We start from the raw sequence: 59,986 nt of genomic DNA on the forward strand, positions 1-59,986 counted from the left end.
GGACTTAAAAAGAGAAATCGGAGCGAGATGGGACATGAACTGACCTTCCCATTTGGCTCTAAAATGCCTTAAAAAGAAAGATGCAGAAGATTACAAGGGGAAGCTCACACCCGATGGAGAAAAAAGGCAAAATGGCAAGAAAAGAAAATAGAAAAAACCCAAAATGGTATTTTATCAATTCTTCCAATGTGTAAAAACTTTTTTTTTCTCCCTCACTTTCTGATGGGGGACCATCTCACCAACGACATCAAAGGATGCCAGCAACCACCTTGAGCAGCTCGAGCCGACGTCTGGGACTCGACATTCAAGTATACGGCCTAACGACGGGTCGTGACCATTTTATTTTCATTGTATTTTGGTGTCTTGTAATTTTAATTTGAATTGTGGATGGGCCTTCATGTTTGGGCCTCATCCCTTATGTGTGTTTTCCTTAATCTTCATTAAGGGAAGAATGCTCATCACAAGACGATTTCTTCCCATTTGACCCATTTGGGCACACCCCCCTACATTATATAAAGAAAGACATGCCTAGGAAAGCCTTGGAGTTGATTGGAATTTGAAAATACTTTTTACAATTGGCTCCCGCCCTCCTCCTTGGAGTTTCTCTTTTCTAGTCTAGCGTAGATCGTGGGAGTTGCCTGCCACAATGTTGTGCCCACGTCGCAAATCCCATGGGAAAACCGTCATCACCACGTCCCATAGCCATTCTTGAAGGTCTGCATCAAGAAGGTTAGTTTCTTGAATTGGATCTTGTTCAAGAACTACCAAGAATCCATTTCTTGGATTTTTCTTGGAGCTGCCACTGTCGCCTTGGTCACTTCTACCACCATTGACATTGTCGTCATCGGCGCCGACATCATTGACATCACCCCATTATCACCGCCGCCCGACCTCATGTACCTCCGCCAGGGTACGTCAACCACAGCAATGTCCATCGGCCCCTCTCACGTCCAACGTACCTTCCAGCGCATCGCGGCCGCCAGCGTTCACGTGCGCCAGCCACGCGCACAGCACCTATCCCTCCAGCGTGTGTGCGTCCACCAGCACGCCTTGTGTCCTTTGCACTCACGTGCGCAGCCTCGGTGCTCCACACCCGCACAAGCACCGCCAGCGCACACATTTTCCCCTGTGCACCATCAGCACGCATCTGTGCACCGACAGCGTGCGCCGTGCCGCAAGCGCGCTCACACACCCACCCTAGTGCGCCGGGCCCTTCCACGCACAAGAGCGCCCATAGGCACGCCCGCGCCTCAGCGCCCATCGGCGCTTACACACGACCAAACCAGCAGACCGCGCCATCAGCCTGCCCCTCACGTGCACTCACCCGGCGTTCGTGTGCACCCACGTTGTTGTCTCACCGACGCCTCACCTAGTCGACGCGCCAAGCCCTTCCACAACTACCACCGACAATGGACTTAGCCCACTCAGATTCTACCATTCCCCTACATTTGCAGTTAAAAATTACATCTTTCAGTGATGTTGATGTGTTTTCTCATTGCCTTCGAATTCATTGCTTGGTGATAGGACTAGCCACCAAAAATTGAGAGAGTTAGGTTAATTCCTTGTGATACGACTAGACTTTATCAGTAAAGGTTTGGATGCCACCGGATAATAATAATACCCCTCATTATTTAACCGTCTAGTTGGTCCAAAGGGATATTGAGAAGCTTGATTTTGGTTAATCAAACTTTGACACTTTAATTGACAGTCTAAATCTGTCATTGTTCCTGAGTATTAGATCATTGATTTCATGTATCATTTAATGGATATTCTTGCATTTTTTTCTGACCGAATCCTCGTTTCCCTTGTGTTGCAGCATGTGCCGTTCGATCCCAATTGTATCATGTTACATCACTTTCCCTCATTCCAGAAGTGTTCTACCAAGTGGTTAGACAGGAGGACAAGGCATTTTTCAGATTCTAGGTTGCTCAACCTACTTGACGTAAGTTTGTTGAAGTTTTCTCTTCATCTGATCTCTTGTTTGCATTGAAAAACGCCTGATACTGGAAAAATATAAAGATCCAGACTTGAGAGGAAGTATTGAGGTCTAAACAAACTTGCATTGTGGGTTAAGGAACTTAGATTTATATTTTCCCGTCATTATATATCCATTTTCCCTTAAAATCTATCACTTTCTCACTTTAAATACTTATTTTCCCTACTTTCTCTCTCTATAGCTTCATCCATATCCCTAATTTGTTCCCTTGAAAAATCAACAAAAATATCCACCATTTCCACCTCAAAATTATCCCAAACACCTTCTATCTACTTTCTTCATTTTTTATCTCTATGTCTTCAATTCAATAAGTTCTGGACCTGTGCTATACTCTCTCTATACCTTCCATCATCTCTCCCCTTCGTACCTCTTGAATCTACAAAAAGAAAACATTTTTTTCCACTTGGAAGGCCTGATTTCTCATCGCCACTGCTGTTGTGCCGTGGTGTGCAATGTACGGCAGCGCATGTGCGCCAACGTGGCCCTTTGCCCACCGCTCGTGCACGCACAACAGTGTGCCCAGTGGACAGAGAGGGAGTCAACCAGTTTGAACCGGTCAGATCAGATCGTGTCAGCCTAAAAAAATTTTAGGTTTCTTGGAGTCTTAAAATATTTTAAAATGATTTTCAATCTCAAAAACAAACACAACAAGTTTTTAGTAATTTAAACACCTATAAACATTTAAAACAAACCAATTATTCCTGAATTTACTATTAAAAGTTCTTTTTGGTATAGATTTAATTCTAAAAAAAACAATAAAAATATATTTTCCATTTCTCGTGATTAATAAAGATTAGGGAAATTCTTATAAAACATTTTGTGTTTATATTTGTATTTTGGCTTCAATTTAAACCACAAAAAACTATATAAATTAACTAAAAATCCAAAAAAATCCCAGACATTATATTTTTTTCAGTTTTGAAGTCCCTTCCTTCTTTCGAAGCTTAAGAAAAATTTCGAGACTAAATTTGTGCATCTCCGTGGATTGACCCCTTTTCTTCCCCTATACTAATTATAGAGTATTTAAGGGGAAATTGGTTTAAATATTGTTGGTTTAAGTCTGGATTAAAAAGCAACATTAAACTCCTAAATTTGGACTTATCAATTATCCTACATAAAACTTCCCTTTGTTTTCTTTTTACATATACCCAAGTATGATGGTGCGACGCAGCCCGAGCCCTGGGAATGTCTTTGGAGACGTCGCCTTCATCTTCGACACTGCCGCCAATTCGCGTTCAGCCCACCTGGCAAGCCATGGCGACGTCACGCATGCCCGGATTCAAATATCCCGGGTAACGGCTACGCTATCGTTGTTTTCGTTCGTCATTTTTTTGTTGTTTTCTCTCATCGTTTTCATCCAAACCTCTATCTACGTTTCTCGAGTTCTCCCTTCATTTCGCTCCCCATTACTCTCATGATGTAGTGAGGGGAGAATCCATTCTATAAGGATTTTTCCCTTCCACCCACTAAGGGGACTAGGACAATTTCCCTTTCATTTCTCATTTGTTAGCCCATTAGGGGTCCATCCATGTTCCCCTATAAATAGAGAAAAGATGGGCGCCCTAAGGACCCTTTTGACAATTTTACAATTTGAAAGTTCATAAAGTTGAAGAAAGAGTCACAATCCAAGAAGGGAAGAAGGAAGGAGGAAGAAGGAGGAAGGAGAAGGGAAGGAGGAGGAACAAGGTCGAGGAAGAAAAGGGGGAAGCAGAGCCGCCTACCTCTCCCCCCGCCGCTCAGCCTCTCGCGCGCCGAAGCTGCCTGCGCGCAACTCCGTAGTTTTGATCGCCGCTGTCACCCTCCTGGCCACGCGCCATCACCGCCACCCCCTCATGACGCCGCAACCCGACCACCACCATCGCCCACCTGACCATGCTTACGCCACTGCCCGCGCGTGCGATGCCGCCGCTCCGATGACCGCCGATGCCGTGTGCCCACGTGCTGACTCCATCGCCCATGCGCACACCGCGACTCCGCCACTCGCTGTCGACCGTTCGCCCGTGCGACGACACCTCTGCCCGCGCGTGAGCCTACAGCACCAACAACCGTCGTCGCTGCTTGCGTGCCAATGCCGTTGCCTGCATGCGACGCCGCAACCCTGCCTCTCTGCACCTTTCCCGCTCGCCCGCGTGTTGGCGCAACCTGGCCACGCGCGATACCGCAAGCCTGCCATCCGCGGCCGTTCCGCCCTTTCGTGCACCGTCATTGCCGCCCGCGCACGACGCCGTGGCCCTGCCAGCCGCCGTTGTCCACCCGCGTGGGGCCGACTCTTTTGCACCACGCCGTGGCCGTGCTGCCGCTCGTGCGCTCGCTACGTTGTCGCACCCACAGACTTCACCCCGGTTGTCATCAGTTCGGGCCAATGCCGCCTCATGCTCAGCGTCGACGCCCACGCTGCGCCACCGACTGAACCGCTTCTCAACCGCTAGCAGCCTCCTCTCACACTTCAGCTCTCATCGTCTCCGACGACGCCGCACCAGGCCGAACACATGATGCCGAGACGACCGTACCCGGACATTGACGAGGTACGCCCATCCTGTCACCATCTCTTATTTTCTTCAGTGCGCTTTTGATTTGCCTCTACTGCGCTCAGGTTAGACATAGGTGAGCGAAACAGGTTGAGTGAATTACATCAAAAACAAGAGCATCTTACCTGTTTGGTACGAGTCGGGTTCACCCGTCCCGTGATAGCAATGCCTGGCGGGGTTACCCCGTTCGGCGCCGTAGCCGTCTTCATCCTCTCGGATGAGGTTCGAAGGGTCTACCCTACTTCCCCGGGCGACTCCGTCAATTTCCCAGACATCGGTAATTCCCACGAGTCAGCAATTGCACGTACCGTAGTTTACTGCTTTTGCATTCCATCGTTATTTGCTCGTTCGCATACACCGTCGGACGACACTTCGCCATAGTCCGACTACCCCATCTATTATCGGCACCAATTCATCGCATTCAGTGTCGATCGGACGACGTCCCGACGACGTCCTGCATCAAGGTATCTATGGGAAAGTTAAATATATTTCATTCTATCATTCTATGATTCTCCATGAAACAATGAAGCATGAGCGAGTACACTTCAAGCAGCAAAAGTGTATCACACATTGAACCATATTGTCTAGTTATAGTAATTTCTTCAGCCCTTGGACCGAAGACACTGAGATGTGCGATATTGGGCCCAGAAAAGGGATCCTGGAAAATTGATCAATCATGCTGGACTTTGGCACTGACCTTGGTTCCCATTGTTATTGTTAATCACAGTCAATGGATTATCTATGTAACAACGTGATTTGTGTTAGTGGTTTGAACTGCTTACAGACCCAAAACCAGTATGTTAATAGTGTTTAGATTCAAATCTGCTAGATGTTTAGCTTGGACTTATATTATTCTAATCCTGATAGCTTTTCTTATCTATCTTAGAATATCACAAAATAATAAATATTTTATTCACAGCTTATTATATTGTTCTCATGCACAAAAAATCTGAGGTTGTAAACTCATACATTTTCTTAAGTATGCATGCTATCAATAATTAACCTCCTAACTATAAATCATATCCCTATTAATACTCACTAATTATCAATATTCACATGTCTTCTTCATTTGATGTCAAAATATTAAAGTAATTAGAGCATTCTCTTGGGTAGAGATTCTGTCACGTCTACTACCCCGTCTAGTGCTCATATCTTTGTTGCCTGAACTTACCTTAAATTTTTTTGATATGCTTTGAAATACCCAACTCATAGTTTTTGCCTACAACAATGGATTAAAATACCCTTTTAAAGTTTTTCCTAAAACCACAGAAAAAAAATTTCCACCATTTTCTAGCTTCATTTTAATAATTTTAGTCGTTGACAAGTATGACATAATAGTTTTGGATTGGAAGGATACCAGAGTCCATCTAATTAGATGGATAGATATGAATCTTCTAGATCTTAGCATTGGAGACTGGTTCTGTTTGTGATAAGAGCTTGAGGCTATCATGTTATTCTTGATTGAGGGACCATAACTTTCATATATAAATAAGTGACGAGTTTAGAAGAAAATAAATATATTCTTATAATTGCTTGATATGAAAAAAATCCAGAAGAAAATATATTACATTGTACATATATACTAATGTTATTTAATAAATATATAGAATTATTTAAGATAAAATTAGCATATACAGCAATTATATGTCTATGACTATTGATCTATATATATAATTCTTGTGATTTTAGATCAACGATACCAAAATTTAATGCACAAAACTAAAATTAAATAGGAATTCTCAATAATAAAAATAATTGAATTGTTCACCATATAAAAGACTAAATGGGATATACCTCATCCCGAATTAAATACTCACAACACATTCAGCCAGTCGTGTTAACATGTTATTTATGGAAATCATTTTTCCTGATTCATTCTGATTTTTTACCTCTATACATAACCCCATGAAAATCTCGTCAAACTTTCCAAACAGAAAATTCAATAAAGAGAAAGATATTTTGATTATTAATAATTTCAAATTTATTTATATTCAATTTGATCATGGTTTATGGTATGTTTCAGAATAAAATTTAACTACATAGCACTACGTGAAATTTATCAATTGAATTTCTGAAAATTAACATACTTTTTGTCTTATTTTTATTATCAAATAGAAAGATTTAAATGTCCATTATTTATCTTCTTTGATGCACAAGATGATAAACAAATGCTAATCATGAAGATAAAGTTGACTAAAACAATTATTCTTAGCCTCGACCTAATGCAAGTGGGACAAGTGATGTATTAACGCACTTTGGTCATCATTCTAGCCTGATATTTAAGTTTGAAATGACTTAGATAACTCATTTTTTTGTAAATCACTGAGAAAAACTTTTTGAGTGAATGTTAACATGTTTCTATTTAACTGTTTTCAATTAAATTTGATATATTATATAGCTAAAAGTTACACTTATAGTGTTGAAATTTATTTTCACTGCCTACATTATACTAACTCTAAAGCCAGAAAATAGTGATAAGAACACCTAGATATATTAATATAATCTCATTTTTTCAAAGTAAACGCTCAAAAATCATAGCATGTCAAGTATAACAGACTGATTAAACTGGTTTTTCATAGGATTAATCTTATATTCCATGGTATTATTCCAATATATATTTAATTCCATATGTCTGAGCATTGGTTTTTGAAAAGTTTTCTCCCTTTCCTCTTTATTTGTTAATAATTTACTGTGTTCAACAAATTCAGTTGAACCTCACCTTTTCAACAAGATATATTTTTATTGACTTAGAGTCTATTATTATAAAATTTCTAAATTATATGGAGTTAACCAGATGGAAAATGGGAAAAAAAAATGGAATCTTTTCTTGTAGATGTAAAAGAATATGGCCCTGGAACCACAATTTGGTGTCCAAATTATTGTAGCTTTTTAGCCATTATTGCACCAATAAAAGGATCATCCTGATGTACCACAGGGTCTTTCATCCTAATGGTTTTACTTATGGTGGGATGCCAACCATGACAATTATACACCTTAAACCCAAGCCACTACATTCTTGGCAACCCACTTTATGACTTGCTTAATTCATTAATTGACCATTTGGATTCTAATTTGAGTTTCCTGGAATTGTCACACATCTTTCAAGCCATCTAAGTTAGTGTAGAGGTAAATGAAAGTCACAAGAAAAAAAAGGGTGGAAGGAAAAAATAGGGAAATAGTTTTTAAAAAAATTATAAAAAATATAAAGGCATTTTGACTTCAGAAATATATAAATTAAATCTAATTTTTTGAGAACTAATGATAAAGAAACTTAATAAATAAGATATTAGCACATAATAAGTATCAATCATTTTTTTGATTGTGTTACTGAGTGAGGTGGGGATTATGAGACAAGCAGAGACATAGACAATATGTGATTAATATATGAATTCTTTCATGATAAAACAATGAATCTTTTATGGCCAAATGATGAAAATCTGGCAGCAATAAAAACGTGTATGTTGGAAAATCATATCTGGAAAATTTAACAGGTATATTATCAAAAAGAGTTTAGGCTATTACTTCTCTCGCTTATTTGTAGTCGTCCCCTTAAATTTACCTTCATAAATACACAAACTTTTCATTAAACTAGCAGTGGTTGGATTTGTAAGAAAACCATTTCTGATGTTTAACATTAGCTAGAGTGTGTCTTAAAACAATGGAAGACCTTTACTGTTATAAATTGTTATCAGCTTAATTTACATATGCGATTTTGTTTCCTATTATAAATATATATATTATTCCAGCACTAATGAGCCATGTAAATTTCATTGTATTCCACATGAAAACTCTTCAAACAGATACTTACTGGCTTCCTTCTTATTTGATTGATTTTTACAGTCATGTATTTCTTTCCTTTTACTGGATTTTTTTCACTCTCAAACAATGGCTAATATTTCTCTCATTGTTTTTACTTATTGGAATGAAAGATATTTAACCTAGACATTCAGATAGACTTATAAAGCTATTATTAGTTTTTATTATACTGAATGGACAGTCAATGACCAAATTCAGATGTAAGCTGAGTTTTTTTCTTCACCATTGTATCCTTGTCTTTGCATAATTCAAAGCTAAAGATGCAGATGGAAATACTTCTTGGTATGTTTAGGCAATACTCCTTTATTCAATATTGAATCTTTGACTGTATTGTTTGATTCTTGGGAAAATATATTTGGCCATGGAAATGTACTCAAACACAGTATAAAGGAATCTTGATTTGATGCATTATAAAAATATTAGCATTGAGACATTGTAAAAAAAAATAATATGCTGCATCACCAGTCTCATGAAAAGTTGGCGCATCCCTATTTTCCTGTATACTTTTCTTTGTTAGCTTTTACATACTAGTGATTTTTTACTTGTCAAATGCCTGATGTCTAAGGAGATGAAAGCGAATTTCATAGTAAATTTTATTAAATTGAGAATTAATATTGGTCATTAAGTTATAGAGTATCTAATGGAAATATATGACCCCAATATTATATCCATCACCTCAATCAGTGACCAATCAGTATGCTAGCATTTTTTCAGACGTGTGAAGATAAAATCTCATTTATAGTTGACGTAAGATATATGACTGTACGAAATGAAATTACAATGACACATTATACTTTCCCTAGACAAAACAGAGCAAAGAATGTAGCTTGAATAGTAATGGCAAATAAAACTTTATTATTAAAAACAACTAACTGTTGACTTTACTGTACTCTTTTCTACCCAAAGGGCATCTTTTGTAGCCTGAACAGCATTCACCTCTCGTATGCCGACTTTTTTAGGACAGCAATCATATGCCGACGCACGCCAGGTTAAAGTGTGGAGTGTACCAGTCATTTATGTTTTTTCCTTTTCATTTCCACCTAATCCTAAAGGGTATTATAGTAGGAACAGTTGAGAGTTTTTCGCTATTCTAAGTTTCTCTGGAGTATGCCTTATAATCTAAAAACGGCATTAGTCTGATACTTACCCAAAAAAAAAACTAGATAAAGACTTAATTAATCTGGGGATAGAAATCTTGAAGTTCCGAGCGAATTGACAAGCTTGACAGTTATTCCCTAGTCTCCGTAGAAAAGCATCTTTCTTTCTCGCTCTCTAGAGGCAAAGTAGAGCCTAGTGAGAAAGGAGCTGACTAAGATTATCCGCGAGGCTCGCCACAGTAGAGGGAGAGATGGCTGAGGATCCTCCAAGGTACCATTTCTGCAGCACTTCTGCAACGTTCTCATTGTCTAACTCGATCTTTGCCTCCTCCTTACCCTCCGCGGAGAACGATATCTACGAGAAACAAAAAATAATTGGATTTTTCCTTGAATCCTCCGTGAAGGATGCAAATTTAATTCATACCTCTGCTGGAGCGGGTGCCGCAGAAAAGCTGATTGTGATGACGGATCCCTTCTTCAAGTATATTGACTGAAAGAAGCTGACCACCTTTTCAAGGGCCTTCTCTTCTTCGTCTTCATACTTGTCCACGGCGGCAAGGCGATCAACAACAGCGCTCTCCAGCTGGGCTCCATACTGTGATCCCTTGATTTCCTTGATAACCACAATTCTCAGTTGTTTCCTTTTAGGTGCTGCATCGCAAAAGACGCACCATAACATGTGTTACGTATATTATTTTATTCAGCGTAAAGAATTTCTCCTCGTCACTATTTTTTGTTAAAGTTTAAAATTATGAGCTATATTTCACTTATGGAATAATTCACTCATGGAAATTTTGGGATTGGGACAATTATTTTATTTTGAGGTTTAAATAATGTTCCGAGGCTAACTCTATCCTAATCGAAATTCTGGGATACTTAAGGATGGACTGGACATGATTAAGTTTCTCGTGGTGGCTATAAATAGAGGCCAGTTCCTGTGTTACATGTTGGGTTGGACTTCTCAAAGGAACCCCAATTCACTCAAGAGGTTAAGCAAGTTCCAACCAGTTGACTCAAAGGTCTACTCCGAAAAACAACCTACCTCAATTCGTCAGATACTGCTTACTAGTTGTGCTTCAAAATTCCATGAAAGAAGATCCTTAAGATTACTTCATAACGCACCTGAAATGAGGGCCTCAAAGAACTGATCGTCATCCTTAAGCTCGCTCCCCTTCTTTCCCTTCCACTTTTCAAGGTGGCTGACGATCTCCTTGTCGATATAAACTCCGATGGCAGTGAATTTAATCTGGAGAAAGTGGATCTCGATATCCGTTATCCCTGCTCATGAAATGGTTACAGAAAAACTAAGTATGGAAACGATATCTGAAGAGAGAACCCTACAGATTTAGACAGGTATATCTAACCGCATCCGACGAGAGACAGTGGCTCGGGTTCTGCGTTCTGAGGAGGGAACACAATGTCATCCACCATTACTCCCTCAGAGCCCACTGAAGGTACAATAAAAGCCTAAGTTAAAGTTCGACATGATACGTCGCAGCCAAGAACATTGTCATCAATAAAATAAAAGCAAGACAAGAAGATTGTCCTGAAAAACAAAGATCATAGAGAAGGGCAATGCGTCGAACTTTGGAATCAGCGTCTGGCGTAGAACGTCGGATTAACAGTGATCAGCTCGCAAAAAGGGCACAAAGTAGTCTCAAACGTCACAAAGCGTGAAGAGGTAATGCGGACTCTTTTTGAAGGGTTGGTTTGCAGTGTAGTTGGTAGAACTCGTGTTGAAGCTTGCCCGACCAATCCGGTAGTGCGGCACCTACCACTGAGAAGAAAATTGTAATTCTGTGAAAAAAGAGGGCCCTTTTTTACGGTTGTTTGGTTGCTCTTGAGGTGTTTTCTCGCTCCACGTCGCTCTCTGCCGGTAGACTTGCCAGTGTTTGAAGGCGATGATTGTTAACTCCATCCGGAGAACGAATGGATCGATGACGATCAAGTGACACCAAACCAACTTCCTTCTGCACTGGGAAAACGTGAATGTGGTGATCGCATTGAGTGCCCATCCATGTATTGTCCTAATCACTGCACTGAGTCTCCACCTTGACGTCCAGACTTATGTGTTTTGAAGACAACATAGTAAATAACTGTGTCTGCAGATATCATTACCTGAAGCGAAATTGTTGTCAACTACGTCAGGAATAATAGATGGAGAAAATGTGTAAATTAAAGGCTCACGGAGATGACCCTTAAAAAAGAATATGATGATAAAGAAGAAAAAGAAGGAAAAGGAAAATAAAGCGAAAAAGAATAATAAGAAACAAGAAGAAAAACAATAAGAGTTGAAATAACAAGAAGAAAAAGAAGAAAATAGAGATCAAAATGGAAAAAACACGAAAAAGAAGGGAAAAAAGAAGAATAAGAAGAAGAAGAAAAAAAATGAATACCAATAAGAAATAGAAGAAGAAAATAGAAAGAAGAAGAACACTAACAAACAATATTTGATCATAATAATAATAATAAAATACAAGGAAGAAAGGTAAAATAACATAAAGAAGAACAAGAAGACAAAGAAGAATATAAACAAGAAGGAGAATAAGAAGACTAAAAAGAAGAACAACAACAACAACAACAACAAAAACAACAATAACTTGAAGATGAAAACAATGAAGAAGATGAAGAACAAGAAGAATAATTCTAGAGAGAAAATAAAAAAGATAGAGGAAGCCATAGAGAGAAAATGGAATATACATAAACCTACTCCTGTAAGAGAAAATAGTAACAAGGAGAATAAAAAAAAAGAAGAACAAGAAAAAAAGAATAAGAACATGAAGAAAACATAAGGAAAAAAAGGAAGAATTAAAACAACAAATCAGGAAGAAGAAAACGAAACTCAAAATGAAAAATAAGATAACGAAGAAGACAAAAAATAAAAATAAGAATAAGAATCAGAATAAGAAACAATGAAGAATAGAAAGAAGAAGAACAATAACAACAAGAATAATACATAATAATAATAATAATAAAAGAAAAATAAAATAAAAATAAGAAGACAAGAAGGAGAACATCAAGAAGGAGAAAAATAAGAATAAGGAGAATAAGAAGTATAAGGAGAAGGAGAATAACAAGAGCAAGAAGAACACTTAAGACACCAAGAAGAAAAAATAGTAGAATACAAAGAAGATGAACAAAAAGAAGGAAAAAAAGAAAAAGAAAAAGAATACGAGGAAAAAGAAGAGCACGGAGAAGAAGAAAACTAAAAGTAAAATGAATAATAAAACAAAGAAGAAGAAACAAAGAACAAAAGATGAAAAATAAGAAAGAATGAAGAATAAGCAGAAGAAGAACAAGAATAAGAAGAAGAAGAAGAAGAGAAACAAAAACATCAACAAGAAGATTAATAAACAAGGAGAAGAATCAGAAGAGAAATGGGAGGAATAAAAGGAAAAGCATAAGAAACACTAGAAGAAGAAGAAGAAGACAAAGAGGATCAAGAACAAGAACACAAAGAATGAAAAGAGCAAGAACAATTACAGTAAGATGTAGAGGAAGAAAAACACGAACAAGAACATGAACAAGGAAAAGAAAATCAACAAGAAGAATAAGAAAAACAAGAATAATAATAATAAACATCAAGAAGAGAATAATAACAATAAAAAAAAGAACAGTTACAGCAATGACAATAAGAATATTAAGAAAACAAAAAAGAGTAATAGGAGTAAAAATCACCAAAATCAGGACGAGGCAAAAAGCAGAAGAAGAAGAAAATGATAAACAACAAAATGAATAAGAAGAGAATAATATCAAAAACAGGAATATTATGTGCAAGAATTAAAAAGGAACATGAAGAAGAAAACCAAAATAAAAACCAAAAATTAAAAATAACAAAATAAAAACAAGAACATGAAGAATAATAAAACAAGAAGATCAGAAGAAAAACAGAAACAACAAGATGAACAATAAAAATAAAAAAGAAAAGGTAAAAAATTAGAAGAAGAACACGAAAAACAAGAAGATAATGAAGAAGAATAATTAAAAAAACAAAAAATGAAAAGCCGAAAGAAGAACAGATGAAGAACAAAAACAATAAGATAAAGAAGAAGGCAAACAAGTTGAACACAAAGAGGAAGCAATTGAATACATAGAGGAAGAAGAACAATCGGTTGATGATGAAGACAACGAAGAAGATGAAAAAAAGAAGAATTCTGTAGATAAAATAAAAAAGTGATAAAGGAAGACTTGAAGAGAAATTTGAGTTTACATAAACTCCTCTTGGTAGGCAAACTTCTATTTCTTTAGGAGGGAAATTTACAGTTGACTACACATAGAAAAATGATTACGAATGTACCCCAAATCTACATCCTTCAAAGATGGACTTTACATATACAGGACTCCTCACCCAAAAAAGAAGTAAAAATGCGTAAACATTGGCTTAGTATCAGATGATCTATTGAACCTGATGTTTACAATATACCATATTTCCATATTTTTGCTGATATAATGGAGAATATTGGTCTTTTAATTAAATGGTTTCAGCTAGGAGAAGCAGATTACACTAGTATACAGCTTAATACGAATGATGGTACGTAAGTTTTATGGATTTTTTCTTCATATTATGTATGATACTATAAACTATATTTTTATCACTTCACATTCACATCATATATAGAACATTTTCGCTCCACAAAAGAAACTACACAATTATAATTTTTAAATAAAACAACTCATCCAAAGCGCGATCCCCCTCAAGTAGTATAGTTTCATCAGTTTATTCTTCTCTCTGTACTGTATTTGCCAATTAAACACATCAAAGTTTGCTTTACAAATGAGAAAAATGGTGTTATGGCATAACTTTGCTAGAATGTGCCACATACCATTGAACCATTAAATCATTATACAATCCAACATAAAATGTCAACTAAAAGTTAGGGTTTTGTTTATGTGCCTTTTATTTTCATAGGTTTTCATATTTATCTTGGTGTTCCCACATGAATTTCTACAAGAAATGTCATAGTTATTTCTGAGTTGAAAGTCATTTAACTTAAGAGCCAATTTGATACAAGTACAAAAGCCATAGTAGCACAGTGAGGGTGATGGGATAATCATCTTGGATGTAGATGCTTTCTCATGTTTATGTCATGATTAATTCATGGAAGGATGTCTTCATTGGGACATGTATTCCTCAAGTGTCCCTGTACCCTATTCTAAAATGTATGTAACCTTTTCTTGTTGATTTAACATGCATGCCCCCTCTAAGATAGGTTACCAAATCTTTCTCAAGATATTACTGAATGAAAAATTAATGCAGCTCCTTAGCCGGAAAATGGTGCAACCCTATTCCAGCTAAAGTTGCGTCATCCTGCTTTTAACCCAATCATTTCCAAAAGTTTTCTGTTGATATCAGCAATATTCTACGAAACTAAAAATAATACTTAAAAAAATTAAATAAATTACACAAATATAAATCTCAAGCTTCGATGAACAATTTTCTCTCTCTGTGTAACTCAGGAGTATTTTACTCTTTGATTCTTGATAAACCATAATTTGGGTTAAATAAGTCATTTCAAGGATCTGATTTATGCAACAATATTTATAAAATTTTCCTTATTTAGAATAGTGTAAGGGTCGAATCCTCAAGGATCAAGTAATGATAAGAGTAAAATACAATTCAAGTATTTTCAAAATAGGTGATTTTATATTTTTCCGGATTTTGAAAAGTATTTTCAAAATAATCAATGAAATAAATCAAAACTAGTCAAAACTATTTTAACTAAGTGAAATACATATTTATTTTTATTTGCTCCTTGAGAAAATACTTAAATTATGGTTTCAAAATAGGTGATTTAAAAATAATCAAGGAAAGTGGACACCTAAGCCGTCTAATAGATAATAAGAAGAGGCCTAATGCACAAGAAGCCCACTCTAGAAACCCATTCAATCGTCCTTAAGGACTGGGTCAACTAAATGCAATAATTGTGGAACTAACCCACAATTTGAATTTGAAAGGCTTATTTCTAAACCTGGGAGGGAGGGAATGTGGGTCCAAGATGGAAATAAAGTAATCCTGTCAATCCAAACCCTAGTAATTAAACCCTGTCATTCCAACCCGGAGAGTTAGAGCACTTCTATTTATTCTCTTCTCCCCTATCTTTGTATCTCATTTTGGATTTCTGCTTCCAACTTGTTTTTGGTGGCCTAGTGCATGAGATTTCTGTGACCCCTTCTTATTATCTATTAGATGGCTTAGGTGTCCACTTTCCTACCATTTCTATGTCAATTTCACCATTATATTTACCTAAATCCTGTTTTTTCAAATAAAACTCCAAAAAGATGTGAGAAATCCACTTGAATCTACAAGTCAAGTCAAGTTAGTCTCAAAACTCAATAAAATATTTGAAAATAGAGCTTATAAAAATAAATCATAAATTTCTTATTTTATCCTTAAATGGTGAATAATGCTTGTGCAACTCTAAAAAAGAGGTAAATAAAAAGTATAAAGCATAATTGTATTGATCTAATTTGATGTTATCCTTTATCTCCCAATTGTCACAACCGACATCGTTCATAAAATGATCCCACATTTACATGGGCCTACTACTCTCCCACTATTTCTCTACCATCTTGTAATCGCCTTATGAAGTTTTATCTATTACATATTTCATGATTATCTGGCGCAGCATCCCCTAAAAGGCTCGGGAGAAGTCACAACTCCCATAACTCTAGAAACATAGCTATTTCATAAAGCATACTGGTCACCTAATCATCCTCATTATGAATGAGGATACATATCTCAGCTTTAAATTCAAGAATCAATTAAGGCCAGTGTTCTAAAATTTTTTGTGCTGACATTTATTTTTATATTTATGTTATTTGAGGATTAAACAGATGAAACAGATGAAGAAGAAAAAGGAACTCATATTGACATTTAAAAGTACAATGCTAGTTATTTTTCTTGTTATGCAATCTTATGTATCTGACCAATACTATAGTGTTTGAGACCAAAGGAAGTAGGGGAGTCCCTTATGAATTCCTTGGTCAGATCTGTACAGAGGGACTACTTTGGGTCATGTGGGTATTTTCTTCACCCCGGATTGTACATACAACATAATTGGGTCCAACTAAAGGGATATAGGATTACGAAGGCTTAGGATAAAGGTCACTCTGGCCGCACACTTCTTATTGACTTATATTTTGGATTTATGAATTCATTATTTCTGATTACTGGTATTCATATCAAGAGGACCAGTGTCACTTTAGCACTCTTCTCTCATTGCTGAGACTGGGCCCGAGAGGGTGTCCTTAATAGGAGAGGATAAAAAATAATGGAGTGGCACTGAATGTAAGTTGAGGATCAAGCTGGTAATAGTGGATTGGGATTTAGTTTATTGGAAAGTTTGGAGCTTGTTTTAATGGGATTGTTTTGAAAGTTCTATGGTGTTTGGGAGAGTGCTATAGTTCATGGCACTTTCCAATTTAAGAAATAACAAGGGGTTGTCTCCAAGTAGTGTAGCTGAATAAGAAGTTAGATTTTCTTCTCTATCTTTCAGATGCTCATGCTAGGTGTATTTTTTATTATCATAGATCAATATCTAGAATTGTGTAGCCATTTTTATGAGTTTTGAAAGATTTTTTTCTGGATATTGGTTATGTAATTTCCCTTATTTTATGTAGCACTAAACATGGTAGTTTCAGATTTCAGAATTTCTGGTCATTAATAATGTATGAATTTATGCCTCTTATATTAGAATGATGTAAAGTACCCCTACCACTCATAATCGATGGAAGTAGTGATCTTTAATGTGGGTCTGATTTATGCTTGTGTTTGCTGTAACATGCCATAGGCCATTTATTAGATCTTGGCAGTGAGTTTGGCTCTATGAGAATGTCTTGCACGACTAGGTTTGAATTCTTCGCATATGTCAGCTTAGTTGCATAAACATTTTGTGGTATGGCTTGAAGAGGTTGCTGCACCTGCCTATTTTCCATAGGGAGGGATAAATTTGACCAGTAGTAGTTAGTTATTTACTTTAGTATATTCTAAAAGTGTCAGAAATCTGTGAATTACATAGAAGGACACCAGTTTGAAAGACTACTGATGGTACAACCATGAATTGGAATCATGTCATGATCATATTTGAGATGTCTACATTAAGTCCTGAAAGCATGGAGTATTTATGGACACATAATACATGCCTAAAGTTGGTCTCATTCTTGTTGGGAGGACTAACTCTTCCTTTTCTAGAAAAAGTAAAAATTTTAAGATTTTTATCAGAACATAATAATAAAGTGTCAGAAGAAAATTCAAGGACTTACGGAGTGAAGGAAGTTGCTCCCGTGCAAGGGAACCCAAATGGCGGTTAAAGAGAATATGGTGCTCTTTTATGCCCACTACCCAATATTTGGGTATGACATCAACTAATCCAAATAAATTTAAATAATCAAAATTTAATTCATTATCTTAGCCCGCTTCTCCATCCTTATTATGTTCCATATGGAACTAAGATAAGACTAGGTAGGGAACCTCAAACGAAACATGCACCAAGTGGTGCATTTATTCCTTTGATGCCATAAGGAGCAGCGAGTATCCAATTCAATGAGGACTGGAATAAAATATTTCATTCAATTAGATATTTGAAATCCAATGGTATTATAGCTTAAACATTTTTGTGGGACTCATAAACTTGAAGTTTAAGCCACGATCAACAATCCAAACAACCTTGTGCAACAAAATAAAATGAATCAAAATAATCCTTTACAACTAATAGCCAAATTATGATCTAAACACTTTTTGTAGAGTCAAATGAACAAACAATTTATTCCTCAAAAAAATTTCTCCGAGTCACCTAAATGAAGTATCTTCTGCAAATTTTCAAATCATTTAAAGGCAAGGAGGGTGTTCAATAAAAATAGGTGGAGTGCCCTAAATAAACTCCTCTAGGTATGTTTTAAAATGGGTTTTTTTCATTTCATTTGTTGTTCATAAAAGACCATTATGTTTATGTATTTCTTATCACACCCAATAAACATTATGCACGTGACCTTCTAGACTATGTACCAATCTAGTTGAGAACCCCATAACCGCAAACTATTTATTGGAAGAACCTATCGATTAAATTTATCCAAAAGTTATAATACGTAAACATTAACTAATGAACCCAATTCATAGGTTGACTAGCCAACACATGACAACCTATACAATGTGATATATAATGTAGAGAGTGATGAACTCAAATTTTTTGTGTTTTAACTATATCATTGTTGTGATTCGACTATCATGCAATACATTTATATTCGTCACTAAATACAGTGTGTAAGCAAGGGTTGATCCTCAGGGAGCCTAGGCAATGACACTATATGATTTCTAAGTGATGGGAGAGTCATATTTGTGATTATAAAAAGGTGATAGTAGGTGAGAGATGAGAAATTACGGAAAGATAAGAGGATGGAAGAAAATATGGAGATATAACTATTATATAATTAGGTATAAGAGGTTATGTTTTTTTTAAGTGAGTTTGATGATAGAAATAAGGTATCAAAGAAAAATGATGTGAAAAGACATATGAGAGTGATTGTTGGAATGTTTTTTATAATAAGATGATTAAATCAAACTAAACTAATGAGAAAACAACATCTAATTAAGAATGGAAGCAATTACAAGCCAGAAAAGTTTCTGAATCCTCACATAACCCCTATTGGCACATGCCTGTCCTAGGGGGGCCGCGGGGTGCGATTCTGTACTTGGTACGACCACGTTCAGTGTTTGAATATTGCTTCCACAATACTCCCAAGTATCAGGAAATGGTGTAAAGGGTCCTTAAACCTCTCCTTTTCCTTCTGGTAGCCTCCGGCTAAGAGGGGCGCAAAAAATATCTCGAGGATAGAAAATATTTATGTTCTTAAAGAGGGAACTTAGATTTAGAGGGCATTTCTGTCATTATAAAAATTTGTAAAATATTTGGAGTTCAAAATCATGATCGAGGTAAATAAAACGAAACAGGATATTATTGGGAAGATGATATTAAAATTGCAACCCAATCAGAGTTGTGGATCAAAAGTTATTAATGTTTCAAGTTGAATTATTTTTGCTCCTTTGATCAAATGTTCCACCACACGTGACATGTGTCCCACCCTGATTGGGCACGACAGTGTCCTCTATTTTAAACTACATGGTGCACACTGTTATCCATTGGAAATTGCTACGCAGCTTAAATACTTTGCAAAGCACTCTAATCCATAGGATAATGCCAAGTGCCTTCCATAGTTTGTGGTGCACTCTATTATCCATTGGATACAGTGATATACCATCGGTTAATGTTGTGTTTGGTAGAAAATATACAGATTTTTTTACAAAACCCTGTAAAAACTCATATACTCATATATCTCTCATTTAAAATCCTTTTACTCCAAATATTCTCCATTAGATCAAGAATTCAATCCCCTGCATTCCTAAACCTTCAAATATCTAAAATCATGAAAAAATATAGTGGCTTAATTATATTGAACCAAACCTATGCTCAGAGTAGACTCGGACCTTGGCTGAATTCCTTATCCATAGGGAATGACCTGTTTAACTTCCTAGATGCCTGGATCATCTTAAATAGCATTTTATGCATGTACGCAACAACAAATTTATGCTTATCGAAAAGTAGTTAGGTGTAATCCTTTCAAGGAATGCTTGTGTCATATATTATTATTTAAGTGTAATCCTTCGAACCCAAATTGGTAAGCATAGTTTTTACTCGTACATTTGGAGATCACTGAACCCTAAATTTTTCCAATAATTCAACTACCTCAGTCAAGGGTTTTATATGCACCCCCTCCACTACTCAATTGTCTCTTATACTATGGATGTGTAGTCCCATCTTAACAACTTAATCATGATTGTCAACTTTTTATATCTGTTTTAAAATAGTTTTTAAACCCTGTTAGTTTATAACATTTTTTGTGTGTTAAGTGACAGTACAATTTTCTCGTGTCACTGTTTTATTAATTCCTAACATTGGTACATGAGCCTTGGGAAATGAATATGGGAAGGTAAATATGAATCAAACTACAGAAGGCCTCACATGTAGTATTTTGAGTTTTGGAATTAAATTAAAAATAAGAAGCAAGCTAATAAATTAGGAGCAGCTACACCAAGAATGTGGCAAATGTAGGGCCAATTTTTTGCTTTCCTCCATGGAGCAGACGTGAGAGCTGATTTACAAGGGAAAGTCATTACAAAAGAAGGAGGTGAACTTGATATATTTTTCTTATTATTTATGGTGTATATTTCTATAGGTAGAGATAATCCTAAGTAATTATAGAGGTGGATGATACACAGGAAACATGAATTTTTATTAATATTGGGACTAGTCATATCATCCTATAATAGGGATATCCCACACGATATCTAATGATGCCCAAAGAAGACACTCTTTGTGCTTAGGCCAATTATACAAAAATCAGTAAATAAAATCTTGATGTATATCTGAACTTTTAGAGCCCCTGAAGTCTTTCACATGTGATCAGACTTGCATGTTTTGCAAGTTGGACAGAATGGCTCTTCCAAACATAGCCCTAACCCAATATCCTAGTTGCACATTCCAAAACTTATCTTAGTCATCCCAATATTTCCATTAGGTATTCACAATCTTATACTAATTTAATCATAACCATGTTATGGCAATTTATCAAATAATTGATAAAAAATTATTTAATGTATGAAATCAATTTCTAGAAATAATTTCATCATCAGTTTCAATCCATCTCAATCACAAAAAGTGAACATCAGATAATAATATAACAATGGAAATTTACAAATAGTTTATTGATTAAGTAATGTTGGATTCAATAATTAAGTTATTTATCAAATACATATAAAATATTTGTGGCTAGCTAGCCAACTGCACAACCATATCTGGTTTGATATTAACTATCAAAGTAGATTCCCTAAAATGTGTGCACAATAGTTATAAATGAGATCCATGAATACATCTAGTTTATAGGTGAGTTATCATGAGATAATGACTTCTTAATATTCCTATGTGAAGGATGTGCGAGAGTACATCAAACTTGATGAGTGTGGTTGATCTTATAGTGATTACTGTGGAGCCATGAAGGACTCATTATGAGTGGTTTTTGGATAAAAAAGTTATGTGAATTTATCTGCATGAATCCATCAATGGTATTATACCTAACGTCAATTATGATGCATATCATGATTGTATTACTAGCTCTTAGACAATATACAAAAAAGCACATTGTCAATGGATGGGTTTTTTTTCTATTACCTAAGAGTGTATAACCATAAGATTCAAATCATTCCTGATCCAGATGCACCAAGATGTCTAGAATGGTGGTTGTGCGGTGGATATGCAATTGTCCACCCTTGGAGTAAAAGGAGGTAGAGTGAAGGAAGAAGATCTAATTAAGTCCTTTACCCTGGTAGTGGAAATTTCTGAGAACTTATTCCATGATCATATCTCGCACACATCAGTAATTAATAGAATAAATGAATAGAGTTTGCCAATTAACAATACCCAAGTAGTTTTAGAGCCTCATGAAAATGAAGCATTATATATAGATCACAGAATGTTGGTAAAGATTTTATGAGATTGTTGACATGCTATTTTGTATTTTGTAGATCAATAGGTGTATGTAAGAAGCCCAGGGGCTGGAAATATTTATTGCATTCAAATCATGCATCATAATTAACCTTTATGAAGACAAAGTTAATTAATATGGTTGGCTAATAAAGGATATTCAGGGTCACACACATGAGTTTTCTAGACGTTGGATATACTCTGAAGTTTGGGAACTTTTGTAAAATTTTGTACAAAACTTTATGAAATTTTCTTGCAGTACGAAGAGACAGATTTTTGTGCTCCATCTTTTTTACATTCTTCCTTTTTATTATTGTATGTTTAACTACTTCATTGCACAAGATTTGATGTAAGTATCTTCCCAAACTAAATTCCTATAAAACATCATATTTTAAACAGGAAAAATAAAGGTGGTGATTAAGCTCACCTAATAATGTAAATTTTATTAAGTGCCATCATTCTGTAAGTATAAACACACCCCCTTCACAAATTTGCACAAATCTAGATCACATCAATATTGAATTTGTTACAAAATATGTGATCAAAAAACTCAAACGAACCTTGTGCCCAACTTCAGGTTCAGTATCTTTGCACCAAATGCATAAAGCCACATTTTAGCAAGGTTTGAAATGATCTTAATGTTGAAAAAAAGACAAAATAAATGATTAAGTTTAAACAAAAGAATCTTCTATGTTAGACTGATGAAACATTTTACTACATAATTACATTGTAAAGTTTGTTTATATGCATTCATTTATAATTTTAAAACATCTGCTATAATACATTTCAGGTCATAGTTTGTGAGAACATCAACAGAATACTAACAATTACCTTTTATGCTTAACTTCATTTTCTAAATTCCATCATGCACATACATCAGTCATCATTCCCAAATAAATGATTACAAAGGTGAAATATCTTCTAAATAGTATTTTTATTTATTTATTAATAGTACTAACCACGCTTGAATCCTTTCTCCTTTGAGTCAAGTGGGATTATTCTCACATTCTTATATTTTATTTGGTAATTAAGTCAATTATCTTTTAATTTATTGATGAGAATTGGATAAGAGGGAGAGCCCATGCCAGGAATTGGCTACCTATAGATGTGTATTATGTTAGCAATCATTCCAATCCCAAAAACTATGTTATTTTTAATTTTATTTAAATGATATGATTGTTTGTTATTATTCTTGTGAGATATTTATAGTGAAGTGCATGGGTACATGCAATGGATTCATGAATCATCACACAGTGACAATTAGTATTTGACACATCAAGCTATCTAGATATAATGGCATTATATGATCTTACTTATATGATAGGTATGTCTTATGTTTTGACCATTAGCGTGGAGACAATAGGTCAGATGGTGAGTGATCTTTAGAGAAAGAATTGACTCAAATGATTTTTTAAAATCCCCAAAAAATCTTATACCTAAGCATAAACTGTGTGGATTCATGTTAAGGTGATATAAGTGATTTTCTGACCTGAGATAGCAAGGACATGTTGTGCATACATAAATATGTTTTGAAAAAGCTATATGAATCTCTAATCATGGGACTTAAACATTTCTTAGCTCAGACATGTCAACAAATACAACAAGGTAGCTGAGTTTGTAATTCAAGGAAGAAGATACATTTCATCCCTGGTTGGGGTATCTCAGATATTGCAGAGGCCATTCTCCAATGATCTCCATTACATATCAACACTAATTGAATGACCCATAAGTGTTTGATGAGTAGTCAAGCCCCTTAGTCATTAGGGAGTCTTTCATAAATGAAGGATAACCCATAAATGGTAAATACTGATGGCAAAGGTTTTGGACTATATGACCTTGATTTGAATGAAACTAAAGGTATTCCAATAGTGGAAGAATGAAAACAGAATCATCATGACACCAAAAAATTTTATTGACCCAAATCAAAGAGATAGATCAGGTCGTCTTGGTTCCTCAAGTGAGACATGTTCACCAGGGTAAGTGTGCAGCATCGATATGTATTCATGCTATCCCAACCATTTCATATATCGTTCTTAATTATGATGAGTTATGTTCTCACTTCACCATCATTGTTACCTTGTCCCAATCAAATTGATAATGGAGAAGAGTAAAGGGGACAAAGGAGAAGAAGAATAGGGCTCCAAAACATTTTTGCCCAAGTGAATTTCATTCAAAAGCTTTACCTATTTATAATAAGCAGACATTGTTCATTATAACTATAACATCTAACGTCCAAAAGTCCATTGCATGTGACCCTCTAGGCTCATTCATCAATCTAGTCTATTCATCCACTGGCCCAATGACCTTTACATGCCTTCAAAGTTAATTAACTATATCATCATATATATTACTTAATGACCAATTGATTTAACCCAATTGATAACCCGAGTCTCCATCCCGTGGGGTGCCAAGCTATAAAAGTGTATTGACTCTCTTAGGAAACATGTCTGTCGTCAATTACTGCATACTTATATTCCCTCATCCACGTGGGATTCCTAGGATGACTTAAGGTATGGTACTCTCAAACCAAAATTTGTAGTCCAAGTTTGAACTAATGCATTCAAAAATTTTCAGAGACCTCTTCTCTAACATTCCATTACCTCCACCAAGGGCTTCATCAAATCATCTTCCTAGAATTGTTTTTTTCTTATACCAAGGGCAGACATCTTGGGACTCAATCATCTTTGGAACTTCTAACTGAAGCCCACATAATAATGTTTAGAATTCCATAATTAATAACTTGTAGGTCATAGTCAAAGTAGTATTGTAAGTCCAATAGATAACCTAAGGTATCTAAGGACCACTTATACAACAAGAGCATGAATTATCTTGATTGGTAATTGGGTATAATACCCTTTGGAGATAAATACAGATTAACTCAATGAACTATTTCTACTTAAGAGCACCTACTATCTATGTTGAGGATCTCTACACTGATAGCTATAGGACCGGTCATACTCATTGTATGAGTGAGATTAGATAGTGTTATTCTATCTCAATACTTCAGTTTCCTTTTCAAGTATCCCTTTGAACAAATATTTAAAACACATGCATAACAAACAGTGATCGCCATACAATTCTCTCATCATATGTCTCTAAGTCAGATCACATATTCATGGACTTCATCATAAGCATCACACGTGTGCAATGAGACTACAATGTATAAATGAACTAGAAATGGAATATGTGGTTGCTTTGTTGGCCACATATATTTGCTTCAAAATTTTCAACAAGATAGTTCAAATACTACTTTGTATCTTGTGGAGTATGAGGTATTACCTAGTAACCTGCGGACTAGAAATCTAACCTATATATTGGGTTAAATCAATACTTCTTCATTAGAATAGATGTCAATATAGTTAATTAAATTTTTTTCAAATAAATGTTATTGGGCCGTTAACACTATCAATTAGATTGATACATTGGTATAGAGACTTGGAGGCATAAGATTAAAGAACGTTGGTGGATATACTTTATTATTAAAGACTTCTGTAGGACGACTTAAAGACATTGTCTCAAGGGCTATGTCAAAGGTGGAATAAGGCCCCAAAATTCAATCAGATTATTCTTCCTTGATCTAACCAGTGTGAATTATTATCTACTTTCTGCTGCATTGAAAAATTATTGTAAGGAATTAACCATAGTTTCATATCTTAACATATAACATTATTTTTAGATCATGAGAAATAAAGAAAATTGTGTTCAATTGACTGAGTTATTCAACCATGGAACCAGCTTTCCTATTGGAGGATAAATGAGAAAGTCAATCAAGTCTGAATTCAAAACATAACCCTCTTTCTCCATGGAATCAGGTCCAAGGGCTTATGATTCATGACTCTTGTATTTAAAATTGTCTTTCACCCCTTTGTATAGTATTTTGAGATTGTGAGAAATGGCATCGCGGAGTTAAAGAATAAGCATCAAATTAACCTTAATTGGGAGTGAAATGAGGTTTTATGATTTTAATTTTTTATTACATCTCTTGTCCACCTGTTTTCCACATTTGGACAGGCAACCTAGAATCAAGGTTTTCTAATGTAACAAACAAGGATTAGAAAATTGACCTGTAACAAATCTTCCAGGTTATTTAGTACACTACAAGCTGCTGTCATGCCCATTTCAAGAGCGGGCTATTGGTCCACTTAACTTCTAGGCCATGAAGCCACCAGCAGAAAAAATGGGCAGTTTTTTTAAATGATTTTAGACAAATCATTTTGATAAAAATATTAATTATGTCCTGCATATCAAATATTGATGAAACCATCATTCTCCAAGGCCTTGCAAAAATGGGCTATTGCTTGAGGGAATGCAAACAATCCTAACCTTTAATAGGAAGAGACATCCAATGATTGAAATGTCATTTTCATTTATTACCCCTGCAAAACATGTAATAACAAAAGATGGTGTGCTCCGTTTATTAAACTGGTGTGCTCACCGGTCATGCATTTTGGAGATTTTGGTGGTAGAGCAAGGCCCATTTGGGGCTATGTAAGCCCTAGTTATAAAAGCCTCTATTTTTCTCCCTTTCTTTACTAATAGAGCTTTTCTGTAGATATAGCAAGATTTTTTAAACATCCTCTTAGGTGAATGAAGTGTTCTTAAGGTATCTTGTAGAAATTCACTTTGTCCCTTGCCTAATTCATTTAATTCCCTTCTTGACGAGGCACGAACATATCCAAAATGAGTTGTTCATGTTCAGAAGGTTTTTGGAATGATTTCTCATGCAACAAGATACCAAAAAACCTCTCCAATACATGTGTGATGCTTGAGATATATCTATTCCTTAAAAATGTTTCATTGCCCCTTAATTAATATGATGTTATTTATACATCTAAATTATCACAAACAAACTTCCATGCTCTTATCAATATTATCTCAATATTCCAGGATATAGCCCTTACTAATCTAACCACTTCTTGATGAAATTATAGGGGGGAGTGCAAGCTAATCAAAGATTTCACATATCTTTCAGTACATATCATATAAACCAGGCTCATTATTATAATGGAGTCTATAAAAATATGGGGTAACTGTAGGATTGAGATGGTATCATAATGTATCTTCAAATATATATTGTAGCATTCTTATATAAAGGATACTAAAAATGCTTCAAGATGTAGTATATGCAATGAAAAAACTAAACTCAAGAAATGTGGTTAAGTTTAACTGCTTTGATCTCAACAAAGGTCAAACATGATTAAAGGAATTAATTAACCTTGAAAAATCTGAGATTTGGAAAACTGGCATGGTAATGGTGAAAATTTTATAAAATGAATTAAAAGACATCATAATCATGAGAATTAGGAACAAAAATAATCGAGTATGATGTAAATTAATGACCAGATGCATGTTTTCAAATATCCACTATAGATTGCAGATGGGGTTAACACCAGATGTTGTTAACCATTAAAAAAACACACATATCAATCTATAATTTTATAATCATTCATTGAACTTGTTTACATACCTGACTCCAGAAAAGACCAGACATTCATTTTGACAAAATAAACATAAAAGAAACATTTGGGAAAGATAAACCTTTTTCATAAATAATGCAAGGTGAATTTTCATATTTAATTAGGATTAAATTAGAAATAATCATAAATGAAATTACATCATCAAATGTAAACACATGATATATGGAAGTACTAAATATTCATAACCATGTAAAATACATATTTGTATAGCATACGAATCATATTTTCAATCACCAGCAATGATGTTTTCTATTTTATTGGGTTCCATTTACATAAATGATTTATTTTTTAGAAGAAATTAAATGATGAATCTCATACCAGAGCAAGAAAATGTCCATGTACCATAGATTGTATCAATATTTCTTGAACATTCCATGACTATTTTAAATTTAAATTATAGAGCTCATACCTTTCAAAATTATATCTTTTGATATTTCACGTAATGCTAAGTATTTTCATTATAGCCAATCTTTTTAATGATACTTTTAACTTTACATACTCCCAATATTTATAGTCCAAGCGGTGGATCCACGATGAGGTGGAAAATTATTTTATACCTTCTCATATCTAAAATATATTTAAGAAACAATAATAAATGGTTCTGGGTTCTATATTATTTTCATATAGATTCTGTGTTCTACAAACTTTATTATATTAAAAATTTTCTTGACATTTACAGTACGTTAAATGATATTTAAACTTTGTGAAGAGAAATTACCTTGACAATTTTTTAGGGTAATCAGTGATGTGTGCCCCAGTTCCTAAGATATAGAAACCAAAGTAAGCATGTCCAACCAACGGGGAAGGCATGTATCTTGCATCATGTGAATGATGGCACCCAAGGAAAAGTGGGGGAAAAGTGATTTGACAAGACAAATGAGAGGTTTTTTTAGGTAAATATTAATTATGTATTAGTTGGGTTCCATATGGATAAATTATCCCAAACTATATAGTCTTACACATGGATGAATTTTCAAAGATAAATTTTATAGAAAAAAAATTGAAAGGATTGATGTGGATAAGTTTTTTATGATTTTTTTAAGAACTGTAGGGGTCTTTGGGAAAAAAATTGTCAATTTTTTATGTATGTATGAAATTAAAAACATGATTAAAAGGTTATAAGCATAAAAGAATATATATATCTATATATATATTCCACCCAGATTATGGCGTTTTGATGTGCTCAAGAAAAATATCATGTTCTTTCTTCAACCAGGTGAAAATACTCGATCCTGGAAAATGATTTTTATTTCTGTCAAGAAACTGGGGTAAAATCAAGAATGAGAGAGAAAATACGAATATTTTGACCTAGAGCTTGGTAATTAAGTTACCCTCTCATTTTCCCTATTTTCTGTTCATGTACTTTCATTTCTCCTTTCGTATCAGTCGACCTCAAGGTTTGAATTTTGTGCTTTCCCTGGAGCTGAAGATTCAGCTTTAGTTGGGAAAGTGGCCATCTCCCTCTCTCTCTCTCATTGAGCCCCCTTGTGCTCCTTCAGCTCCTTATCCATATCAAACATTCCTTTGAATTTTAGAAAACTATTTTTTTCCTGACTCCTGCACATGATATCTCAAGAAAAAATTATAAATATTTTTTAAAATCACATAGATAGTAATAATTATATATTTTTATCTCGAATTGATGAATCTCTATTGCTGTTAAATAATATTTATGAATATTTCTTGATATTTATCCATATTAATAATCTAGGTATTTATGAATCTCATATTTAGTCATTTATTTTTAGTTCTATATATTAAATTCCATTATTAATGATAATAATACAAAACCCGAATTACATAATGAGTCCTTACATATTTACTGTATTGGATTATGAGACTAATCCCACTTGATTATTTGGAATCACGTAGATTATTCTTACTGTTGTGTATTTTTTTAGATGTAGGATTTAATTAATTAAAATGTTAAATTTTGAATGAAAATGAGACAAAAAGGAGAAGCCTTTGCCATGATCTGGTCCATAAGACAAGCTCAAACATTCAAGGTGGATTTAAAACCCAAACTAAACCAATAATGAAGTCCAAGTCAAAATATGAGTTTTTGTGGATCTGATTCCTTATTCAAAACCCACATCCCTATTGTACAATGGATGAGAATGTGATCACAACCAAGATCATGAGATTTCAGATCTCTAACTTTTAGCTTTTTATGTTTATGTCTGAATTTAGAATAGTACCCAAGATCCTGTGTTTTCGATTATGTAAAAGATCATTAAATGAAATTAGATTAAATTAACTTTAATTTCATAACTTACATTATCTCTTCTCGAACCAAACATGAACCTTTCAATTCATTTGGCTCATACACTTCATTTTTGAATTTATGGGACTTCCATATATTTAAATGTGATGAGCCTAACCTCTTTTTTCTGTTCAGATTGAAATATATCAAAAATTATCTTATCCAAGACCAGACTATTTTGGAGGACTCTTCTGACAAGACAAGAAAATTTTAATATTCAGAAAAGTTGTTTTTTTATTCTATTGATACTGATCTCTGTGTAAATTATTCTTGAACAAGTTCACAATGCATTCGTGACAGCCTTATTGTATTGGTTTTTTGAATTAGGCCCACTTCACCTGTTTTGAGGGGTGTCATATTCTGAGTAACCATCAAAATCCATTGATTTGGTGAAAAATGAAGTACACTATCTCAGACCCTAACTTGTTTTAAAACAGGTTATTGTGTTCAATCTCAGTTTCTACATTTTTCTCTTATTTCTTGGGCAGTTTATCCTTTTGAGAGATACCCAGAACTAAAATTTTCCAGCACCACTAACCGTGTGCCAAAATTTTTCCTGTTGTAAAATTTGTACATCATACTAATCTGTTTAAGTTGGCATTAGGTCGACAATCACATTTTAGTTATAAAATGTTGATTTTGACACCTGTTCTTCAAAGATAAACTTTGTAGGTGGAATATAATTAGTCTCCGAAAGTGAAGTATGTGAACTATTTCTAACATCTCCACTATTTGTATTGTTTCACTGTGAAAGGCTATTCATATGGTTCAAAAATAATGAACACCCTCTGTTCATTACCCAATTTATGATCCATCAGATATATGAGGGAAAGAGAAGTCAATGTGATCACATGTTGTGGAAATCAACTAAAATATTGATAAAATATAATTGACTAAAATCAACTTCTTGCTGGTGAACTAGGAACATCGTACCTTCTGATGTTCCTAGTTCCTAGTTAATGGCTACAAATGTCTTCTGTATTTCAGGTTAAACTTGTGAAATGCCTTGTTGAGGATATCCTCGTAGATAACTCCTTCTAACAGACTGGAGGACTCTGCTCGCTCCATTTTTATAGGGACTGAAGAAAAAAGTAGAAAAGTGTGCTTTAAAAATGAAAGTTGTAACTCTCTCAGTTCCTTTTCCCTCTACTAGGGTTCTGTGCCCATCAATGTCATTATCAACGTCATTGACACTCGTTAACTCTGATGTCACCAATGATGTTAATGGTTTCCATTTTGGTTGGAAATAATGTTGTGTAGACGGAATGCTCTAAACGGTTGACATTGACAGTAGATGTTGACAGTTGATGTCAGCACCAATGTCTTTTCGCCATCATGCTAACCCCCTAAACAGTGGATGATGATGTATGCTGATTCAGCATACATCCAACCATATCTTTCTAACTCATCGGCATCCAACGCACCAAATTATCATGTGTAAACATTATGCCTTATCATCATTATCATCTCAAAATAGTTCTTATTTTATAAAAATATCTCATCTTCCCCTGATTACCATTTTTAAAATCCTTTTAGTCTCCACATTTACTCTGTGGAGACAGCCTCCACAATGAAAAACACGTCATGTGTAGAGAAAAGTGCTGAAATTTTCACTAAGCTTTGGGAATACATCCAGCACCAAGATGTGAAAAGAATTTTCAGTTAGATTTTTTGTAAAATTATTAGGGGTCAACTAAACCCCTATATGCTAAATACACAGTCTCTAACACCAAGATAAAGTTTTGGGTGGAGAGATTTTCACTTAGCTTGGGAATACATCCAGCACCAAGATGTGAAAACAATTTCCAATTAGAATTTTTGTAAAATTATTAGGGGTCAACTAAATCAGTATATGCTAAATATACAGTTTTTGTCTCCCCAACCCAGGGTAAACAATTATGTCCAGAATATCTTTGAGGTAAGAAAAAATGTAAAAGGACCCTAAAAGGTAAAACTAAATCCAACCCTTTAGTTTCAACAACACGATCATACTTCAAAAAAGCACAATTTTAAACATCTTTGGCCACTAAAACTTATCCATTCCCTATATATATCAGCTTTTGTAAACACAGTGTCCATATCTAATAAAAACTGTGTTTTTTGTTCCATTATAATTTTATTTTACTCAAAAAAATTATTTCGAGGACTTTATCATGTACTTGCATTTTTTACTGTTCAAAATACAACTTCCTCAATTCTAAGGTTTGATGAATGTGAAGCATAAACTTATTATTTTATTTATCTAAAGAGATTAAGCTCTTCAAAGCTCCTTAATCCCAATAATGTTTGTTTTAGATCACAACTGAAAGTAATATATTCATATAATAGTAAAGTCTAAGGGGGGATTCATTATAATTCCTATTAACTATTTCTGAAGTAGAGGATTGTTTATAGCATAATTCTTGATTTTGTAATTCTCGGATGATGATTAGCTTTTTATTGGTATTCCAATTGGAAGAATAAAATCTGGAAAGGCAATAATCAAGAACGTTTGGAATACATTTCTAAATCTAATTATATAAGCCTAACAATAAGTGTGTTATCACTTCTTACATAGGAGTACTATGTTTCAAATTTATGGAGGTCCCTTTTTCAAATGAGATTGTACACATATGTAAATAACAAAAATAATTGACTCCATCCTAAAAAAGGTTTAAAACATGTATTAAAGACATCAAGTGAACTTTAAGGAAACTAATGGAATCTTTAAGACACTATTTGCATTTAAATTACATCATGTGTTAAAAAGGTATTTTACTATTTTGAAATATTATATTCTTAATATTCACATCTCTCATTTAAATTTTATTTTTTTCCATATTTTTTAAGCATGTTATACTTGATTGTTTACATAAATGTTTGTGCACTTTCCTTGTGTAAATAATATTCACATAAATGTTTATGTTTCATTTACCATTAAATTGATGTTTTATTTTTAAATGTCATGTGGTATTACTCTGGTATTTATTTATATCTTTTGTAAAACTTTGGAAATCAACGCAAAACTCTTTCACATGGCCCCATACAAAACTTTAAATGAAGGAACATGATTGGGCACGACCAACTAGTATGAAATAAACCTTTCATAGGGAGGCGTGTTATTCCCCCATATCCTCTAGGTGATGTGCATAAATTAACATACCAAGAAGGCCCACATACTGCATTAGAATACTAGTTTTTTGGTATTAGGTGTGGGAGTCATTCTAACACCCGAGAGATCAATGATCAGGTGAATGAAGATGCTGATATGTCCTGGTATAAGGCCCCAAATTAGGTGACATTCTTGCATAGAAGCATGCATGCCAACTCTGAGGATATGTCAGTGTACTTGAACTCAAAATAGGGGACTGAGTCCCTTAAGTGATGTCGGACATCGTCGATGGCGTCGTTCGACGGGCAATTTCACTAAGTGAACGTAACTACGTGATGCGATGAAACCTAGATGAGTGTACGTGCAGGTCCGACTTGCGAGGAAGTTGACGAGTTCTGAGCTCTGGGGCGGGTGACCGAGGATGATGACGATGACCTTCTGAACCTCGTCAGAGCAACGACGGTGACTACGGAGCCAAACAGAAGAATTCCATAGGGGCTCGCACATAACAAACAGACTCAACCTGTACCTAGGGAATCACTCGTGACGTATTTTTCTTGATAATTTCTTTCACCTAGTCTAACCCGAGCACGATGGAGTGCAGTTGAAAGTATAATGTAGAAAGCAATATAATAGACGAGCAAGGAGTACGGCGTACCTCATTGATGGCATCAAAGTCGTCGGAGAATCAGTGAGTGCACGGGCCAGTGCGCGCTGATAAGAGGAGATGTGCTGAAGGCGAGCACGGCGGGGCACCACATGTGGCGATGTCGCGACGCTAGAGCGGGACACAGGAGATAGCCGAGGGCAAAGAGAGAAGAGACGTCAATGGCCACAGGGTGGCGCAGGATGTGGCACTACGCGGCCACCAATTGCAGCAACGGCAGTGGCAGCACAGCACAGGCGCGGGTGTGGCAGAGCAACCACGACTAGGCAACACAAGGTGGTGGGCACACACGCGTGATCACAAGCGGCACCGGGTGCGGGGAATAGCAGCCTAGATCGCCACTAGGATGAGTGGCACAAAATACACTAGGATGAGTCATCTTTTGTGTAGCCTTGATATCATCCTTAATCCCATCAATCTTCTCAGTCATTTTTTCCTAAAACAAATCATGATAAATTACATAAAGGTTACTTATTTCCTTGCATTTAATGAAATTCAAGAAAATTTATATATTCTTGTACTTGGCCTAGTAAGTCAAATGTAGTTAGTCCATAATTATACAAAATATCACATAAATTGTGGAGTAGAGAAAATATGATTAAGCATCAACAATCTACATGAAATGATAGAAATTTCTATGTTTAAGGGACTCTTAAACAACAATCTGCATGAAATTTTTATGTTTAAAAGTCAAATGTATTTATCCTGATTCAGTGCATGTTTATAATAAATAATCAAACAAATATATGGTATTATCAATGGCACAGTATGATGAGAACATTGGGGAAATTTTCTAAGGCTTTAATAGAGGAAAAATATCATTATGGTATAGTGACTTTAAAAAAACACATGGTTTAGAGTATGGAATAAGAAATGAGAAGGCCAGGGCTATCCTTGGATTTTGAGTATTATATGTCTTCCAAGTACTGTCTGCTAGGTTTTGTGGTATTTTTCAATTATTAAAATATGATTCCTGCATCAAAACAGAAGCAGAAAATTAAAAGACCTTTTAAAAAAAATGAAAACATTGATGATTGATCTGGGCCATGAAACCGAAAAGATACTACTTCTGGAAAGATACATAAAACTCTAAAAACTCCAAGGACAGCCCTGGCCTTCTCATAAATTTTGTTCCCCACTCTAACCAAATTATCTTATGTAGAATTGAATCTGTTAGCCTTTTGTTCCTCAAATCAGTTCAAACCACATAGATTCTGACCTCACGATGTATCCACACCATTAGTGGCACACCGAATCTCCTCATCTCCTACTAGATAACCATGACCATAAATCAGTGCAGTATCAGAAAGAGACAAGAAAGGGGCCTATGGAAATGTTGGCAAGGGAAATTTTGGTTTTAGCCTTCCTTCTTGGATTTTTCAGCTTATGGGCATTGTTCATAAAAACCCACGTACTTTAAGTATATCATCCAACTTCCAATAAACCTTATGCATGTCCGCCTCTAGGCCCATGTACCAGTCTATTTGATGACTCCATGACCCAACAACCATTAATTGGATCACCTAATTAATTAAATATATCAAATATACATATGTTGCGACAGGTAGAGTTACCAACCTGTGAGGCGCCAAGCTACATTGTATGCCCTAGAACGCATGATAGGTTTATCAGCCCTTTAATGGGATCTTTTTGTCATCAGTTAACCTAAAAATACAGTGCTTCATCTTCATGAGACTCCAAAAATAACCTAGGGTATGATCAAATTTTCACTAATTAAGACTGATACATTGGGAAATCATAGTAGAACATGTCCTCGGATGTTAACCTTACCTTTGCAAAGACTTTATTGCATCACATTGCCATGAATCATTCTCCTATTATACAAAAGGCAGGTGATTCTATGTTTATCACACAATCCTTTCCATGCACTTTTCGTTGTATCTAAGCTAACCATATTTCCAACCCCAAATTAAGAGTGATAAATATCCATAAATTTCCATGCATTTTATAAGATTTAGGCATCTATACCATTAATTTTTCATGTTATTAACTAAATAATTTGAATACTCCTTAATTTTTATATTCATATCATTCTCTCATAATGAGGACATTTTTCACTAAACATAGTTGACTTCTATCAAATCAAGAGGTTTATAACTAATAAATATTTTTTTAGCATTATGCATGAATAATTACACGAATTAAATGGGATAATTCAAGGTGTACTTGATGACTCTCAATAAGTCATCAAATATTTAGACTTTTAAGTATCAAAGCATCAAGAATATTTAGTTAATTCATGTGAGTTGTCATACATATGCATTATTTTATAAAATTACTAACCCCACTTGATTCTTCGAATCAAGTGGATTATATTTGACATTTTTTGGTTAGTAAGTTCAGAAACAGGTTAAGACAACCAAAGGAGGACGACAAGAATCAAGAGGAGTTGGCAAAAATTCAAGAAGAAGAAAATTCCGAAAATGCCCCCGGGGCATGTGTTAAGAGAAACCTATAAATACTCTCTTGAGAGTTCATTTTGAGGTTGTCCAGAATTTCCACCTGAACAGGCTAGGGCCTGGAGAAGAAGAGTTCTGCACCCTCCAAGAGCTGATGAGCATTGGAGCTAGAGAGAAGGAGCAAGCTGAGGAGTAGTTTGGGCTAGACGACCTCCACCTCGCCGCAAGGATCATGACACAAGGTTGGAGTGATTTCCCAAGTTTCAGAAACTGTGTAATTCTCTCTCTATTAGACAATCTAGGTTGGGTTGGAAGATTCTCACCAGTGATCTTCCAACAATTCCAACTGAAATTGTTCCTCGTTTTGGTTTGATTTCAAGTTTATAGTTTGTTCAATTCCATTCTCTCTTCGTTTCTCTTCAAATCGACTATCCATTCATCACACCCAGTTCAAGTTTTGCCCCTTCAACCGCAGCTTCGTGCAGCCTAGCTGCACACCGCACAGCCGTGTGCAGCAACGCCGCGCCCAGCCAAGCCGCACAGCAAGGCCGCGCGCAGCACAGCCGCGCGCAACCAAAGCCGCGCGCAGCCAGGCCGGGCGCAGCACAGCCGCGCGCAGCCAAAGCCACGCAGCGCAGCAAAGCGCGCGCGCAGCAAGCCGTCGCCTTTGGCCAGCAGCAAAGCCACGCAGCCAGGCCAGCCAGCAGCGCGCACAGCAGCGCAGGCCAACACCGCGCGCAGCAATTGCCGCGCACAGCATTTGCCGCGCGCAGGCCACGCCCGCGCGCCGTCAACGCCACGCGCAAGTTGACCCCATGTGCACGCGCGCAGGGTGTTTGGTAGTTTGCCAAAACCACAGGCTTAAGCCTGTGAAGGAAGAAACACCCTTTAGGTGTTAGCTCCCTTAAGCCAATCCTGAAACAGAGTTCATTAGTCTACTGAGAAATTACTTTACATATCTCTCCTGAAGAAATTCCCTGAATTCTACTGAAGATAATTTCTCTGATTGTTAGGATTGATACAGAAATCTGATAAATTAAACTGCATTGAAAAGGAACTACTGTTGTTTTATATTCTCCCTGTGGATCGACACCTTACTCGCCCTAAGGCTGTGAGGTTAAAAAATATTGTTGCATAAGCTCAAATCCTCACACGATTGACCAGTCAATAACCAGTAAAAATACCCATAATTTGAGCTCATCAGTACTACACCACTCACTGGGAATTTAAAGCTGACTCATTTGGCTATCAGGTCATAAAAGATAAATTTTGGTTTGGTACTTCAAGGGAGCAGCTAGAGTGGTGTGGGGGTGTGTCTGGCTTCTATTCACTAACCCCTCAACTGCATAGTGAAAAGGAGCATATGAAATTCAAGTGAAGCATTCCTTTAAAAAAGGGGTAAGAAGGAAAGAAATCAAGGAAAAGCATCTTCTCCCCCCCCCCCCGTTTCCTTATTATGGACGTGCTCTAGAAAAAGCTGGCCACAAAGACACTGATCTCCAAATTTCAAGTTATTCTTTTAAAGTATTCCCTCTTTGTTCACCCTCTTCGTTCCGTAAAAAATGATTGAGCCTGGTGAAATTTAAGGATCCTAGTTTAGGAAGAGAGATTGAGACCAAGCGTGATAAAAATTAAAACCCTAGGAGTTAGCTCTTATCTATTCCTATTCTTCTTCATCCATTTCCTTGATTTTCCTCCACTTTCTTGCTCTATTCCCCTAGATTAGAACTGTTTTCTCACTAGAATATTATAATATATCGTTGTTACGTTCATCTATATACATAGTATGTCTCTCTGAATATTCATTAAAAATCTCCCAATTCTTCCTCTTCGTGCTCGATATCCTCCATTGGTTCATCATTCCCATATCTTCTGCCATAGAGGTAAACTAACCAACCCCTACTGGCATAAGCTTCATGAAAAGCCACACACTGTGTCCTCCATCCTCTTCAAGTGCGACCACTTTCCTGAAACTTTATGGAGAGAAATCTCTCCAAGCTTTGCTATATTGTGGCCATTTTGGCCAAGTCGGAAAGAGGTCACAAGGATCAGTCTTTCATTACATTCCCCATGATCTAACACCCTGATGCCGGACGTCGTCTCAACGGCGTCCGACCGTCACCGAAGGAAGGAACTCGGTGTCGTATCGCTAACTAATCGGGTTACGTCCACGACGTCAACCGATGGATATGCGGAGAACAGAAATACATGTATGACGATAACGAGGACGATGGTTCTACAACGGTACGTGCAATGCGCCGACAAGCTATGAGAGCCAACCCGGAGCGGGACGGGTCGCCAAGCTGGGTCGGACCAGCCTCCAAGTCGCCCGAGGTGGGTCGAGGGCGCCGCCGCCGTCGAATGGGGTAACTCCCACTGGAATGCTCACACGCCGGGCGTCCCACTCGCACGGACAGGTACGACGCTCGTCTTTGTTTCGTCACTCCCTCAATCTGTCCCACTCACCTATCTAACCCGAGCGCGGTGGAGGCAATACGAAAGAATACTGACGGAAATAAATGACGTAAAGAGGCTAGGGAAAGCAGGGTACCTTCGTCGCGCTGGCGACGGGATTTTCGCACCAACTGGTTCCGGAGAGGAGTTGCGGGTGCGCCGGAGGTTGACTGGAGCGGAGGAGCGGTTGTGCGCAGTCAGCGCGAGCGATGCAGGAGGCGTGGTCGACGGCGGTGGGCGCGATCGGCGTGGCGGCGGCGCGCGGTTGGTCTTGTGCGGCGCGCGCGCGGTGCGGCGCGCGCGTCGCGCGCGCGCGGCGGCATGGCGCGGCGCTTCCTCTTTCCCTCTCCCTTGCTCCTCCTCCTCCCTTCTTCTTCTTCCTTCTCCTCTTCTTCTTCTTTCTTCTATTCTTCTCCACGACCTGACCCTTCTTCTCAAAATACCATTCTTCAAAAATTTAGGTCAAGTGAGGGGAAGCGCCCACCTCTTCCCCTTATATATGGGTGAAGATAGGCCCTTCCTTAAGTCCAAAAACAACAAAACAAAACAAGGAAAGGAAAGGAAATAATGAAAACGGGCTTGTCAGGCCCAACATAAAAAGGAGAAAGAGTTCCTCATATGGATCCTTCCCCGCTACACGACAACACGATAAAACCGAAAAGCTATAGAATAAGGTAACCGAAGGTGTCGGTGTGCTCCGGTGGTCGGCGTCCGCGTCATGCCGAGTAACGGAATGCGGGATCCCGTGTTGCTGCGGCGGCTCGTCGTGGTGGCTGGACTCGTCTCGGTGGCGAGCTGGGTAGTGCCGGCTCCTCGGGTGCTGGGTCGGGGAAGTCCTGCTGCTCCTCTGCTGCTGGCTCGATGACGTCCGGTGGTGACGCGCCATCACACCCACTTCTGCACACTGCAGATAACCAATCTATGCCTCTTCCCACCTGACGCCACTCATAACACAAACAAAAGCTTTTAGTGATGTATTATTTTTCAATTTAAAATATTATTAAACTTAGGAAACATTATTTTAAAACATATTGAAGCATAGTCCTCCATTTATGCAACAAATAAAAATTATATAGAAAAAAATAATGTAACACAAAATCCTAATGTATATATTTTTCATTTTAAAACCTATTTTATCATTTAGAGGCCAATAAAAACTAAGAAACTAGACTCATCCCTCCATGTTGAGAAACTTATTTTGTATATATTAATTAAATGTAAATTTTATATAAATATATTTTTGGATTTCTAAATTTAAAAAATATCAAGAAACACCCCAAATGTTTTTAATTTTCAAAGGTATTTCTAGACCATATTCAAAACATAAACAATCTATATGCAATATCTTTGGTGTTTAAAGTCTAAGGAGCGATTACACAATTGTGACTTGACCCAGCCAGCTTGATAGTTAGGTATAAAACCATCCAGATACTCACACATATCAATTTAGACAACGCTTTACCTTAAGTGATTCCAGTATCTATATTTAGTTTCTTCACATTAATGTTACTAAGATCTACCTTCCACACCATATTTAATTGTCCTTCTTAAATATCTTATGAATTGGAATATATGGGATACGTCTATAGAGATTAATAATCAATTTACTTATGCGTGGATTTAATGTTACTTCATTAGAACCATTCTTAGTGCATAGTAATCAATATATGTATTAATAAATGTGTTAGGGGGACGTGTATTGTTAGATATGTAACTGGCTTTCAGGCTTTAAATAATTCCATCTGCATCAAGCAATCCCCCTCCCTTTCCCACCCAATCCATCCACATCAGGCCACACAAACCAAGAACAAAAATATAAATAATCTATTTTTTGTTAATAATTTAATTGAATCTTCTTCAATATTCATAAAATTGATATCATGCTTGAGGTATCATGCATATTTTATCACATTGTTTCCTTGAGGAAATGTGTTCCTTATAAATCCTTATTCGAACGGCATAAAACATGTAGTATTTCCATATGGTAGTGACGGTGCCTAATATAATCATGTTTCAGACTATATGAACCATTTAATTTAAAAATTGATGCCAACCGATTTAAAATAAAATTCAAATAAAAATTTAGCCACATATCATGTACGGACTCAAATATCATCGCACCATTTGGGAATTATGTTAGGAGGCAAATGTTAATCAAAACTTAAAATTTTGAATTGATAAATTGCAAATGTGGATAGAGGATTTTAGGAACATCACAAAACCCCAAGATGGTCTCTAATTGTTTGCATGAAACTCTGATATCATTTTATGGAACTCTATTAAAAAATCCTTCCATAAAACAAAATACACAAATATATTCAAAATATAATCCGTATAAATAATTATGGCAATAAGGAAAATATTAAATGAAAATTGAGGAAGTCAACTGAAATTCAAATAAAATATACCTGAAATCATTTTAGTATTTTCCTACAGACCAATGCATAAAAAAACTAGATGATCTTTCAAAAATACGGCAACAATTTCAGAAATTAAGGTATCATGTACGTCATATTCTAATCACATTATATACTACTGAGTTCCAAATAAGAGGAAAGTGAAATTTTTAGCATCTTATGTAACTAAAATATGGGATTCATAATATCTATTTATATGCCATTCATTATCATTAGTCAGTTAATATGTTTTTCTCATTTTATATTATTCTTAGATGATGAAATATATGTCTAATGAATTTAATTAATATCAAAACTTTAATAAATTTAAATATTATAGTTTCCCTTGAGAGATTATTAGCCATTTTGAACTGTTAGAAATTTTTAGAATTTTTTGGTTTTTATTCATTATGAAATAACCATAAAACTAAACCTTTATGGTTATAAAGCTTTAAATTTTATGGTAATTAAAAGACCTCTAATCTCCATATTTTTTTGAATTTTAAGTTTGGATCACTTCTCATTTCAACCCTGGTTATTTATATGTACAAAATTACATCAAAATGATTTAAAGCCTATACATTGAGTGGATGACCTTGGACTCATCAACATGATAATTTTCATTTTCTGTAAAGTGACTTCAAATTTATTAAATGTTGATACATGGATTAATCTAATTTAAATTATCATATATAAAATATATAACATAAATGAGATAAAAATATTTTATAGCTTGACGTGAATATGAATTTTATGTGTAAGCAACTTTATTAGTATCCAACGAATAAATATAAGTTGACATGGCATCTACATATAAAATTTTACAAATATAAAACTCCAAAATCGTATGGATAAATAATAAATAATTTGGTTTTGTATATTCATCATCATAGAATGTAACAATATGATTCTACGACACATATTTATATTATAGTAGTTTTCAAAATATGTTACCCTCTTAACTGCATTGTCACATGCCTCGGGCAACAGCTAGGTATCAGCTTTAACCAACTATTATTTATATATATGTATTTGAAAACCACATTTACTATGAAATTTGGTCTAGCTATATATTTATGAGTATAAATTGGATGGTGTTCGAGTTGATGGTTTTTTATAAGGTTCAAAGTTAGAACTATGAACCCTTGATTAAATCACACAATATTTTTTTTTTGTAGTTGTCTACAGGGTAGATTTAAAAGAATATCGATCTTGACTTTAAATTTAAAAATAACCTTTTTGAGACTTAAAAGTAACCTCACAAAAAATTGACATGATGTCTGTATTATAGGGAGGATTGACCTTAAATTCATCCAATGATGATTATGTTTCTGATTCCCCGAATATTCTCTGTGAACTCCAAAATAGGTGTGGATCTCAATTTTCTGATTAAGAATTATATAGCTGAGAGAGTAAAACGTGGTCTAGAATTAGCCTTATAGATGGTCAAAGCATTTGCAATTCAACATCATGGGTTTTGAAACATCTAGGACAGATATTATGGATGCATGATCTCTCTCTCTCTCTCTCTCTCTCTCTCTCTCTCTCTCTCTCTCTCTCTCTCTCTCTCTCTCTCTCTCTCTCTCTCTCTCTCTCTCTCTCTCTCTCTCTCTCTCTCTCTCTCTCTCTCTCTCTCTCTCTCTCTCTCTCTCTCTCCCTCATAAGATTTTGGCTTCGCCTAACCAGATAGAGATATAATCTTGAAAAAAAATTCACCTACTGATTGGGGTTGGGTGTCTTGAAATTGAAGAGTTTTTAAATATTTTCATAGAATCCTGAGGAAGAAGGTTGTCCCTTGTAATGATAGACATAGATGAAGGTGCTTTAGGCTTCAGAAGACTTAAGGCTCGGAGAAGATAGCAGACCTCAAGAAACGTGATGGGGGGATAGAATCCAGTAGAAATAGGCCAGATAGCACATATTGTCCTTTTTCTAAACAAACTGTATGATGTTTCACTCTGGGCAGAGCAGTGTCATAGATCTTTCTAAGGGCATTGTCCGGTGCCAGACACGTTTAAAAGAGAGTATTAAAATATGTTAGGTAATGAGTCATGATCCCTGACAGATGGGCTTCAATAGTTGTTTGTTCGACTGCCCAGCCTCTCCAAGAAGTAAAAAATAAACCACATGACGAAAAACTATTGCAATCCTTGATTGGATTCCCTCGCAAGGAGACAACAGCCTAGTGGAAGAGGATGTGGCTCTGTTAGCCGGGACCGCTTTGGCAGGCATAATTAATTGAGGAATTGACATTAATCTTTAAAAGCATCTTAAATATTAATAATCAGGGGATTAACGATATCCTTCATTACATTTTCAAAGATTGTGGTTATTATTGATCCAATCAATAAAAAAATGAGTATACACTTGAAATGTGCAGGCATTTGTTTATTAAATACTTGTCTAGTGATAGAATTAATCCATCGAAATATATAATTGAAGCTATAAGATTGAAATTAAATTTGTAAGCACTTGAATCAAGTCCTCGTGCAGGAAAGTGTTTTAAGGCCGACTTGTTCCCACTTTGCCTACGAGCTGTCCTCAATCGCTCACATTAACGGTACGGTGGGCTCAGGACTCTCAATTGGATACTGTTATAAGGCCCACTTGTTCCCTTGCCTTGTAAGCTAACATTAATGATCAATGAGGTGTGGTCACAGTTGACCTACATGTTGATAAGACGGAGAAGATTCCAACATGAACAGGTTTTTTTCTCTTTCTGATGAAATGTAAAAATCGAAGCGACTCTGATTGGGTAAAAAAGTTTGCCCAACTAATCCCAGAATAATCTTTACAAATAAGAGTATCTAACAGTATTTAGATTTCGAATCTCAAAATTCCAATGAAAATTTGATTTTTATCTTTCGAATGCACGTTCTAAATACTATTTGGTCAAACTATATTAAAATTTTTAAATCCTGAATTTATTCATATTGAAATTGTGACCCCACAGTATTTTGAAATAAATTGGGAAATTAAATGCATTGACTAGAGTCGTTTCGTGATAACTCCAACTTTAGTTAATACAGAAAAACCGTAATATTATCTCCATTTCGTCAAAAACAGCATAATTTTCTTAACTTTTGAGGTTCTATTAAGAATTAATCTTCATGAGGAATCTTTCCTTAATGGACAAACATCTGTTAATAATCGAGATGCATGGTATAAACTGATTAATGCACCAACCAAACTGTTTCAATAATAAAATCTAAGCGGAGTACTTGGAAAACGAAACTAAAAGTGCTCATCTCCCGTAGGATGATATGAATAATAATAGCTTGAACAAACCCGTACTAAAGTTTGTGTGATAGTCGCTGGGCATTACAGGTGTGATGTGTCATTACATCCACCACCGGTTGTTCATTTGGTAATCACATTTTTCAACTTTTTCTCTTAATGTATACATCAGTCATCATTGCTGTAACCTTCTCTACAGTCACACGCCAACACGAACATGACAGACAACGGCAAATTACATCAAAAAGCTTTAAAGCTATAAGATCGAAATCAAATTTGTGGCGCGTATGTCTGGAAAAAATGCATCAAAAAGTATTTTATCAACTCAATTACATACCCAGTATTATTACGTTCAAGGCTTTACAGTTATATTCATCACACAGTTATATGGCCGCTTGTTGCGTAAGCTCAAACAATTTACCTTGAGCTGATCAAAGTACTCTTCTTAAAGAACGACGATCTCCTCTTCAGCCGGTGGACAGTTGCTCTGTTATACATTTGTCGTAACAAAGGAGACGCCTTCTCATTGAATTTCACTACAAGGAAGAAAATGATACGGTAGACTACGACCAGGAGGACGATTGCCGCTAAATCCCACCATTTTGAACGCCTAGTGTCTATCCCATACAGAACCTCGAGGGCTTCTGCACCGGTCATTCTCGGACGTCCTTCTTCCAATGGTTGAAATTCCATCCCAATTAAATCGTTCTTGTATCCGCCCTACAGAATCAACGTAAACTGATCAGTTAAACTTAATGCAATGTATTTAACCATTAGGTAGAGCAAAAAAGGTTAAGCCCTAGTAACTTCAACTCCAATTATAATTGCACGCAGCAACAGTGAATTAATCAAGTGTTCGGCACGATAAATGAGACATAACACGTTAATGGGATGGACTTAATCAAAAGATAATGTTTTTCCCCGAATTCAGGGCATTAAACATCAGGTTTCAGTAGATTATGTTTCTCCCTTCGCTTAGAAGAATCATCATGTATTTGTAAACCAAGGATAGTAATGTTTACATAATCCAAAAACCTAGGATGTCATTCAGTTTCTAAAGGATGGACAGAATTTAAATGCATTTATACATCCATCTCTGAACTACATACGCTGAGAGTAGACAAGATACTGTAAATAAATTGCATAATAACACGAGAAAATATCATAAATACCTGTAGCGCCCAAGAGCCGTAGCTGATGTACGACATGGGATATCTCCAGACAGGTTTTGGAAGGTCACGAAGCAACCTGAAGAAACCTGACGTCATCATCATTATTCCCTGTAAAGAGGAAGAACAGACCAAGGTAAGTGTCAGCCTCATGATAAATTTGTCGTAGAAAAAACTCAAGACTCTTCATTACCATGATACCAGCTCCGGTGACGATGCCCATCACAAAGTTGGGCACAATGGCTGCAATGATCATCATAAGGCTCTCGATTGAGGCAATGCTGGATAGAAGAACCAACGCAGAATAAGCCCAGTACACGAAACCCGGCCGAAACTTTGCCATGTTGTACGTGATGGCTGCTGTGCAGAGGCACATGACGAACAAGAAAGGGAAGGATGAAAGAAAATTAGAGAGGATGTAGACAGCGACGCCGTAGTGCCCGTTGCTCCGCTCGTAATAGAACACCTTCATTTCCTCAATGAACGATGGGAATCCTCCTATGGACATGAATGTCATAAAGCCAGAGATGAAACCACCACAAGCCGCTCTCGCCATGATGGAAGTGTAGCTGGAACCGACGTCGAAGAAGATCGTTCCCACACAGATGGAGACGATAATGTAGACGATGATCCTCAACCAGTAGTAGCCGAAATCTCTCACCATGTTCACAGTAGATCGTCTCGTTAACGTAGAGAGTTGCCTGAACCAGCTTGCCTGGCTTCCCTTGACAGGGTCCAATGGCAGGCCTCTCTGCGACGAGATAATGAATGTTACCCCCACTCAGAATATCTCACCAAGATGATTATTAGATGAATATTGATGGGCAGAATAATTCTCACGATGGCCGAGATTTCTTCGATTCGTTCTTGGACAATCTTAGCGTACTCTGATGTTTTGAATCGGCTGATAAGCATCGCCTTGATCTCTGTTGTGCTCAAGTTGGTCAGAGGATCAGCTGAGATTCCCACCTCCTAGAACACGTAAGAAAGAAATCATCAAAAAGAACTAAAAGAGGAGACAGAAAATAAAATCGTGAAAGAGCGCGTACCCTATTGCGTATCTGGAGGGAACCTTTGAGCGTAGCATTTACGTGGTCGAAGTCGGAGTTAACGCAGCGAAGGAAGTGGTCGGACGGGTTCCTTCTGCTGGGGCAGCGAAATCCTACTTGGGCAAAAAACTGCGGTCGTTGAACAACAACCTAGATTAGTACATCACAAATACGCCCGAAGAACTGAATCACATTACCACAGGTAAAAAAAAAACTTTCATTGTCTTTATTTATGTTGGACTATTAAGAGCCACCAAACCGTCCATTACCGTAGTTAAGTTGTCGTTTCTCAGTTCTCACACGCAAGTTTTGGTGTTAAAGGAAAGACTAACAAACATTCATGGAGACGAAACTGAATAAGGAATAACTATACGAATATAGTCGCATGCTGTCCACAACTGTGGCGGCGTCAGAATATAGGCCTACTATCTATTCTATCTGCCAAGTAAGATAGGGAACTTCAACTTTAAATGCAATAGCGATATGGCCGACCCATTACAGAGAGTACTTGGTCAGCGCTCTGAAAACCCTAGAGGTCAAATCAAAAACACCGCCACAACAGCGTAGAGTTTGAAAAATACGTTGAAAAAATGATGGATAACGATAGATTACTTACTACAAGTTATTTCAAACATATAATAAAACTAGTAATTGAAGAATGGCAGTCAAGACGAGTATCACACAGATAACGATGCATTGAGAGCCAAGTAGATGAACTTGAGGAAATGCGTAGAAAAAAGGGATAGCGATAGATTGCAAAATAAAATAATACAATAGCGGTCAAAACGAACATCGTGTAGTGCACTTATTTGAAGAGCGAGATGATGAACTTAAAGAACAGCGAAGAAAAAAAAGGGATAACGACAGATTTCTACCTACAGATTTTTTCTAAGATAAGTTAATAAAACAGCGGTCAAGACGAAGATCGTGGAGAGGCGCTTCTTTGAAGAGCAAGTCGATGTACTCATTAAATGACTATCGTCCCCCTGAATTCGGCGGGCAGTTTTAATTGCACCCGTCTGCAGGGCCAATCATCTATCTCCTCCAAAAGATAGATCTCGCCCACGCAGTAAACGTCGTTCGTTCGTTCGTTCGCCTCGAAACGAGCAGAGTCGGAACAGATGCCGATACCCACAAGTAGGCGCAGGATTCATGCGCACCAGTAAAAGACAGTAATTTAAGGCTATTTATTAGATCAGCTGCAGTCCGTGCAGGACGGACAGAACGGGACTGAACGGGTCTTCCGTCCATTCATCCGTTGAAGAGCTTGTCGTTTCGTCTCGTTCCCGTCCGAGAGTTGGACGTAACCGATGAGGAAATCACAATAGGATGACTGTAAAATACAGTGATGAATCTGAGTTGGAGCTTGTTTCATTACGGTTCCGGCTAACGGAATGGGAAGAGAGACGACGGTAAAATAGAGTATCGGAATTTGCAGCGGAGCTTGATGACAAAAGAACGGGTACCCGACGAGGGGTTCTGAGCTCAGAATTGATGACGGGCAGTAAAATGGATTGCGGGAACGGAGTTCGGAGTAAAAACCGGAACCAGTGATGGGTTTCTTTCGTTCGCAAGGAGATAAGGAATAATGACGGATACGGCGTACCTCTGTGGCGACCTTGGCGTCACCGAAGTAGACGGGCTCGCCGCTGGAGAGGAGGCAGAGATCATCGAATAGCGCAAAAACTTCGCTGCTGGGCTGGTGAATCGACGCGACGACGGTGCGGCCATCGCGAGCCATCTGGCGCAGCGTAAGCGCGACGAAGTAGGCGGACGCGCTGTCGAGGCCGGTGGTGGGCTCGTCGAGGAAGAGGAGGGGCGGTCCAGTGAGAATCTCGAGAGCTATGGCAAGGCGTTTCTTCTCACCTCCGCTTATTCCTCGGAGATGCCAGTTGCCAATTGGATGGTCCGCGCAGTCTACCAGACCCATCTCCTCCAGCGTGCTCTCTACCAGCGCCTTGACGTCCTTCGCCGGGACCCTTAGCCTGGCGGAATAGGCCACCGTCTCGCGTGCCGTCAGCGTTCCCAGGAACACGTTCTCTTGCGTCACGTATGCCTATTATCAACCGCCATAGGAAAAAAATCATAGATGAAGAATACGGATTTAGAAGAAGAGAGGAAAAAGGAAAAACAATCTATGAGAATCTAAAAGATAACGAAGACGAAGAAGAAGAAGAAGAAGAGTCTAGTAGGAGAATAGGGACAAGGACCAGAAGCTTGAAAAAGCAAGTAGAAGAAGTGGAATCTAAAAGAAGAGGAAGAAGAAGAAATTAAACGAGGAAAGCAAACAGAATAACACGAAGCCAGAAGAAGAAAAAGAAAGGAGAAGAAGATAGAATAATAGTAACGATAATACGAAGATCGAGAAGAAAAGAAGTTTCACATGAACACTGCATTAAGAGCAGTACCACGACACCGTAGTCCATCCTCCTCTGTCTTCCGTTCAAGAGAATATTCCCGGTGAGGAGAACATTGCTACTCAGCCTACCTGCGATTCAGCTCATACTAATAAACCAACACGAACACCAAACATAAACAACCATCGCCGGCAGCGATCTTACCGGAGAGGGAGTCAAGAAGCGTGGACTTCCCAGAGCCAGAAGGCCCCATGATCGCGAGGATTCGTCCAGGCACGGCGTACCCACTAAGCCCATTAAGCAACTTCCTCAACGGCTGATCCGCCGCGTACGTCGGCAGCACCGCCGTGAGATCTTGCCAAACCAAGAACCCCGTTCCGTCGGTCCACGTCCGACGGAACGACGACCACGGCGCCCCCACAAGGCTTGCGGCGGCGCCACCGTCTACCTCCATCGCCGCTACCGTTCCTCCGCTCGGCATGACTAACCTCACCGTTACTGCCTCCGTAACATTGTATTAATAGGAGGCAACGGGTAACCGGGCAAGGGAAGGTCGGCCGGGATTTTAAGGGTGAACCTCTTGCCCTTGACAGACGACACTTCGAAAACTACCGTGGCCGGGGATGTATTTATTTTCGTCGCTGAAGCCGGCCACTTACTCTTGCATCAACTACCAGAGAGACCAACGCCGCGCTCAGTTAATGCTCGGACGGCCGAGCCGTCAATCTCTCATTCCCCAAGACGTCCACGTCTCTATCCTTCAACAACACCTTGACCGGTCGCCTCGAATCTATCTGTTTGTCTCTCGCACAGCGATTCATTTTTCCCCGCCGTTTTATCTTTCTACCCGTCTATGGACCCATTTATTTATCATCCGAATATTTTTGTACTTCGTCTGTACATTTTTCTCATCCCTTAATCTCTTAACGGTCATCTATACCTATGTAGTTCATCGATTACGGACCCACTTATCTCTTATCCGAAATCTCACTTTATCTATCATTTGTATTTATTACCTAAATATAACCATGTCACTACCTCTCTATGATGTATGTGCCCTTTTATTCATCATCCGAATATACATGTACTCAATCTTTACTATTATATATAGATATATGATGGAGTATGAAGCCATTTATTGTCATTTCTTTAGATATCTATAAATTTATCAATCTGTATATACCTGTATATCAGCCCACCTGCCCATCAATTATCGACCCATTTATTTATAATCAGAAAACTTTATTTGTGTATATTGACGTCATTATTTCATTTAATATGTATCTACTCTTTGGAGTATGGACCCATTTATCTGTCATCCGAATATCTATACATTCTATGTGCGTACGCCTCTATCAGCGTATCATTTAACTGTCGTCTTTATATCTTTCTATCCATCGAACGGTCGACGATTATCCTTCCATCAATTTACTTATTCATCGACCGACTTCTTCCCCTCACAGGCTCACCTGACTTCCCAAATTTTACAGGTTTTCTTTTATTTTCCCACCCTAAATCTGCTTTCTATATCGTTTTGTGCATCTCTTCAAGTCTACACTCTCTCTCTCATTCAATTCTCGGCAGGTGCCCGCAGGCTCGACATGCGCAGGTTAACACGAGAGGCCCATCTTTGCAGGACCCCAATGCGAATCGCTCCACATGCCACCATTACTGCGGAAAGGTGGTTTTAGGTACGAATTTATCAAGACGTAGATTTGCGAAGTATTAGCGTTAAATACGGGCTCCCATCACTTTAAGATAGAAGTCCATATTTGGCAGTAAATCGCCCTTCACTCACTGTAGATGTCTGGAGATTTTTTTAATGGTAGCTTTGGAGATGGGAAATTTATAGCCGCTCTTTAATGATGTCTTTTGACTAGATTTAAAGCGACTAAGACAGCAAGAGAAAGAGGAAACTTCATGGAGGGGAAAATACCTGAACGTGGTTGCACAGGAGAAAACGGATGAAAAATTGCCTCCCAGGACCACCGAGTTGACTATCTTGATCTATTTTGATGCGCAAGGTCAGTGAGGTAGGCTCTCCAGCTACCGAGGAAGCGGAGATTTGACCGCACAAATAATCCGAGCACATAACATGGCAAGTTAGGATTGGTTTTGAACTTTTGAGTTTGGTTTTAATCTTGCGCTAAGAAAAGTCCATGAATTGACGTTTTTCTAACTTTAAAAGAGACGTGCCGTGGGGGGCGTAGGGTCAGTAAACTACCCAAGTTAAAGTATAGTTTAAAGGTCAAGAGCCTCTATTTAGATTCCAAATTCTGTGAACATAGTGAGATCAATCGAAGGTATGGCTTATTTCTAATTCTCCAAGAACTTTAATTTATTATGTAACGTCTGATTCCTCTGGAGTTATCTTCAGATTTTTAATCTCATCGCGAATGATCTGACCCACAATAACACACATCAAGGAACGGATGGTAGGCATCAATCTCATAGTGTGTGTGCGTCTATCTCGTATTGGCTGGAGGGGGTGCTGGGTCTTGTATGTTAATTACATCAATTGAACCCATTTTTTAGAATGTACGTGTTTTCTAGAAACTCATGGACTGTGTCAAATCAGAGAACATATGGGTGAATATAAATTTTATGGAAGCGAACAGGACTAGATCCAAATTTGTCTGCCACAAGGACGGGACGGCTTTTTTCATTCCAGGATGAATAAACTGTCCATCTGCAGTCATTGGAGGACGACGGGACAAATGTACTAGATTTTCATTTTATGATTTTTTTCTCATATATTCTTCGACCATACAGTTTTAGGTGACCCAAATAAATAGGTTGTGGGACAGAGATGAAAGCCACCCCGAACCGTGCAGTGCCCCACCCAGATGATCATGCACTGTAGGTGAACCTCATGACACCAAGTAGGTATAACTGGCAAATAACCATAGTTCTAAAGTTTAGACTTTTAATGTATAAAAAATTTCAGAGCTCTATAAGATTTAATGATGGCATGTTCTGCTAGATTAATCATTGCACAGAGAGATTAATTATTAGTAGTTCGTAGAAGAATGAATTATACAATATTCATGACAATCTTATTAGAACAAGTCATCTCAGTACTCTCAAACACTAAAAGCAAAATAAAAATATTTTATTCATGTTATGGTTCTTAACTTCAAGTATATTATGCTTCGAATGTTTGTTGCAAAACGTTTCTACAGATCTTGTCCCAGATGTGTCTACAGTGACATTTCATAGGAATTAAAAAGTGAAATATTGTATTTATTATTATTATTTTATTTGGTTGGCATACCTTTCATTATATAAATGATTCTAGAAAGGAAAGAGAAACTCACCTCACACAACCTTCATTCTTATACCATTTTTTTAGAAAGAAACCTTCATTTGAGGAGGCCCTCGTCATGACAGAATTTTTTTGAGTTTTTCTGATGTTTAATATTGGATTTGTTTTGGTTAAATCCGAAATGGGATAAATATTGTATAAACCTAGACGTGTATTTATTTTATTTAATCTAAATATAAAATTAAATCAATTATCATTCATCTAATGACGAAGACCCATCGCTCTGCTACCGGGCCCGCCGCCACGTCCCATCACCGCGCCCGGCATCGCCACCGCCGCCGCGCATGCCCCCGCCTGCTGCCGCGCCTATTTGTGCTCGCCGCCACCCTTGCCACCGCGCTCGCCATTGAGCATGTCGCCGCGCCTACCCACGCCTACCCGCGCCTGTCGCCACGCCTACCTGCGCTGGCTGCCACCTTTGCCACCGTGCTTGCCACCGAGCCCATCGCTGCGCTTACCCGCGCCGTTGTGCCTACCTGTGCCGCCACGCCTACATGCGCCGTCGCACCTACCAGTGACGCCATGCCACCGCACCTACCAGCGACACCGCGCCACCGCGCCTACCAGCAACGCCACGCCGCCGCACCTGCTGTACCACAACCACACCTAGGCCCGCTTACGATTTGCCGATACCAGAGTAGCCTCTAGGGAGACGCTTGCCAGACCGCCCCCCGCCGCCAATTCACCACTGCAAAGTACATTCCGTGGCAGGAAGAACAGCCGCCACCGTTGCCACCAATGCCTATCTATGTTCCCCTATAGATAGCCTTAGTTATCACTCACAACCGACGTCGCCGCAGCGATGCCTGACATTGTCATCGTTGTAGTCTGATGCATCGCCGATACAGCTGCCTTGTGCCTGCTGTCATAGCCGCCCTATGCTCATCGCGCTTTGCGCCGCCCCCATCCTCCGCTAATACTATTTGCTAGAATAGCTTTCAAGGGAGATGTTTGTCGGACGACCTGCCGCTGCCAATTTACCACCGCGAAGTACATCCTTCCGCAGGAAGAACAGCCGTCGCTAACGCCACCAACGCCTACCTTTGTTTGCCTATAGCAAGCTATAGCCGACACTCACCCGCCACCTTTGCCAATGTGGCCGCCCCGGGCATGGCACTCTACAGATTAGCTGCCCTCCCTTGTGGTGTAACACGAGTCGCTCGATCCCGGCACATCGTGTAACATCACTAGGTCAGTTGGTTGCTGATTTACCCCATACTAAAAAATTCTGAGATGCAGAGTGGTATATTTGAAATTATCTTTTTACTTAAATAAAACAATAACATATATATTTGCTCCCAATTTTCCCCGAAATCTCCATTCATTGTTAACATTGAATGCTGGGAATAGGCCTAAGATCTCGTTATTGGGAATATTTTATGGTTTCCTTGATCCACATTCACATCAACGATAAAATATCATGTATAGCTAATAAACGATATGTTTTATTGGTCTTTAGAGCAGCCTTTGTGACATTTTGTAGTTCATAGTTACTATTAGGACTAATCATGGAGCCTAAAGATCATAGGCTTATTATTCCTAAAAGGTAATCATACGTTGGAATCATGGGTTTGTCCCTTGGAGCATTTATTATCAAATATGTGAAGTTCTTGGTTGAAATGAAATATAACCATCTGTAATTCCTTGGATAGGATCCATCCAATATTTGTACTAACATATTCTGAAGTGTTACATGGTCCATCCAATGCCATCTCATGGACTGGCACAAAACTAATATTCTCTGAGCAAAAAACTGAACATAAGTATATAGCCTCTAACTATAGAAGAGGGAGTAAAAACAGATAGGAATACATCAACGGAACTATAGACATGAAACATGATTATTATAATTTTTTGAGATCTTCAGGTACTAAAAACCATAAATAACAATCTTATTTCATTAGAATGAAATATATTGAGATTTATATCACTATTTACCCTGAAATTTTGAGATTACAAATTGCAAGAATGAAGTGGCTCACCCTGAAATAAGATAAATATGGATGTTGGAAACATGAAGTTATTTGGTGACCATAATAGGCACCTCTAAATCACACACCTCTTGCCCTGGTAATTTAGTGGCCTAAAAATATTTTTTTTCACCCGTCACAATATCACATCATTTAATATTATTTGAGTTTTATTGTTGTAATACTAGGTTTAGAGATGATATCACATCACCCATCACAATATCATATCATTTAATAATATTATTTGAAATCCATAATTTTATGTAAGGATCTTGTATCCTTTGCAATTATACCATGATATTATGACTCTTTACTCGGTACCCATAAAAATGTTTTTAATGATAATATTTAATGGCTATATTATTGGCATATATGCTCAACCCTAAAATTTGTTGAGTTCTTAGGCCGTGATAAACATGATCAGTTGACTATTTGAGAAGATAAAGACAAAAAAAATTCACATACCTTCAAAACAATTGAAAAGGCATGATTTATAGGTTCCTCAGATGGGGTCATGTTGAGTTGTTTTAGTGTTTATCCTTATTTTCATCTCAATGATATCTCAGTAACTTTTTCTCCGCATTTGCATCTTGATGATCCATGCTAATTATTAACAATTGTTGTTTCATTATTATGATTGCATCAGGAGGGGAGGAAGCTAGGGAGAGAAGGGAGAAGAAGGATAGACACATGAAGAACTCTTCCATTAGTCTATTAGATGTCAAAAGATATGCTCAAAGTTTAGGTGGTTTTTTGAAAATTTCTCATCAAGAATTCACCTATTAATTGATTAATAAATTATCAATTTTACCCATTACACCTTGTGCTCAATAAGATAAAAAAGACGATATAAAGTATCCCACTTAACCTTATTTTCATCAGTTATCATGCATTTATAATTACCTATCCTCTTCAAACTCCAAGGTTGGCTTAGGGTATAGTCTGTTGGGTTCTAGAGGCCGAGATATGGATGAACACAAGGATTCCATGCAGCGGAAGAATTAAACGAAATTTTAGGGGCATCATTAAAATCATGAAACGAGGAACATGTGCACACATAACATCCATGATTTCTCAGATCCCAGAACGAGACGAGTTGAGCTACTCAAGTGTGCAGCCTCTAGACGTATCCAGGTGATCCTCGGCATGTTGGATATCCCCCTTCTCATTGACGATCCCCGTTCAACCTCCGTGCCATTGTTACACAATTCCAATTGCATCGAGAGTGGAGAGGAGTTGTGGGAGAAGAGAGAAGAAGGGGAAGGCCCCTAAACAATTCTGGCCTTCCCTAAACAAATCGTGGGTGAATTTCGTTTAGGGCCTTCCCCTATTTATACTAAGTGGGTATTTTCCATAAAAAACCCCAAAACTTAAGTATATCTTCCGACGTCCAAAAGACCATTTGTGTGTGAGCTTCAAAACCCATGTATCAGTCTAATTAACAACTCTTATGGCCCAATAACCTTTAGTGGCCTTCCAAATTAATTAATTATATCAACACATAGATTAATTAATATCAGATCGATTTAGCCCAATAGATAGGTCGAGTCTCCAACAGTGGGGTGCCAAGCTACACCTCATGCTCTAGAAGATACATAGGAGTGTGTATCGAATTACTCATGGGACTTGTTCATCATCTGTTACCGTGTATGTATAATCCCTCATCCACTTGATGCTCCTAGGATGACTAAGGGTACAATCAACTGCCACACCCTAATCAGTGATCCAAGTTAGTAGTGATGCATTCAGAAATCATCAGAAAACTATTTTCTGATATTTCACTACCTTGGCCAAGGACTTCATCGCATCGTCTTCCTTGAGCTGTCACTTCTTACACCAAAGGTGGGTGATCCCATCTTGACCACTTAATCATCTTCGTGAACTTCTTGATGCACTCGACCTAAGACTATTTTGAATCCAATTATTAGGGACACGTAGTTCATAGTGACAGTACAACTGTCTGCCCACAAGATGTCTTTGGTGTCTCAAGTCTAAGGACCACTTACACAACCAAGACATGAATCAACGTGATTGACAGTTCGATAGAATACCACTCACGGATTCATACGGATCAATTTAGTGAACTCTTTCCACTAAAGAGCACTCACTATCTATCATTGTGTCTCCACAATAATGGCTACGGGAATGGCCATACTGATCATATGAGTGAGGCTAGACAGTGTTAATCTATCCAGATACTTGGATGTCCTTCTCGCCTATTCTTCAAATAGGAATATTTATAACACATGCTTAAAGACTAGGGATCTCAGTATTATGATCTCATCATGATTCACTAAGTCAAATCATGTATTCATGGACTTCATTATAAGCATCACATGTGAACTTTAATGAATATGTTCTATTAATTAATATGAACGAGATATGGAATGTGTTATTGGCTTGCCAACCACATATATTTTGCTCATGGTCAAGCTTCAAACCTCAATGTGTCATTCTAGCTAATATTGATGTGTCAATAAATTGTTTAAGAATTCTTCTAGCTAGTATTGATGTGTCATAGGGCTTCATCAAATTGTTTTCCATGAGATATTCTTCTTTTAATAAGGGCGACAACCCCATCTCAACCATTGAATCACCTTCATGAACTTCTTGCTCCATCCGAGATAAGATAGCTTTGAATTCCATAATTAGAAACTCCTAGGTGAAAACCTAAATATATTTATATCAATGAACATTGAATGGGATATGAAATGTGTGATTGGCTTTCGGGTCACACATATTTCCATCTAAGTTTGGGTCTCGCTCTTTCATGTCATTTAAGACGTTGTACTTAAAGTGGATATTATTTCTTCTTAGAAAATCCAATATTTTATTAAGGTATTTGGCTCCACTTATTAGCTCCTACATAGCATATAGAATGGTATCAATTGCTACCAACTATGTGAACTTAACTCAGCACATATGCATACTAACCATTGAGCAGATGGAAAATATTGAGGGGAATTAGCCATTTCCTACCTTTTAATAATTAGTAGACCTCATACTTCGCTTAAGATACATTTATTAATAGGTATATAACTTGGGATTTAACTAAATCAATAACATGTAATACATATCACTTTCACTTTGATAATATGACATTAGAGTTAACATCATACACCTATTAATCCACTTAATGGTCGCATGATAACTCATGCACCTATCACCTGATGCTATATGCTTCATCAAATATTTATTGAACATTATCCACCGATTAATTCCTTCTAAGTGAATCCTTATTGAGTATATGTGTATGATATCGAACACACAAATATATAAGTTAAAATTTGATACAACTCTTTGGGTATATGTCATCATAAAATACAACCCTACATCACTGAATTCTGAGTTACACCTGAGACTCTAATATGAATAACTTAAATAAATGTTGTAGACTCATTTATTAACCATGATTTTCATGAAACAGATGCACACACTCATGAGTATAGGAATTCAGGAAATTTTAACTAAGATTGTGTGGATCTATCTCCTTATAAGTCATTATTAGATAATCCTACATTTCATTAGGTTCGTCATTATTGATATTCTGAATCATTTACTCGTGAAGGTCAGTTATAATAGAAAATCATGAGCATTTATCATAGTTCTTTTAGTTTTTATCTTATTTTCATACTTTGAATCATTCTCGTTGTATCTTAGAGAGTACCATAAATATTATCCTGGAGATTCCCAAAACTTCATCTCATTTACATGCATCCCAAAAGAGTTATTATGACTAATATCATTCTACTCAGTAAAACTTATTGGCATCAGTAATATAAAGATGATTGCATGAATTATAATCCTAAAAATATCATGCATAATTTAGAAATTCCTCTAACAATACAACCATTTTGATAAAAAATAATATCACATCCTTTATAAAGCCAAAAAGCTCATCATCAAGATTTAATGTAACTAGTTCTATCAAGACAATTAGATATGCCCCTAAGGTACAGCTTATGTATTTAGTATACAAATGAAAATGGTGTAGGACGATTTCAATTGGTTTTATGGGGAATAGCATGTTTAACATGATAAATAATGAAGGGTATTTGATATCCATATGTAAATCATAATAAAAATTTCAATAATCTTAATTTTGGATATTAAGTTTTGGGGGTTTATAAGATGAAATAACTGGAGATGCTGATTTTCTCATCTTTAAATTTTATATGTACCTTCTTCCATATCTTTCCCTTTTCACGTTTTGCACTAGCTTTTCAATTGCTCAATACATTCAATTTATGAATAATTGCAGTAAATAAATAGAAATGAAATTCATAAAATTTTAAATGTTGGAATGGAGGAACCTTGATATAATGTTTCACTCTGGCCAAATCCAACTTGATGTTTTTCCAATGTGATGAAAGCGAAGGGTGCGAATGCACAAAGAAAAAACTATGTTAATGGTCAACATACTATTTTACTTTCCCAAAACTATTTCCCCCATTTTCTGTCCCCTCTTTTATCACTATCTCCAACTTTTTTTGAAATTCTAACTAATCATTTCTACCTTTTCGAGTGGCATTCAGATATGTTGTAGGCCCTTTTATCCCTTTTATCCCATTTATCTGAAATTATGGTTAAACTATGGAAATGTATTTCTTATATAATTATTTTACGAAATAATTTCACTCAATACCCCAAATACTCGGAATAAATATTGTTGTCATTTGATCTTCTTCCACATTTGACACGCTCTCCAACTAAAATTCCACTTGGCTTTGCTTTGGGCCCTTTTATTATCATCTTCAAATGTATGTAGAATGCCTAGACAAATCACGCCCCTGACTAAAAATTCTTCAATCTTAATTATGTTTCCTTGGTCCTGAACATGGGTGTGGAAAATTTCATTCTCTATCTCATAAAGGTGATATGCACAAGGACTTCGTCCATGTTTGACTATTCTATTTCATTCATCTGCATCCAACACACAATAGGCATTAAGAATAATAATTTGTGACGGTTCAACTAAGAAAACTGAATCAGGGATTAATAATAATAAATTACTGGATATTGCATAGCATATGAGTTGAATATAAATGAAGATAATCAACTACAGATATATATTTAGAATATGTTGTTGCAAAATATTTGTAAAAATATTTTCATCTGCCAATATAAACTATTTTTATGAATTTCTGTAGGTACCTATGCACCATTTAGTAGTCAATAATTAAATTGAATTATTACTTTTGTAGCATCTCACCATTTATTATGAATATAGTCCTTCAATTTAACGTTATGAACCAGAACCTTTTCGTTAGTTGATTTTCATACCTTTAATTGATTTTTCATACTTTCAGTTGTGAGCAAAATTTTGAGTGAAACTATAGAGAACTAAATGAGTTTTGTGTTTTTAGTTAGATATAAATGATTTATTTAAGGTAACTAACTTGAAAAAATATAAATCAGATGGGGTTAAGATAGATGAATAGAGCTTGGGTTGCATTTGCTATCATCGAGGCCCTGATTGTATTGATGATTATAACACATCCATTGATAATTTATATTGATAAATAAATCATATTACATATGTTCACACATCTTCTTGTTAAGTTTTTATTTCTGTGCTTATGTTTTATTTTATTTTTATGCATTGAACCCATGTTAATTCATTCAATCGCTGTAATTTCCAAATATGATACTATTTTTAATGTCTTGGAATTAGTTAGGTTTTAGGTGTACTTTTGGCCACTTCATGATGAAAATATGTGGCCAGAAAGCCAATCACACATTCCGTAACGCGTTCATTGTTCATTAATACATTATATTCATTATAGTATACGTGAGGGTTATAACGAAGTCCATGAATACATGATCTGACCTAGTGAATTATTATGAGATTATAAAATTCAGATCACTAATCTTTAAGCATGTGTTCCAAATATTTGTGCTTAAAGGATACTTGAGAATAAGATCAAAGTATCTAGATAGGATAGGACTATCATGTCCAACTCATATGATGAGTATGGCTGGTACCATAGCCATTAGTGTTGAGATTGTAAGGATAAATAGTGGGTACTCATTGGAAAAAGTTCAACTAATTGATCCTCATAATGAATACCTGAATGGTGCTATGATAAACTATGAATGATATTTATTCATTTTATGGTCATGTAAGTGGTCCTTAGACCT

The 59,986-nt window shown here is 36.8% G+C and overlaps 2 protein-coding genes and 1 long non-coding RNA gene across 3 annotated transcripts; 1 reads left to right on the plus strand and 2 right to left on the minus strand.

Moving 5' to 3' along the window:
- Nucleotides 1-9,483: 9,483 nt before the first annotated feature.
- On the minus strand, nt 9,484-11,182 carry CHIL (Chalcone-flavanone isomerase family protein). The gene is made up of 5 exons (XM_078580040.1): nt 11,024-11,182; nt 10,802-10,885; nt 10,560-10,715; nt 9,862-10,088; nt 9,484-9,792 (listed from the first exon to the last, which is right to left on the minus strand). Coding segments are annotated over exons 1-5 (630 nt in total). The 5' UTR covers nt 11,025-11,182; the 3' UTR covers nt 9,484-9,630.
- Nucleotides 11,183-44,267: 33,085 nt separating this feature from the next.
- LOC144706331 (ABC transporter G family member 15-like) lies at nt 44,268-49,157 on the minus strand. Its single transcript, XM_078579234.1, has 8 exons — nt 48,755-49,157; nt 48,602-48,681; nt 47,800-48,249; nt 46,194-46,322; nt 45,985-46,116; nt 45,338-45,895; nt 45,148-45,255; nt 44,268-44,695 (listed from the first exon to the last, which is right to left on the minus strand). Exons 1-8 carry the CDS (start codon nt 49,029-49,031, stop codon nt 44,393-44,395), a joined length of 2,037 nt encoding a protein of 678 aa, XP_078435360.1. The 5' UTR covers nt 49,032-49,157; the 3' UTR covers nt 44,268-44,392.
- Nucleotides 49,158-49,932: 775 nt separating this feature from the next.
- On the plus strand, nt 49,933-50,718 carry LOC144706848 (uncharacterized). The gene is made up of 3 exons (XR_013582330.1): nt 49,933-50,040; nt 50,135-50,241; nt 50,431-50,718. It is a non-coding gene; the product is annotated as an uncharacterized LOC144706848 (long non-coding RNA).
- The last annotated feature ends 9,268 nt before the right edge of the window (nt 50,719-59,986 follow it).

The sequence above is a fragment of the Wolffia australiana genome, chromosome 8 (genome assembly GCF_029677425.1).
Source record: "Wolffia australiana isolate 7733 chromosome 8, ASM2967742v1".
NCBI classification, from domain to species: Eukaryota; Viridiplantae; Streptophyta; class Magnoliopsida; order Alismatales; family Araceae; genus Wolffia; species Wolffia australiana.

Bases quoted from the DNA above. Each gene is read 5' to 3' on its own strand.
- CHIL (XM_078580040.1), bottom strand. The intron at 10,716-10,801 runs GTTAGATATACC...TTTCATGAGCAG, and splicing joins ACTGTCTCTCGTCGGATGCG to GGATAACGGATATCGAGATC. The intron at 10,089-10,559 runs GTGCGTTATGAA...TTTGCGATGCAG, and splicing joins CTTTGAGGCCCTCATTTCAG to CACCTAAAAGGAAACAACTG.
- LOC144706331 (XM_078579234.1), bottom strand. From the start codon at position 49,031: ATGCCGAGCGGAGGAACGGTAGCGGCGATGGAGGTAGACGGTGGCGCC. The intron at 48,250-48,601 runs GTACTGCTCTTA...GGTTGATAATAG, and splicing joins GGATGGACTACGGTGTCGTG to GCATACGTGACGCAAGAGAA. The intron at 44,696-45,147 runs GTATTTATGATA...TTGATTCTGTAG, and splicing joins ACGGCTCTTGGGCGCTACAG to GGCGGATACAAGAACGATTT.